Source organism: Microcebus murinus, chromosome 5 (genome assembly GCF_040939455.1).
Source record: "Microcebus murinus isolate Inina chromosome 5, M.murinus_Inina_mat1.0, whole genome shotgun sequence".
Classification (NCBI taxonomy): Eukaryota; Metazoa; Chordata; class Mammalia; order Primates; family Cheirogaleidae; genus Microcebus; species Microcebus murinus.
Genome location: NC_134108.1, coordinates 45,385,090 through 45,457,178, shown reverse-complemented (window position 1 = coordinate 45,457,178; position 72,089 = coordinate 45,385,090). Strand labels below are relative to the sequence as shown.

Here is a 72,089-nt window from a genome sequence, read left to right as displayed (position 1 = left end):
ATAACAAAAGTGTGTGTTTTTATGCACTTCACCTCTCCCTATAAAAGAAATCTATATATTTTCCTGTAGTAAATGTTCAACTTCCTTCTGTTCTGGGTCTGGGTCTGGCCTCTGGGTGAGGCCAGCTGTTGAAGAGTTTACCTTTCATTGGGCAGGTAAAAGGGTACACCTGGAGAGAGGAAGAAGAGGGAGAAATGGTGGGTTTCTTATCAGCACATGAGACCAGGTGGCTAAGAGGAAATTCTACTAAATCGTGTTTCTCAGCTCCTCCGTCTCCTGGCTTAAAACTCTGTGGATCACATCTCTCTTCTAAATATGAAACATCATAGATACTGCAAGGGTTCGGGTGAGGCTTACCAAAAGTTTTGCCCCAAGGAAGATTTTCATTTTCTTGCATTTTAGGTGTTTATTGTTACCCAAATTTGGCTGAGTTATGCAGCCATTGTTAGCTCTCTGCACAGGTGTTCTTTATTTTATTTTATTTTATTTTTATCACCACCACAGATTTAATCAAAAGAAAACAAGGAAGTTTATTATTTCAAATAATTTCAGTTTCTTTAAATTTGAAAAACCAGGAAATAAGCCTATAGTCATAAAAATACACAAAATTCAATCACAGCACCTCAGTCAGGAAAAACATCAGGCCTCATAAACCCAGGGAGCTCAGCTCATGCCCCACAGAAAGACGTGAGGGTTATCTACAGACCATTTAAAGCCGAACTGAGGCAAGTCCCCTACTTAGTTCTAGTGTAGTAGGAGTCACAAGGACTTCTTGGAGGACTGTGGAGAGTTTAAACTGTGAGAGAAAACCCTTTCACAGACATGCATCCCGGTGAGAATGCTGCAGAGGATCTTTGTTTTCAGAAAAAAATTTCTATTTGAAATAAAAGAGCAGAAAAACATTTTGGCTTCTAATAAAATTGAGTAGATTTTTCTACGATAATATGAGATTCTCAGGGTAACAGACTCCTGTTGTTTTGAGCTTTAAAATTTAGTTTATTAACAATTTAAAATTTGTCAAATTTTAAAATTTAGTTACATTTAAAAATTTTTAAATGTCACATTTTAAAATTGAGTTTATTAACAATATATCCTGGAGATCTTCCTGTACTAGCACATAGAGGTATCATTCTTCATTTCTTTTTACAGCTGTGTATACTCCATTGTGTGGGTGTGTCATGGTTGAGGGTTTCCTGTTGATGGGCATTTGCATTGTCTCTAATAAATAGCACTCCAACAAATAGCCTTGTGCATTTATCTTTCCATATTTGCCAGTGAATCTTCAGGATAAATTAGAAAGTGTAATACTTCAAAAGTAGCCAGTAGAATGTCCTTTTACCTGAATAATCACAATTCTCCTATGTTCTAAGAGCACCATGATGCTACTTCTTCCCCAAGCTCAGGGAATGGAGAGACAGGCTTTGGGTTTTCCTATACATTAGCCAGTATCTCTCCCAGAGGACTCGTGGGGCCCTCATACCCGTGAACTTTCTGGAAGCGTATCCAAAGATGTCCTAATAAAACTAAATTCCTGTTATCAGCACTCAGAATAAGCCTGGAATATTACCATGTGCACATGTAGAGTCACATCTTATGTAGGCATAGAAATCATGCAGACTCAAAATTGATCTTAAAATTCCCTTCAGAAGGTACTATATTGGAGACCACCAGACAATTTCAAAATAAGTCAAATGTAGCCACTTTTCTCTACAACATTAGAATATATCACTGTTGATTGAGCACCAAATGAAGAGTCAGTTTCCTATCAGAAAACTGATCAGTACAGATCATTTGGCATTGAGTAGACTAGAAGACATAATTATCCGCTCTTTTTCCTAATGGTTGAATTTAGGTAACTTAAAAAATGTGCATCTTCTGAGACTTCAATGAAAGTAAATATAGGCATTTGAAAGAGGGAAATACAGTCACATTTGACACATTAAAACTCTATTGTGCCAGGCTCGGTGGCTCACACCTGTAATCCCAGCACTTTGGGAGGCTGAGGCGGGAGCATTATTTGAGGCCAGGAGTTTGAAACCAGTTTGGGTGACAGAGTGAGACTCATTTCTACAAACAAAATTAAAAAACCCCAACTACATTGCTCTTGTGCTGCGTCTTAAACATCTGTATATATTTCCATTTTATAAGTGATAGATTTTTTAAAAATTATCTTCAATTTCAATTGTAACTTCTATCACTTTGGAAAAGCACTGCCTCGACCAACAGCTGTACAACAAAGGACCACAAATAGGCCACTGAATTCCCCATGAATCATTTCTGGATGCTACGTTTAAAAGACATGTTTCTACCAAGGTAAGAATCTAGCTGTGTCTAGTGACTCCCTGGTGATATCTAGGACTAATCCTTGCCAGGTGATTGTTTCCAGAAAAGAAATTCCAGTTAGAGCATCAAGTAGGAAAAAGAGTGTAAAGGAAACGTCAAGACAGGCCACCCCAAGTCCAGGCCCTCTTTGTGGAATGTGCAGGCAGCCTGCAGAGAAATCATTGTGTTGCATCTTATTCAGACCTGGAAGCAGCCCGTAAACTCCCTGCGATATAAAATTGCCTTGTTGAACTTGGCAAGCTGCCCTTTCCCTTTGCTCCTTGACCCCAGGCCCATTGTTGTATAAAGATCTTCCCACCATCTCTTGTAGGGTCAGAGAGGCCACCCTTGAGCTGAAATAAGCTGGTGTGACTTGTCAGGGCCCCTGGAGCCGAAAGTGCCAGAGAGGGTAGCAGTTATCTGGTGAGAGTAGCTGAATCTACTTAAAAAGTCCTGAGAAGAGGATTTTTTTTTTTTGTTATCAGTGCATTTGAACCCCCCCCCCCCCATTTTTTGGTTGATGAATTTTGCCTATACTGGGGCTCTGGAAAGTAGAAAAAGAATGTAAGTTAAGTCAAAAGAAAGGCACCACCTCTGGTGGAACCATGACAAGTATTACCTAAGAGAAAAAGAGTTCCTTTTTCTTGAAAGACTGTGAGCGGGATACTTTTGTGACTTCTTGCTCCGTGCTATTTTTTCTTCTTTCTTTCTAATTTCTAGACTTGGTGACCTTTTGGTACTGAATAACAAGTTATAAGGCCATGCAGATATTTGTTCACATCCTAAAGCCTAAGATCATCTCAAAACAGTCCATGAGAAACTTCTGGTTATTCATTGTTCAGCCAAAACAATACCATGCAGGTTTATTATTAAAGTTCATAAAGCAGAAAGGTACTGAAGAAGTTACTCTAAAAACATCAGAGTATAATTTTCTCAGGCAATAGCATTTTCTTAAAAATGGAAATCTACTAAACACATCTCAGAATGAGCAAAAATACTCTGCCCAGATCACAAAAGTTCTCTCAAGAAGCCAAGCTCCCCTTAGGCAGCTCCCCAGGAAGGTAACCCTTGACGTAGCTCTGGTGATGAAAAGGCTATTAATTTTTTAATTATGCTGACCTAAATTCAGTGAGAGCTGTCCTTCCCAAGGGCAAGTGAGCAGGGAGGGTTTTTCCGTGGAGTGTTCAGGCAGGACATCCCAGGGACCTGACATAACTGCACGTTCACGCTGTTCCCTCTCCCTCCTCCCTCTCTCTCCTCCAAAACAAACGACCTCACTCAGATCCTGTTTGTGCTTTACTCACTTCCTGCACCGAAGCAGTTTGCCCATGAGCTCAGCAGCTGATCCCCGCGGTTGTGGAGTTTCCTAGCTGGTGTTTCCTCCTCCTTGTCCTTCTCTCTTGTGCATTTGTTTTCTCAAAGTGAGCACTTGTGGGGGCCGTGGCTCCACTGACTGCATTACAGGAAACTGGCCAAGGCATTCTCTCTCTCCATTCCTAGAGAGTCAGAAAGCCTGGGAATGGGTCAGGCAAGAAGCTCTCTGCACCCTAGATCTCCATTGCTTCCTGCATCACTAAATTCCCCTAGTTCACGTGCAAAACCTGCCATCATTGCTACCTCGGGTGCTTCAGAGCAACCCAAGCTCTCCCACACGGCAGCCTTATTTCAGAAAGAGGGACCCAAAGGTTGTTGGAGAAGAGAAGCAGGATCCATCCCATGGTCCAGGGTTTCTCTCCAATGGCCCTGCTCTGGCTGTGGCCACCAGCCCTCTCCGCTGATTTCCAGCTCCCCTTCCTGCCAGCGCCTTCGTTTATCCAAGGCGCCAAGATCCCACTGTGAAGTTTGAAAGAGTGACCCCATAGTTCTCACTCTTTTTTCTCTAAATGTTGTGTCTCCCAATGTCTTCTTTTCTCTCAAAGACAACTGGATGTTGTTACTGGTTTTCTTGGAATGAGGTCAGTGGACGTTGTTTTCCCTGAGAATGTTCCACTGAGCTTCAGAGACATATTTGGAAGGGCAGAAGGACAAAAGGAATCAGTGCGGGTCCCTGGCACTGACATCCCCCAAGCTTGGCCGTACCCAAGCATGCCAGCACCCAGCACCGTTTCCTCCCAGGCTTTCCAGTTTCACCGCCCATCTCAAGTCTTTAACCCCTGATGAGCATCGAAGGCTGAACCAAACGAAAGAACGGGCCGCACACACTCAGCCTAAAGACAGGAGGGAGAAGGCAGAGCATCTGGCGTCATTTGTGTGGCTGTTCTCTGTCCCACCTGCTTACAACTTCATACTTGCCCTAAGTCTTAATCCAGCCTCAGTTTCACCTCAAAAGGCTCAGTAGGGACACAAAAAAGTGGGCCCTCTATTGCTGCTGACCAACTGTGCTGCACTTTGTTAACCGTCTGAGAAAATCTCAACATCTTTCCAGCCCCTGTCCCACATAAAATGCAAATGACGGCGATAAATGAACCACAGAGAACATTCGATATCCCCGTGCCCTGCCCCACAGGGGCTGATCACATTAACAGCTCCCCTTATCTGTGGGCTGCCCACGGGCCGGCCCGGTCCAGGACTCCTGCTCCCGTTGCACATGTCACTGTCCTGTCACTCGACCCTTCTTTTCCTCCTTCTGTCCTTCCCTCCCCTGGTCCTTCTGGTCACATTTCCCTCAGTTGCTCACCTACCTCTGCATTCGGAGACCCAATCTCTTTGGCCTGCTGCTTTGTATGTGGGTCCCAGTGGCTCACAGAAGGCCACACAGCAGGTCAGACGGTCCTGCTCAGTCAGGGGAAGCATGGAGGATCCTTCCTGATCCTTCACGTCAAGAGCTGTGGCAGTGACTTGGATGAAGAAACAATTAAATAAATAAATAAAGAGATTTGTTAGAGGATAAAAATTACAGCTAGATGGGAGGAACAAACTCTAGTGTTCTATAGCACTGTGGGATGACTATCTTAACTATAATATATTATACAGTTTTTTTTTTTTTTTTTTTTTTTTTTTTTTTTTTTTTTGAGACAGAGTCTCGGTTTGTTGTCCAGGCTAGAGTGAGTGCCGTGGCATCAGCCTAGCTCACAGCAACCTCAAACTCCTGGGCTCGAGTGATCCTACTGCCTCAGCCTCCCAGGTAGCTGGGACTACAGGCATGCGCCACCATGCCCGGCTAATTTTTTATATATATATCAGTTGGCCAATTAATTTCTTTCTATTTATAGTAGAGACGGCGTCTTGCTCTTGCTCAGGCTGGTTTTGAACACCTGACCTTGAGCAATCCGCCCGCCTCGGCCTCCCAAGAGCTAGGATTACAGGCGTGAGCCACCGCGCCCAGCCTATTATACAGTTTTGAATAGCTAGAAGGATATTGAATGTTCCCAACACAAAGAAATGATATATGTTTGAGATGATGGATATGCTAATTACCCTGATCTGATCACCATACCTTATATGTATTGAAATATCACTAAGTACTCCATGAACATGTACAATTATATTTCAATTAAAAAATAAAATATAAAGCAAATCTAAAGTAAAAAATAAATAAATAAATAAAAATAAAGCAAGCAAGCAACTCCCAAGATGAGGAAAAAGAGAAAGTAGTTCCAGATTGCTTCCCTGTGGGAAGGAAGGGATGGACAAAGACCTGCTGCAGGGAGGCTGAGAAACTCTGTGGGAGCTCCTGACTCCGAGTGGTCGGGCGGTCTGGGGTGACAGTGACCTTGCCCCTGGCCTGGCAGGGGGCAACACGAGCTGAGGACAATGACCACGAAGCTTTGGCAGATTCCATCCAGGCTGGGTTCCTAGGAGTGATAACAGTTTTCACTCCTCAGAAGAGACTTCTCAGATTGGGAAGAAGCCAGGAGTGGTGGCCGGAAAGAGTTTTCTTCTCTGGCCCAGGGGAACCCGTGGCAGTAGCTGCATCCACCAACAGCTGCACCAGCAGCACCAGAGCTAGCCGGCCACATCCGGCAGGCCTGGCGAGTATGTCTAGGAAGGAGTAGGTAGGTTGCAATCATGGTAGCTGATCACGAGAGGTTTCTGTGTTGTTAGAAACAAAGACAAAAAGATGGACAGGCAGGCAAATCACATAGTCATTACATATAAAGCTTTTTCAGGCCTCATCTGTTCCAGTTTTCTATTGCTGCATGAAAAGTCACCCCAAAACAGTTTCTTAAAACAACTACAATCATTTTAATCATCTCTCACAGTTTCTGTGGCTCAGGGTTTGGGAAGCAGATTGGTTGGGCATCTATCTCTCTTCCCGTAGTCTCAAAACCTCTTGGCGTGGTCTCCCCACGTGACTAGTTTGGGCTTCCTCACAGCATGGCAGCCTCAGGAGAGTCAGCGTGCATTCATAGAAACTGAGGGTTTTAAGAACAAATATTCCAAAAAGCAATGTGAAAATTGCACCGCCTATTTTGACCTTGTGTTAGAAGTTACAGAGCATCAATTCTGCTATCCTCTACTGGACAAAACAGTCAGATAAGCATGCCCAGTTTGAAGAGGAGAAGACCCATCTCTTAGTGAGAAGAATGTAAAAGAATCTGTGGACATATTAAACTATACTCTTACTGACCAACTCTTTTCCCTTAAAATTAAGTTTCTATCATGCTGATCTTTTTTCAATTCTTCTGATTGGTCTGTCTTTGGCTTCTCTCTTCTTTACTCCAGAGAAAAGTGTTTTGCACTTTGTAAATGCTGGCAGGTCGGGTAGCTAGGCTTCAAAGAAGGCCTCCTAAGAAACTATACACTTTCCAGTATCCATGCTCTTGGTCAGTTTCCCTCCCACACTGGATCTGGGCTGCACTTAGAGGAGGAGATGCTATGAGAGCTCTAAGGTTAGGACATAAGAAGCCTTGCCACTTCCACCTGGACCTTTTGAAATGCTTGTTCTGGGGAAAGTCAGCCACCGTGTAAAAAGTCTGAGACCACCATGCTGTGAGGAAGCCCAAGCCAGTCACATGGAAGGTCTATGTGCAGAGAGAAAAATGCTTGGCCAACCCTCAGAGATTTCCACCATCCCAGCCCAGGGGAAGAAGAAGCCATCTTGGACAACATTCAGCCTGGTTGAGCATTCAGATGACTCCTGCCCAGCCACTGTCTGACTGCAATCACATTTGAGACTCCAAGTGAGAACCACCTGACTGAGTCTAGTCAACCCTCCAAACCTTGAAGGATAATAAATTGATATTTTAAGCCCCTAAGTTTTGAGGTGGCTTGTTATGCAGCCAGAACACCCAGTCCTATCAATTCCACCCCAGAATGTCTCCCAGATCTGGTCCTCTTAGGCTGGCCTTCGACGTCATTTACTTGCTGAGGCAAAGCTTTCTTTCTGGTTTTTCAGCCAGGACTCATGCCTCTAAGGAAGTTGGTCTTGGAGGTGATATAAGACATGCTCACAGCAACTAGAAAATAGAGCAGTAAGGAACCATGCCACAAGGTTAGTACAGAAAGATGCTACTATGAGAAAACTCAGAAATGAGAGGGATAAAATTATTCCAGCCTGGAGCTGGAGGGCCCAAACAGGAGGTGGAATTGAATTGGATCTTGAATGCCAAGTGGAGGTTTGTGGATTTGTTTTGTAGAAATGGGGAAATACTAAAAGTTTTTGAGCAGAAAGGTAATGTGATAAAAAATATGTTTCATGCAAACATAGTCTGAAAGGGATGGACGTATAAAGTCAACTGCATTTGGTAGACACCAAACAGGGGTGGTCAGTGAGAGTGGGGAGGACTGTGAAGAAACTATCATGACAGTCCAGAGGAGAACAATGAACCCTTGAAACAGGCCTGGGACTGGGAATGGGGTTAAAGGAGTGGATTTAAGAGACATCCCAGAAGTTGATATAACTCTGAAATATATGTAATGATAAAATTATTATCCCAATTCTCCCATTCCTTCGATAAATGAAAACAAATAATTCTACTGATTTTACTTTTGAAGGAAATGTGGCTGTTCAAAGAAAGTATCTTTAAAAAATACTGTATATTCTGGGCGAAAAGAATTAAATCCATAACTTTAAGTATGATCAGAGATTACTCTTTTGAACATTTATAACCAGTTCTAATATATTCATGTTGATTTACCATTTCTGTCACTTACCCATCCCTCTAGCACATTAATAGTGTAAGAAGCCTCCTAAAACAATTCACGGCAACATCACTACAGACTTTTTTTTTTTTTTACTACAGATTTTAAAAACCAGCAGCAGTCGTCATTGAGACTGTGAGTGCTCCAAGCATTTTTTAAAGTATGAGCTCCCTCTAGTGGCCAAAATCATTTTTACTGTTTTACCAAATCCGCCTGTATTTGTATTTAAGTAATATTAATGAGTAAAGTTTAATTTCCCCTAGAATTAAATTTGCATTTTAAAATTTTTCCTTGCTTGTTACTGAATAGGCTCCATGATAATCACAATAAATCTCAATAGCCACTATTATTGTAATAATTTGTAATTATCAGTTTTCAATAATGTGTTTATTGAGTTTCGGACTACACCAGAATGCAATTATCACCTAATTAATGTATAAGCTAATTTGCTATAAATGTTCCAAGGAAGTGAGGTCATTGTTTATCACTATAAAAAGCCCTCATTGATTAATCTATATTCCCTTGAAACTAGTTCAAGTTGAAACTATTCCAAAGATGTACATTTCCCATTCACATCTCATCTTTTCTTACAGGAAGGGAAGGGGTCACCCTGTGCAGATTTCTCTGAAGTCACCTCTCCTATTAAGGGATAGGTGGGCAAAGGCCACTGAGAGGGGATCATTGTAGGGGCCTGGGGAGTGAAAAGAAAGACCAACACTGAGCACCTACTACGTGCCAGGTGTTCTGCTTTATACTTTGCATCTGCTACCTTGTTTGAAGACCTAGACAGATATCATTCCATTCCTTTCCTAGTCAACAAAAATGCTTAAACTCTTACAAGTCATAGAAATGAAGCAGACACCAACTCTGCCTTTAGGGTGCTTCAAGCCGTGTGGAGAGCTGATGAGTAAATAACGAGTGTAGCTCACCGGGCAGGGGAAGCCCAAGCACTGGCAGAACACCCTGGAGCCAAGCCACCCCAGCCGCAGAGAAAAAGGGGTCAGGCAGTGGTCACTTGCTTGCCTGCTCAAGGGGAGGATCCTGAGTGGGATCTTGAGGAAGTTGGTCAGAATGTGCAAAGTCCCAGAGTCACAAGATAGCAATGGTGCAGATTGGCTAGGACTCAGGGTCCTAGAGAGAGATGAGCAATTTTCGTCTCTTGAGAATAAGATCTTGTTTATTTTTGCTTGTTGACATCTTTACTCTTCAGTTATCTAGTTTTTAATTTTTTTAAATTTCAATAGATTTAGGGGCTGTAACTAGAGTTTTGTTACATGGATATATTGTGAAGTCTGGGCTTTCAGTGTACCTGTCCACCTGAATAGTGTACATTGTATCCCATAGGTAAGTTTTCGTCCCTTCTCTCCTCTGAGTCACCAATGTTGACTATGACAACGTGTACCACGTGTACCCATAGCTTAGCTCCCACATATAAGTGAGAAATGCGGTATATTGAGTTTCTGTTTCTGAGTTGATTCACTTAGGATAATAGCCTCTAGCTCTATCCAAGTTACTGCAGAAGACACTATTTCATTCTTTTTTATGGCTGAATAGTACTCCATGGTATATATACCACATTTTCTTTATCCACTCATCAGTTGATGAGCACTTAGATTGATTTTACATCATTGCAATTGTGTGTTCTGGTGTAATAAACATATAAGTACAGGTGTCTTTTTGATAGAATGACTTCTTTTCCTGTGGGTAGATACCCAGGAGTGGGATTGCTGAATAGAATAGTAGATCTTTGAGAAATCTCCATATTGTTTTCCATAGAGGTTGAACCAATTTGTATTCCCATCAACAGCGTATAAGCATCCCCTTTAGGGATGAATAATTAATATCCCCACTTTCCGGATGACCTAGCTGACACTCAGACACATTAATTAAGTATCCTGCCTCCAAGACAACAGTAGGCCCTCAGCGACCACATGCTCAGCTCTGCTTAACTATTGGGAGAAAATGGCAGCCCTGATCAAGGTCAATGTCAGTAGTTGAAGCCAATTTAAGCAATTATGATTTAACTCTGAAAATGTCTCCACCTGTGAAACTAAAAATGGTCAGTCGTTTGTTTTAACAAAAGTGTGAATAGCAGAAGTGGTTCAGTGGACAGTTATGAAAATAATACAGCTAGCTTTGGGAGTGGCAGAGTCGTAGCTTTCCCACTCAAATGAAGGCTGTCCAACCATAGATATTTATCGTAACTAAAAGCCAACCCAGCTGCCCATTCTGGCATTATTACTTAGTGGAATTGCATCTTTCATTTATTTATTTATTTATTAGGAGTCTCGCTCTGTTGCCCCCACTAGAGTGCAGACGCGTCATTGTAGCTCACTGCAGCCTCAGACTCCTGGGCTTAGGGATTCTCTTGCCTCAGCCTCCCGAGTAGCTGTGACTACAGGCGCCCATCACGGCCCAGCTAATTTTTCTGTTTTTGGTAGAGACGGGGTCTTGCTCCTGCTCAGGCTGGTCTCAAACTCCTGAGCTCAAGCAGTCCTCCCACCTCAGCCTCCCAGAGTGCCAGGATTACAGGCATCAGCCACTGCTCCTGACCTGGAATTGCATCTTTCAGTCAGCTAAGACCTAAAATGAACAGTGAAGGAGTCCAGGATATTTCACCCCAAAATATGGCGCAAGTTGTTGTGTGTATCAGTTGTTTCTTTTTAAAGGGTATATTACAGCCGGGCGCGGTGGCTCACGCCTGTAATCCTAGCACTCTGGGAGGCCAAGGCGAGGGGATTGCTCGAAGTCGGGAGTTCGAAATCAGCCTGAGCAAGACCCCGTCTCTACTAAAAATAGAAAGAAATTAATTGACCAACTAAAAATATATATACAAAAAAATTAGCCGGGCATGGTGGTGCATGCCTGTAGTCCCAGCTACTTGGGAGGCTAAGGCAGGAGGATCGCTTGAGCCCAGGAGTTTGAGGTTGCTGTGAGCTAGGCTGACGCCACGGCACTCACTCTAGCCAGGGCAACAACAACAAGAAAAAAAGGTATATTAGTGTATTGATTTACTAGTCAAAAAACATTTGGGTTGCTTTCATTTTGCTTCTTATGAACAATGCTGCTCTGAATATTTGCATATGAATCTTTGTATAAGTTCATGTTTTCACTTTTCTTTGGTAAATACCTGGCGGTGGGATTGCTGGGTCATATGAAAATGCCAGACTGTTTGTCACCAGCAACATATGAACGTTCCAGTTGCTCTACATCCTCACTAACATTTGGTATTGTCAGTCTTTGTAATTTTAGGTATTATGTAGTGGTATATCATTGTGGTCTTAATTTGCATTTCCCTATTGACTAATTGCATTAAGCTTCTCTTCATGGTGTTTATTGACCCTCTACATGTCTTCTTTGGTGAAATACCTGTTTAATTGTTTTGCCCTTTTTTTATTGGATTGTTTGTCTTAGTGAGTTATAAGAGTTTGTTATAAATTCTGTTTACAAATCCTTTGTCAGATATGTTTTGCAAATATTTTCTCCCACTCTGTGGCTTGCCTTTTCATTTTCTTTTCTAAGAACATTTTTAAAAATTTTGAGAAATTACATCAAAATTATTATTTCACAAGCTGCTTAAAGTCAGAGATTGTGACTTACACATCTGAAGTGTGTAGCACATAATAGGCACCTATAAATATTTAGTAAAAATACTAGATGCTAATTACGTGGTAATTGGTGCAATTAGTGCTTTACATACTTGTTTGCATTTTCTTCTCACACACCTCTAAGTAGGTATTCTTATCCCCATTTTGCTGTTAAGTAAATGAAGGCACTGGGAGGTTATGTCACTTGATTGGATTTACACAACTAGGCAGGGATGGGGCCAGAATTCAAACCTAGGTCTGTTTGACTTTAAAATCCATGCTCTCAGTCATAACATTATGATGCCACCTTCTGTTGAATGACAAAGTGAATGAATGAATGGATTCTGCCGTGTTTGTCCTTGAAGATCATGTGTGTATGCAAGTGTGGATTAGTATTGACTTTTCTATCCATTAAAACTCCCTGGCTAGTTGTGCAACTCCAGTTACATTATCGTCCCAGTGCCTTCATTTACTCATCAGCAAAATGGGGCTAAGAATATCTACTTACGGGAGTGTGAGAAACAACATAAGGAACTGAAAAACGTGGTTAGTCACAGTGGTAAGAAAGAGTCGGAACCTGGGGTAGGAAAGAAAGTTTATATGTTTCTATATTTTTTATTTTGAGCCATGTGAATGTATGATGTACTATATTCAAAATGTTAAGTAAAAATAAAAATAAAGTCATATTAAGATACTGACATATATTGGAAATCAATAGAAAATAATTTGCACATTTTATTGAGGAAGCAATTGTCAACAATTCTTAGAGAGCATGAGAGAGATCGAAAGAGAAAGAGAGAGAGAGTTTGATTTCTGTGTTTTAGAATAGAAAATTTCTCTTAGGGGATTTTCAAATTCCAAAGCCCCACATGTGGCTCTACATATGCACACAGACCCAAGCCACAGTGAGTGGCTGTGGCTTTAGAAGTCACATCTTCATTGGCTGCATGGTGTAATAGGGCTAGTGTCCAGCAGTCAACCCCATCTGCCCGGCTGCTTTCGGCCGTCAGCAGGTGAAGAGCAGTTGCTGTTGAAAGCATGAGGTTATTAACTTAAAGAGTTTCTACTTGTATCTGATTGCTGCCAGGTTTGCAGAAGGACAAGTTACAATGCATTTTGAAAGACGACTCTGCAGTCCAAAACACCAGGTAGGACAGAACTTGCTGGCCTCAATGAGGAGGCTGAGATTAATTTAATTACTGGGCCACGCAACACTTTCACCAAATGCTCTGTTAGATTCACAGCTTGGAAGAGGCGATGTGGATACTGATGAGTGTGGAGATGGCATTCCTAGGACATGAGAAGTTGTTCATCACTCTGAAGTTTCGTTAGAGCTGCAACTGAAACCGCAACTCTCCCCCACGACTGGTTGGCTATCTTGCTGTGCTCCCAAGAAGACACTTTCTGCTGACCTGAAAAACCAGGTAAGAGAGCAGCAATATGTCTTTTGTCCTCTCCATCCAGCTCCTTGGCTGCCCGCTTCACTGCATGTATCACCTGTGGATTGAAGGGGACACCGTTGTCCAGGAGGGTAGATGCAGAAGTTGATGATGCCACAGCCAGTACCAGTGACACCCCTCGAATGACCCAGGTGCAGATGAGACAAGGAGGAAAGGAGGCCTTAGGTGTGGGCCTAGGAAAAAGGGTGGGTATGTTATTATGTAGAAGGTATGAACAGTGAAGCTGGATCTCTTCATACCTGTGGCACGCACACCACACAGGACAACCAGGGCCCACACCGTAGAGGGTACACTCTGCACTGTGCAATGCATTTTCTCAATAGGGAGCTCTGTACAGAAGTCCCAAAGCAACTCCTTAGAAATCCTGTCTCACCATGAGTTTAGAAAGATCCAAATGTGGAAATATGGCAATAGCTGTAACGGGTATGATAAACTGCATTGGCAGGCCTGGGTCTTAGCACCCTACAATGGCAATCTTCTTCAAATAAGAAGCCTTAAGCAATTTCCCCCCCTTAAATAAGAGTTTATAGTTATCATTTTATTATAAAAGTAATAGTAGCTTGACAGTACAGAAAAGAACAGTGAAAGGTAAATGCCCATAAGTAATATAGGGCAGTAATTAAGAGCCCAGGCTTTGGTAAAAATTCCAGCTCTGTCACTTAATAACTTTGTGCTTCAATCTTCCCAAAACTGGAAATAATAATGATAATAATAACAATAATAGTATTTGCCTCTGTGATGTTGCAGAGAAGAATCAAGGTAATGTAGATAATGTACTTAGCATGATGCCAGGCAATAGGAAGATTTCAATAATCTCCAGTTGTTGCTGTGATCATTATTGTTGCTATTATTGCCATTATGACTCTAACCTTATCTTCCACTTCCTATATTGAGTCTGTTAACAAGTCTTTCAATATAGAATCTGATCATCCTCCTTGGCCCACACCTTTGTCATCTTGATTGACAATATGTGTACCTGCTGGTCCCCAGCCTCAATCATCTGCATCTGGGACTGTTGACTGTGTACACTTGTCATTTACATTATCTGTCAGCATGAGTATTAGTTTCCTAGAAACCTAATATTCAAAACACATAGCATTGCTAAAAGCATGAACTGAAATAAAGACTCGATATAGCTGCACTAATCTCTGCTTTCTAAATTTACTGATGGAAGTGGAGAAAGCAGGTTGGCAGGGAGTTCATACAGTTTCTGGATCACACTGATCTGAATTCAAACAGTGTGCTCAGATAAAAATATTGTTTCCTCCCATGTGCTTTCCAGTTTTGCAGAGAAAAATACCTCTGTTTAGTTCATTTCTTGCCACAATGAGTGGCCTTGCACTCCGGAGGAGAAATTACACAAGAACATCACCACCACATTCTCCAGACGTAAGGATCCTCTATCACAAGGTGACAACAAAGGCGGGGGCCCCAAACTATAGAACAAGTGGCAGCAGCTATAACGCCAGCCTTGGTGCGGTCAGACTTTAAAGGTAGAAGTTGTCCTCCTGTGATCAGCATTGACTTCCTGTTGTGGCTAAGCCAACGGAGATGGGATGGCAGAAGGCAGGAAAGAAACCAGACCCGCAATTAACAGATGGCTGGCCAAAGCCGAAGGGAGAGCATAACTACCTCAAATACTTCTCAGAAAATGCTTGCCTAGGAGGTTCTTCCTTGGAAAGATACGCAGGATTGTTAAGTACATCCTGTTGTTAGGAAAATAAGGATTTTATCTTCCTCTTGTTCAGAAAGAAAAACCAAGAAGGAAATCAGTGCTCTTCAGTAAAGGTACAGTTTATCCACAATAAAATTAGAAAAGCTTGAAAAGCAAACACTTGTCTTTCAAACACTTACATTCAACTTCTTCCATCATCTCATACGCTTGTGGATTCCAAGTGGAGAGTCCTTAGGAACATCTTAGAGTCCAAGAGCATCCCTGCCTGCTCCTCCTGCTAGGCACAGCGATGTTTGAAGCCATGTGTGTCTGCTTCATTTCTGTCATGGGTAGCACAGTGTCATACACTTTGTAGGTAATCCCAATAGATATTGATTGAATTAATGTTTAATAAATGAAAACATCAGCTCTGCTGTTATCATCATCCTTATTTCAATTCACTGAACTTTACATCAAGGCCAAATCTATCACCATCTTTACGCTTTGCTAAAGTCATCTATGTAAAGCTGGCTGAAGTTGAACTCTTATGGTAGACTAGTTAGTAATAGCCTCCACATGTGTTTTATTTTTTCAACTCCAAATCTCAAAGAATTTCAGGAGGAAATACCTTTATATCCTTATTTTAAAATAGAAAAAACAAGGTAATGCTGAAAAATGAATGCAATCTAAATCATAGTCAATAAAAATTTAGTGAATCATGGTAATTAATAAAATGGCACACTATGCAGTCATGAAAGTTATGAAGTAAATCTAAATTTATTTACATAGAAGGCTATCTTTGGGAAAACTTTTATTTTTACAAAAAGCAGTTTAAAATATGTATTATATAATGCTTTTTGTGAAAACATGTATGTGTCTAAAAATTTGTATGGGCAAGTGTGTGTTTGTAAATAGGAAAATAGGAAGTATTTAACACAACTTCCCATGGATGAGATGGGGGAAGATTATAAGTGATATTTGTTTTGATATTTTACATATTATAATACTATATTTTCCATTTTAAGTAATAAAAAAGTATTACTTTACATTCATAAAAATATATCTAGCTTAAAATGATATGTAGCAACAATCTTAAAAAGAAAATATTTTTATTTATTTATTTATTTAATTTTTTTTGAGACAGAGTCTCACTTTGTTGCCCAGGCTAGAGTGTGTGCTGTGGTGTCAGCCTAGCTCACAGCAACCTCAAACTCCTGGGCTCAGGCAATCCTGCTGCCTCAGCCTCCGGAATAGCTGGGACTACAGGCATGTGCCACCATGCCTAGCTAATTGTTTTTATATATATTAGTTGGCCAATTAATTTCTTTCTATTTATAGTAGAGATGGGTTTCGCTCTTGCTCAGGCTGGTTTCGAACTCCTGACCTTGAGCAATATGCCCGCCTCGGCCTCCCAGAGTACTAGGATTATAGGCGTGAGCCACTGTGCCTGGCCTAGAAAATATTTTAAATTACTAAAATACCATCATCTGATAATCATTTAAATATCATACTATCTGTATTGGTTAGCTAATGTTTTATAACAAAGCATTCCAAAACTCATGCATTAAAGTATGAATTATTATTATGACCCATGAATCTGTGGGTCACCTGAGAACTCACTGATCTAGGCCAAGCTCTGCTCATGTTATAGGCTGAACCTCCAAATTTACACGGCGAAATCCAAACCCTCAGTACCTCAGAACATGATTGTATTTGGAGATAGGGTCTTTAAAGAGGTAATTAAGATAAAATGAGGTCATCAGGGTAGACCCTAATCCACTAGGACTGATGTCCTTATAAGAAGAGAAGATCTGGACACAAATCTGCACAGAGGGAGAAAATCATGTGAGCATAGAGACAGCCCTCTACAAGCCAAGGAGAGGGGCCTCAGAAGAAACCAGACCTGCTGGAACCTTGATCTCAGAATTCCAGCCTCCAGAACTGAGAGGATATTAATGTCTGTGGTTTGACTCATCTAGTCTGTGTGCTTTGTTATGGCAGCCCTGGCAAACTCATACAGCTGCTATCAGCTGGGCTCAAAGCTATAGGTTGACTGGGAGCTCTGCTGTAAGGCTGGGTTTGTCTAGGTGTTATATTAACTGGGGCAACCCATTTCCACATGTTTAAATTCCTTATTCAAGCACCTGTGGACTAGCTCTGTTATATCCTTCTCATGGATGGCAGGAATATAAGAGAGAAAGTAGAAACACGCAAAACCTCATGAGGTCTAATCTTGGAGCTGGCACACTATCACTCCTGCCTCACTCTGTTGGTCAAAGCCATTCACATGACTGAGCTCAAAGAAGAGAATTATGTCCTGCCTATGTTGCAAAGTGGCTTGGTAAAAAATATGGATAAGGGGCTGGGCACGGTGGTTCACTTCTGTAATCCTAACACTCTGGAGGAGGCCGAGGTGGGAGGATCACTTGAGCTCAGGAGTTTGAGACCAGCCTAAGCAAGAGGGAGACCCGTCTCTACTAAAAATAGAACAAATTAGCCAGGTGTTGTGGCACGCACCTGTAGTCCCAGCTACTCCAGAGGCCAGGGCAGGAGGATCACTTGAGCCCAGGAGTTTGAGGTTGCTGTGAGCTATGTTGATGCCACGGCACTCTAGCCCCGGTGACAGAGCAAGACTCTATCTCAAAAAAGAAAAAAAAAATGTGGAAAATAAATTAATAAAAAGGAAAAAAGATAAAGTATGGATATGGGAGAAGGAGAGGAGATCAGGGGAGAATTGGGGCCAATGACGTAATCTATACTAACACCACAGATGTTTATTCACATGTTTACATTGCAGCAGTCTTAGACTATATACTGTATCTGTTTATTGCCAATTTTATTTAACATTTATAATCTTAGACCACATTTTTAGGATTCATAATTTTTAATTTTATTAGATACATAATATATATATTAAATCCACTCTATTAATTGGGACCACAGAGGTCAGTTGCACAGTAGGATAGTGAGGAAGCAGGACAGAGAAAATCACATTGAAAATTTGCTTCAAAAAAATCAATCAATAAAATTAACTGTTCAAATTAACAGTTAAAATTAACTGCTTCAAAAAAATCAGTCAATAAAATTATAAATTAACCAGTATAAAAGTTTAATTCAAATGGAAAGTTCATGACAGCACAGTCTAGCGTTTTTTTTTTTTACATAGCAAGCACTCAATAAGTATATGTATATATATTTGTTGAATTGATTGTATGTGAATGTATTTTAAATGTGAGAACTGTTGCTAAAACAACACATTCAAAATGTGAGAAATCGTATTTGCTGAAACAAAGCACAAAAGCAACAATAACATACAAATTATTGATGACAATAGTAACTGTAAAATGTCACAATTTGGTATCCACTATTAGCTTTCTGGTTAGAAACATGTGGAAGCATTTTTATGGACCTGTTAAAACTTTTCAATCCACTTGGATGGAAGATTGGCTAAAATTTAGCTATTCTGATACCAATTTATTTTAAAACTACTATCCTATTTTTGCACTCCAACCCCACTTTTACTTTAATGCAAAAGGAATGCAAGAGATTATCAGAAAATTTTGTTTTCTGAAGAGTGATAAGCCTCATTTTTCTAAGAGGATCAAAGGATGAGAAAATTTTGTTGAAGATTCCTTTCTAAGAGAAAGTAAATCTTGGCTCCAAATTCATTTTCCAAATCAGGAAGGAGAAAATTTTTTCAGGGAAGCATTGAACTGGGGAAGTAGAAAAAAAATATTTTTCACTGGTTAATTATTTTTTATAATTTGGTTCTAAAAACATTACCAGTACATTATGTGTGTGTGTATATATATATATATTCTAAATATATGTATATACACATATTTCTAAAAAAATAATTTTAGTGTCTTAGGGAGTCAGTAATTCAGTCATTTAAAAAGCATGTGGAAATTCCAGAGCTAACCAGCAGACATATATTGACTACATTTGGTTCATGCGCCTACTCTAGGGATAACTAAATGTGTGTATAGTACCCCTTTGTCTCCTCTAAGAAACCTCTCCAGAGCTCTGTTATGAATTATATTGTTTAATATATCCTCACTCGGTTTCCAGAGAGTTATTCCCAAGTCAGTTTCAAACTGAACACATGCTGCATCTGTTTTCTATTTGTGAATATTGAATGCTTGGCACTTTAATTGGGATATTTTTCTTTGGAATGAAATAATTTCAAATATTCGCTTAATCAAAACATTGGTTTCCTTTTCCAGTTTCCATCATGGACTGTTGGTAGTTTTCCCAGACCTGGTCTCCTGTGCAATGCAGAGGGACTCACCTCCCTTAGTGTTTAGGAAGGAACAGAGAAAGGAGGCAACATCCAGACCACTGGCTCATCCCTTCTCTACATCCTGTTTCTCTCCAGATTGCACCTGACTTGAGGGCTCATTCAAGTACTCTTGAAGATTTTAACTGTCTTGTCCTCTTCTGATAATTTATAACTTTCTTTTTTTTCTCTTTGAAAATCGTAAAGGAAGCAGAAGAATTTTTCCCACAGATGAAGGTCTGTGAAGCTATAGGAAACTCACAGCTCCCTCTCCTGCCAGATTCAATAAAAAACTTTTGGTGGGGGTGCTATGTGTTTGGGACAGATGTGTTTAGAGGAACTTAACCTGGCAGCACAGATATGTTGGAGAGGGTGGATTGAAGTAGGAAGAAATTGGAGTGAGGGAAAACAAACTAGAAGGCTGTTGCCATCATCCACAGGGGAAATGAGGAAGATCATTGCAATAGAATTCAAAGAAAATGGTGTATGCTACTGGGGGAAGAATGGACTACAAAGTCAGAAAGAGTTGGGCTTGAATCTCAAACCAGTCACTCATGAACTATGTGACCCCAAGCAAAGTACCCAAATTCTCTAAACCTCACTTTCTCTACTTATAAAATAGATATGAAAAGAGCTTATGTCATTGTTGTAAAGACCAAATTATAAAATTTAAAAATACCTACAGTCTTAATTAGTTTGGGCTACTATAACAAAACACCATAGACAAGGTGGCTTAAACAGCAAACATTCCTTTCTCACAGGTCTGGAGGCTGGGAAGTTCAAGATGAAGGCAACAGAAGATTTGGTGTCAGGTGAGGGCCCACTGCCTGGTTCATAGATGGCCATCTTCTCGCTGTGTCTGCATAGGGCAAAACAAGTGGAAGGGTCCTTTTCATAAGGGCACTAATCCTATTCATGAGGACTCTACCTTCATAGCCTAATTACCTCCCAATGACCCCACCTTCTAATACCATCATATTGGAGGTTAGAATTTCAACATATGAATCTGGAGGGGGGCACACAAACATTCAGTCTATAACATCTAGTATATAGTAGTATATAATAGAAGCTCAGTGTTAATACATGACTTAAAATGGACACATTTGAAAGATATGAAAGAAGAAACAAATAGATGCCAGTGGACTAAATACAGAAAATGAAGGAGAAAGATATTCAAAGATGAGAAGGGATCTAGGCCACTAACACACATAATATAGGTGGGAAAGAAAGCCAGTTTGGAGTAAAAACTGATGAATTTATTATTGAACATGGAGAGTTTGTAGTGACGGCAGGATATCCAAGTAAAGATGTGCAGAATTCAGTTGGAAGTACAGTACTGGAACACATGTGACAGGTTAGAGGAGGCTACATACCGGGGTTAGAGATATGAGCTAAAGGACCACATACTTATAAATAACACTTGAATCCATGAGAGTGGACAAACTCACTAGAAGTAAATAGCAGAAACTTGGGAGAACATCCATAGCTAGGAAAAAGCAAAAGAAAGTAGAGAAATCACTTTTAAAATTCAGGAGGAGATCTAGGTAAGCTTTCTTCCATGGAAAACAGCAGAAAAGGATCTTAATGAATAGATAATTGATAGTGTCCATTACGTTGTCAATACACTGGGAACAACATAGATGCCCAAGAAGGGGGAATTTGATTAGCAAATTATAGCACATTTATGTAAAGGAAAACTATGCAACCTTTAAAGAATGGTAGATTTATATTTATTGACATGGAAAATATTTTGAACAAACAGATTTAAAAACCACAGATTAAAGAACACCATGTGCAGATTGTGATTTAATAAAAATGAATGCATAAGTACATATATAGAGGTAGGTAAAGTGCTTCAAATTATGTTTTCTGAATATGGTTTCTAACGGTTACTTATGGTAGCACCAAAAGTGAGTTTAATTTTTTCTTTCTACATTTCTATGTTATTATTTTTTATTATAGTCATGTATCTATCACTCCTACAAAAAAAAAGTATTTTTAGAAAAGAATGAATACTACTAAAGTTAGTATTGTGACTTTGCATTCTTATATTATCTTCTGGTCCACATTGAATTCCTTCTGCCACTTCCGGGCCATTTACACAGCCTCAGGATGTCTTCCCACAGTTTACCTCATTGATTGGGCCTACCTAGCTCTTTAGTTAGCACTGGTCCAGGTTACCACCGTGTTTCCCTGAAAATAAGACCTACCCATTAAATAAGCCCTAGCAGAATTTCTAAGCATTTGCGCAATATAAGCCCTACCCCGAAAATAAGACCTAGTGATGGGTGTGGCTGCACAGCATATCTTCACAACCCATGCATTTCATAGCGGAGCGGTAAAAAAGACCAGCAGCCCTTCTCATCTGCCCCATGAGCGCTCTAATGCTCGACATGAGAGATTGGGGCCAATGGTTCTAAAGGAAATAGGGTTGCAAGAAATTCAGGATGGAATTCAGGGTTTGGAGAGTTATGATGATGTTCCAGAAGAAGACGACTTAACTATATTTGAATAAATATAGATTGTTGTACCATACTTAAAAAAATAACACATCTCCTGAAAATAAGACCTAGGGTGTCTTCTTGAGGGAAAATAAAAATAAATATAAGACCCTGTCTTATTTTGGGGGAAACACGGTAGCATTTTTCTCTGAGATGCTTTGCAAAGAAAAAGTGTCCTGTGGTCAGTAAACTAGAGAAATGTGAAAGTGAGACCTCTCTGCAAGATCACTGAGCACACCTGCACCTGTTTTAAGTTTCTGTGAGGTGCTCCTGAAAATAAACTTGTCAACATCGAATCTAATACTTCCCAAATTCTTAGAGCATGCACCCTTTTTCTTGTTTTATCAAATGCTGACATACCAGGAACTAGTATCTGTGGAGTGGACTATGGGAGACATGAGCTTAAATGTTGAGCCAGTGCCTTGTGATGGATTTTCAGCTTTTCTTGAGTGAAATTCAGATTGACTAGCTAACACGTGCAATCCCTAGACACTCCTTCGGACTCTCTCCAAGGGACAGGTCAGCAATCTAATGTTTCCCTTTGCTCTGTGCTAGGTCTCCAGCAGGCCTGTTTCACAACAGGGCCTGGATTGTCAGCAGATGCTCTACAGTTACAGTTTTGGATTTCTTTAAGATTCTAGTTGGAAAACACAGAGAATCCCAAAGTTTGCTGCTTTGTGGAAATTGTTCATCTCCAGCTTTCCTCTGTTATCTGGGAGATAGAAAATCTTTAAAATATTTCAGTGATAGGAAGTTAATCACATTTCGCAGTCACTGAGTTGTTTTAAGAAACTATTTTATCAAACTAATATATATTTTCATTGATGATAAATTTTAAAATAGAGATAAATAGAAGAAATTAAAAATCATATTACTTTTATCATATAAAAACCATTACTGTTAATATTTTTACTTTTATCCCTCCCTACAGATTCCATGCATGTGTATATTTATCATCTGAACACAATGTAATCTATATCATGTGTTTCTTATGCAATCTGCTTTTCCCTCACTAATATATAAAAATATATTTCCATGTCAAAAATATAGATTTAGGGCCGGGTGCGATGGCTCATGCCTGTAATCCTAGTGCTCTGGGAGGCCAAGGCGGCAGGATCATTTGAGCTCAGAAGTTTGAGACCAGCCTGAGCAAGAGCAAGACCCCGTCTCTACCAAAAATATAAAAAATATTAGTCAGGCATGCTGGCGCATACCTGTAGTCCCAGCTACTCAGAAGGCTGAGGCAGAAGATCACTTGAGCCCAGGAGTTTGAGGTTGCTGTGAGCTAGGCTGACATCATGGCACGCTAGCTGGGACAACAGAGTAAGACTCTGTTTCAAAAAAAAAAAAATAGACTTACATCATAACTTTTATGGAATAATTGGTATTTCATTGAATTAATAAACCATAATTTCTTAAAGATTTTTAAAATTGATACATAATAGATATAAATATTTTCAGGGTACATGTGATGATTTAATACATTCATTTAATTTCTAAAGATCAAATCAGTGTACTTGGGATATCCATTACCTTAAATATTTGTCTTTTCTTTAAGCTAGAAACATTCAAATTATTCTCTTCTATTAATAGCTATTTTGAAATATACAATAGATTATTGTAAACTATAGTCACCTTACTGATCTATCAAAAACTAGGTCTTCAATTTCTCAAAGAACTAAATATAGATCTACCATTCAATCCAGCAATCCCATTACTGGGTATAGACCCAAATGAAAAGAAGTCTTTATGCCAAAAGTCACCAGCACTCATATGTTTATTGCAGCACAATTTACAGTTGCAAAGATATGGAATCAATCTAAGTGCCTATGAGTGGCTAAAAAAAAATATGGTATGTGTATAAATACACACACACACACATACCCCATGGAATACTACTCAATCATAAAGAAGAATGAAATAATGTCTTTTGCAGAAATTTGGATGGAACTGGAAGATATTATCCTAAGTGAAATAACTCATGAATAGAAAATCAAAGATTGCATGTTCGCATTTATAAGTGGACACTAAGCTATGGGTACACATGGTTATACAGAGTGGTATAAAGGCATTGGAAACTCAGAAGAGGGGAGGATGTGAGAGGGGGATGGATGAAGAATGACCTATGGAGTAGAATCTACGTTACTCAGGTGATAGGTACACTAAAAGCTCAGACATCACCACCATGCAATATAGCCATGTAACAAAAACCTGTACCCTCTGAATCTATTGAAATTTTTAAAAAAGCCTAGGTTTTATTTCTTTTGTCAGACTGTTTTTGTACCCATTAATCAACCTCTCTTCCTTGCTCCCACCCCATACACTTCCTGGCCTCTTGTAACAATTAATGTATTTTCAATCTTCATGAAATCCACTTTTTAAGCTTCCACTTATGAGTGAGAACATGTAATATTTGTCTTTCTGTATTCGGCTAATTTCACTTAAAATAATGACTCCCAGTTCCATTTGTGTTACTGCAAATGACAGAATTCCATTCATTTTTATGGCAAAGTAATATTACATTGTGTGTACACACCAGATTTTCTTTATCCATTCATCCATTGATGGGCATTCAGGTTGATTCTATATTTTGACTATTGTGCATAGTGCTATAATAAACACAAGAATGCAGATATCTCTTTGGTATATTGATTTTCTTTCTTTTGGATATATACCCAGTAGTAGAATTGTTAGATCATATGGTAGTTCTATTTTGTTTTTTGAGAAACCTCCATATAGTTTTCTAAGGTGGATGTACTAATTTACATTCCTACCAACAATGCATGATGGTTCCCCTTTCTCCATATCCTCTCCAGCACCTATTTTGTCTTTTTGATAAAAGTCTTATTAATTGGGGTGAGGTGATATCTTATTGTGGTTTTGATTTGTATTTCTCCGATGATTAATGATGTTGAGCATTTTTTCATATACCTGTTGACCATTTTGTATGTCTTTTAAGAAATGTCTTCAGATCTTTTGCCCATTTTTAAATCAGGTTATTTGGTTTTTTGCTATTGAGTTGAGCTCCTTATATTTTCTGGTTATTAATCCCTTGTCAGGTAGATACTTTGCAAATATTTCCTCCCATTCTGTGGGTTGTCTCTTCACTTAGTTGATTGTTTCCTTTGCTGTGCAGATATAATCTTATTTGTTTATTTTAGCTTTGGTTGCCTGTTCTTTTGAGGTCTTGCAAGAGAAATCTTTGACCAGACCAATATCCTGGAGCATTTCTCCAATGTTTTCTTCTAGTAGTTTCATGTCTTAGATTCAAATCTTTAATCCATCTTGATTTGATTTTTGTGTATGGTGAGAGATAAGAGTTTGGTTTCATTCTTCTGCATATGGTTATCCAGTTTCCCCAGCACCATTTATTGAAAAGACTGTCCTTTCCCCATTGTAAGTTCTGGGTACCTTTGTCAAAGATGAGTTCATTATAAATGCTAGGTTTTGTAGTTTCTCTATTCTATCCCATTGGCCGATGTGTCTGTTTTTATGCCAGTATCATGCTGTTTTGGTTACTATAGCTCTGCAGTGAATTTTAAAGTCAAGTAGTGCGTTGCCTCCAGCTTTGTTCTTTTTGGTCAGGATTACTTTGGTTATTTGGGCTCTTTTGTGGTTCCATATAAGTTTTAGAATTATTTTTCCTATTTCTGCACAGAATATCATTGAAGTTCTGTTAGAGATTGCATTGAATCTTTAAATTGCTTTGAGTATTGTCATTTTAACAATATTAATTCTTCAAATCCATGAGTATGGGATATCTTTCCCTTCTTTTGTGTCCTCTTCTATTTCTTTCATGACAGTTTTATAGTTTTTCTTGTATAGATCTTTTACATCTTCAGTTAGATTGATTTCTGGGTTTTTAAAATTTTTTTGTGGCTTTATAAATGGGACTGCTTTTTCATTTCTTTTTTAGATTTTTCGCTATTTGCTTATATAAATGCTACTGATTTTTGTCTGTTGATTTTGTATCCTACGACTTTACTGAATTTGTTTAGCAGTTCTAACAGTTTTTGGTGGAGTCTTTTAAGTTTGTCTATGTATACGATCATGTCTGTTCTTTTGAGGTTTTGCATGAGAAATCTTTGACCCGGTCAATATCCTGGAGCATTTCCCAAATGTTTTCTTCTAGTAGTTTCACAGTTTCAGGTCTTGCATTCAAGTCTTTAATCCATCTTGATTTGATTTTTGTGTATGGTTAGACAACAAGGCTAATTTGACTTCTTCCCAACTTAAAAGTATGTTGTAGCTACATTGAACCCATTGGTCCAACATTCAAAAATCAGGCCAACCCAGAAATCACAGATTAACCTCAAATGCCAAATATTGTTCTGATCTATAGAATACAATTTAGGTAGTTATAATAACATAAAAAGCCTTTAAAATATGTCAGGTAGTTACTGAGCACTTTGTGTGCATTATCTTATGTAAATCTCTTAACAAACCTACGGGTTCACCATCATTATATTACCATTCTCATTTTACAAATTAGGCAACTAAAGAACAATGAGGTTAAATAACTTGCCTTAAGTCAGGCACTAATAGTGGCAGAGATAAGACTCCAATTCTACTCTCTGGCTTGCTCTCTTCTCTTCCATTACCTTCTGTTTCTGCAAGAATTTGATTAAAAAACAACTATTAGGTGAGGCAGACGAAGGTAGGTGCCTGCAACTAGAGGAGTCTCAGAATGGGTTAGCAGAGTCAGAGCAGGTCGAGGGGGGGCATACATCCACTTGGGGGGCAACACAACATATGAAGCCAGAGTTTGAGCAGGGCAAGAGGCATCTACAGAAAGGTGTGTGTGAGTAGATTATTTAGAGCCCAGGTAGAGGGAGGAAGGAATCCTCTGGAGGGGATATAGTACCAGTGCCCTATCAGGACACTACGAAAATGACTGAATTTTATCAAAGGCAACACAGGTTTGACTTCCCTGCTAGGCTGCAGAATAAGGAAATTTGTAGAGTGCTTTTCTCACTTAAGGGCATAGCATAAATGTAATTTTAAAAAAAGTCAAAGGAGAAATTCTTATCTCTTTAAATCAAACATCATTTATTGGTTGCCAGAAATATGACTTTTTGTTGTTAAGTAGAAGCAATTTTTGTAATTTGTTCTCTTTTACTTTAGGAACTGTCTCTCTGTACTTCCCTGTCTATTGAAAAGTTTTATCTGTACATCATCCTATTAAGTACATGCTGCGTGACTGGAAGTGATTTTTGAAATGTTGATTTCTGAAGAAACAAAAAAATATGACCATTTAAGTGATACATGAGAGAATCTGGAAGCTATTGTTTATCAAGAGAAACCAAAAATACACAACCCAAAAAGAGATTGGAGTCTTAGATTGTAATCATAACTTTGTTCAACTCATTTCCAAACACAAACCACTGGTTGCCATATGGGCTTGGACAAAAATTTTACCTATTCAGAATTCTGCTATCAATTTTACTTTAGATGTAATTACATATTTCTTCAACATTTAGAGTAAAATATTCTTAAATAATTAAAAAGAGCAAATCACAGAATCTAATCAAGGAGTCTGCTCTCCCTTATCATTTATTCTACCAAAAAGAATATTTTATTAATAATCCTCATCACAACTCTGCAAAGTGTTCAAAGACCAAAGGGGTTAGGTACTCAGCTCAGTAATGGAAGTTGTGGCATAAGAATTCAATGCCCCTGAATATTAACTTCACTATATTAAGCTATAATTCCTAGAAATAAATTTTAATCCTTTCCCAGTGTGTATATTATTGATTTCACTACCAGCCAAAATAGAAAATTATCTTGGCTCTAATATTCCGTTCCTTTCTACTTTTAACTAGAAACATTACCAGTAACTAGTTACTACCACATACATTCTACCACATTTTATGGATGTAAAGCTTAGGAATTAGTGTTACAATTATTATACTTAAGAAAAACTTAAATCAGTATATTGAAATGTAGTTTAATCCAAATAGTTTTTAATCCAATATTGCATTCAAAAGAACCTGTTAATACTTTACTCTGCTTGTTGAATGGACCAAGTGACTACAAGAGAAAATGCACAAATACAAAAAAATTTAAAGTGGAGTATCTGCCATCTTGTGGTGTAGTGGGGAAGTGCAATTGGGCAGATTTTTTTTTTAAATTCATTTATTTTTTATTTTATTTTATTATTTTATTTTTTATTTTAGCGTATTATGGGTATACATGTGTTAAGGTTACATATATTGCCCATGCCTCCCGCCCCCGGTCAGCTTCTAAATGTAACCCTCCTGAACATCATTTCTCCACATGAACATTGCTACTCATGTGAATAGCCAGCAATAACAATGTAATAGTCTTATCTTTCCCATAATCTCTTCACAAACATTTTGCTTGAGATTATCATCTAGTAAATTACAGGGCACTATGATCCCTCTAAATTTGCCAAATCTTATTTGCTTCCTTAGTAAAATCAGGTCTCAAAAGATTGTTTCGCTAGCCACTATGACCTAGTAGTCTGATACTTGTAGGCATCAAACTGCAACAAAAGGCTCAAATACAAGAACACGTAAATATTTAAAAATTTTAATATCCCCTGCATCATTTTGGCCCCATCAACCCTCCTTTATCTTATAAGAACTGTAATAGCAGCTAACACTTAGCATTCACTATGTATTAACTCGATCCCCACAAGAAATAAGAGGTAGGGACTATTATCATTTTCATCATTTTAAATATGAAGCAACTGAGGCACAGAGGTCAGTAACTTTGCTTGAGATTATGGTGAATAAAAGGAGATCTTAAGCTATTGAAACAGTTACTACTGTGATAGTACACAAATCTAAGTTTTCATTTAAAACCTCAAACCTCTACCATTGATACCACAATATAAATAAGAAATATTATAATATGAATCCCAGAGAGTGAAATTTCAGCAGTATTTCTGTACGAAAGCCACAGAAACCAGGTGATGTAGGTGAATGACTTTGGTGTAAGAATTTCAAAGAATCGCCCACTGACAGAATGCTAGTGGCTTTGGTAGATGGGCAAAGATTATGACATACTTGAGGGTACCAATGCAGATTTGGCATTCATCCATGCCATGCAGAAATGAGAAACATTAAGGACAACACTGCAACATGTTCATTAAATGAATTCAAAACTTTTTTTGAGCTGAAGTCTTTCTTAGTTTTAAAATGTTACTTAAAACAAAATGCAATGATAGTGGTAGTTGCTACTTTTCCCAAGACAATTCACATAATTCTTCCAGATGACCTGTATATAATCTTTCTTATCTTTGGCGGTGGGGCTTTCAGCCACATGCCAAGTCTTCCTACTCCTGTTAAGAAATGACATTAACCCTTTGCACTTGGATGTTGAGTGTGACACGACACGGTTAGCATCAGTAGCAGCTTGTATGTCGAGCCACACTCAACACGTAGTTTCACCGCAGGGGGAAGGGGGATTTTTGTCTATTTTTCCAGTATCTTTTCTTGTTTCCATTAGCATGAAAAAACAAGTAAAATGTAATGCAGAGATGGTACACCAACTCCAGGGGTAGATTATTATCCACTAACTTAGAGCAACGTTTAGATGGAAAGCTCCATATAATCACACCTCACCCTAACAAAAAACACAAAGATTGTGTTGTTTGTTCTAACAGAAAAATCAGAGGAAGAAGAGAGACGATTTATATTTGTGAAACGTGTGAATGTAAACCAGGTCTTCATGTGGGTGAATGTTTCAAAAAATATCACACCATGAAAAATTAGAGATTAAAATGATTCTTTGAATGTATCAATAATTTGAAATATAAAAAAATCCAAATAAATTTGTATGAAAAGAAACTCCAGTTTTTTATTCTACTGCCGCGCTTTGTAAAATCTGGGGTATTTAAAAAATTAAATCCCGAGTAGAATAAAGGAATCGAGAAAAAAGCAAGTGCAAAGGGTTAAGATAGTCACTATTGTTCCAGCAGTCCTGAACTGAATGAGTCTCCAAGACATTTCAAGAGATAATTTGAGTCAAGGAAAAGGAAGGTGTAAGGTTGAATAAAATTGCTAAACTTTTGACTTATTAACCACTTCTGTAATGGTATTAATATCCATATGGTCTAGTGCTCAAATTCCTATGAAAGCAGTCAATGCCCCACAACTAACCAGTTTCATGATTCTTTCCCATTATTTGTATATTATTTGTACAACTAATTTCATGCATTTTTTCTTTTTATACAAAAGGTAGTCATCATACCATGAGTCCCACATCTTTCCTCCTTTCTCACTTAATGTATCTTGATGCTGTATCCTCATTATCTCATACTTATGTCTGCACAATATTATCATTTAACGCTCCCCTACTGCACATTTAAGTTTTAATCTTATAATAAATGATGTTGCATAATGAAGTCTTCTGAAAGTTATTTGCACATACCATCTTAAATTTCTCAAAATGGAATTCTCAATTATTTGTAATTTTGACATAGAGTATTAAGTTAATTTCAAGAGGTTGTACTGACTTACACATAAGTTTCCTAACTCCCGTCAAGTTGTTTTTAATCTTTAAAATGATAGGTTTCAAAAAGTCAGGTTAAAAAAAAGAAAGTATCTCTACAGCTTTTAATTTACATTCCCTAAGTGAGGTTAAAGATCTTTTTGTATCAAAAAAACTTTCTCAGTTCACTTCCTTCATGCATTTTTTTTCTGTCTGTAGATATTAGCCTTTTGGGACCAGTTGCAATTCTGCCTCCCTCCTTTTGACACCTTTTGTCATTTTTCTTGACTTGGCTTTTTCCTTTTTTTTTGGCGTACAGAGTTGCTGTTGTTGTCAAATATATAGTTTCTTTTGTAGTTTAGGTTTGGTGTGACATTTAGGCCCTCGCCATTCCATTTACTTTTTTTTAGCATTCACAAAGGTCTGCCAATCCATTTATTTTTCAGAAAGTCATGGTTTCATCTTTCTTTTTCCCCCAATTTAAATTTTATTCTTCTGGCAGAGGACTTAAAACTCATGGTCCCCCTACCCTGCCCCAATTTGGCTACCTATTATCCCAACACCATTTATGGAATAATCTGTCTTTCCTCACCAATTTCAAATATAAATTTTTATTCTATATTGATTTCTAAGTGTATTATGGTATTTAGACAGCCTGCTACACTGATCTTAACTATACAACAGAACCATAGCTTATTTACACATTATTTCTTGAAATTTTTGTTACTGCTATTATAAATGGGGGTCTTTGTTCTTCCAACAGATCTGGTTATTGTTTGAATTTATTCGTTTCTCTTTTATTAGTGCTGTACCAAATCACTGAAATTGCTTGTTTCAGATAATCCCCATGAGGCTTTAGTTTTATATAATAAATACTTCTACTTACAAATAGGAAAACAAAACCTCCTAAATATACCCAAGGAGATTCACTATAGTATTGAAGTACATAATTTCAGTATGTTCATATACTGGAATGTAAGACAGACAAAATAAATTATACTTACATATATCAACAGGGGTAGATCACAATATTGAATGAGCAAAAGTTACAAAAGTGTACGTATGTGATACCATCTCTGTGTTTCACAAACACTAAGTATATCTCATTATTCCCCTAATGAAGGGACTGAGTTCTTTAGTTTCTAATGTAATAAAGGTTTATGGATTGCTAACAAATATGTAGCATAAGGACTAAAACCTTGATAAGATATCCACAATCTTCAGAATAGTAGTTACTTCTGAAGACAGGGAGGGAGGAAAATTCTAAATTACAAAGAATATAACCAGGGCTTCAATTTCAGTATATTTTAAGAAAAAAAAAAAAACACTTGAAACAAATATGGCAAAAGTGAAACATTTGCTAAATATGGGTGGGTATACAACTCTTCATTACAAAAATCTAGGTACATGTCTGAAATATTTAAGAGGGTTTGAATGTTAGCCGTGGATGAAAACATTTTCCCATTATATTCAGTTACATTCCCCAAATCTTAAAAGGGGCACTTAAATAGTTGTTGAATGATAAATCTCTTTCTTAAGTGTTTAATGTCTTTGATTTGGAAACTTGAGTGTAATAATGGAACCTGGATACAATGTAAATGCAGTAAAATAACTAAGTTTTGTTAAATAGGAGGTTTCATTTTAAACTGACAATATAATACCATCAAGTCTGGTCAACACCAGTTCTAATCAGTTTTTTCTTTCAATTTAGAATTTCCATTTCTAATTTTTGAGAATCTTTGGTTTAGCTCAAAGACAATTCTTATATCTCCACTGTACAGCCTATATTATTAATTTCATGGATAAATTATAATGAGATGTCATCACTCTTTACCAATAGACCCGCCAAGCTACATAGGGTAAGGTGGTAGAATTTCTATTGTAAAAAGAAATAATAATCACTGTAAATACTCTTCCCAAAGAAATAGTATATAGATACCTTTCAAGCTGTAACCATTATCTTTTACCTCTAGTGTATTCTAATTCTACAGGAATGGTCATGTCATTAACCTCTGAAATAAGACTTGATATTGTAATAAACAGACAAAAGACAATCCAAGTACAATTTTTTAATAAAGATAATTACAAAAGATGGAAAAATCAGCTCAGAAAGGCCAATTACTTCTTTAATAGATCAGTTTTTTGACATAATAACTCACATCAATTTTAAATACTATCACATAAAGCATGGTGGAGAAAAAGAAATTTTGCTTCATAATTAGAAAAACTCACAATAAAACTTGCCAAGTAAAACAAAAACGAAAAAAGCCATTTGAAAATAAATACAGTCCATGCCAAAGTAGTATAAAATGAAGCCGGAAGTCTTTTGAAACCATTCTTTTCAATATTTTCTCTTTTTAACGATTTTCTGAAGTTGGTGAGACTTTCGAATTCAAGGGTTGCTGAGCTGTTCTGATTTGGCTCTATTAAAAGAAGACAATGTGAAAAATTAAAAATGGCACAATTTTGGTTTAAATGTACCAATCCATTCTTTTGATCAGATTGCATAGGCTCAGGCCAAGAAACATGTTAGCTGACAATGTCTTAAGTGTTTTTGAAGTAATGAATGCCTTTATCTTTCTAGTGGTTTCATACCTATACCAAGTTACCCTGCAAAGGCTAGCAGAAAATTACATGTGACCAAACATTTACATGCTTTCTGACGATAAACTCTTCAATCATGTTTTTACTTAAAAATTAGGTTAGCACAATGTTTCTTAAATTTACTTATCTCACAACACTAAAAATATCATGTACACAGAAATAAGAGCACCATTGTAAACCATGAATGTATATATAAAAATTAATAGCAACAGTCTTAAATAAATTATGTACAAGAATACAAATTGATTTATTTAGTTATAATAATGGATAATATGATTAACACTAGTCTTTGTAGTTTTTAAAAACAAGCTACTTAAATAACAGGAGTCAAACGGATGACACATAAACCATCAGTTAAGACGGCTTATGTTGTGTTATGTACTAATACAGACTAAATTCAGGGCATTTCATGCAACTTACTGATCTTCTTAGGCTCAGTCCAGTATTCCTAAAGTATGTAATGCACATATATACCCCCCAAATAGATACGTTTATTATTTTTATAGCATATAAAAATTACTAGATAAGGAACATCATTTACCCTTTGGTATCTGTTTTTTCACCACTATTGTCCTTGGATTTTTCTTCTTCCTTAACATCTAAAAATAAAGATTAGGAACAGATTAAAACCTACCTTGAAATGTATACATTTTATTTCAAAATGCAATTTACTTTTAAAATATAAAAAGTTGTCATATGCAATCTTACTGTTGATGATTTCAGTAACTAAATACAGTTTGTGTTAGCTATTATACTAAATGATAGTGGTTCAAACTGTCACTGCCATGTGGTCCCTCACCTTTTTAAACTTTTAGTTCTGTGACTTTTATTGCAACAGGTATTGTGCAGAAGTTCAGAGTGCAGACACAGGCACAGCACTGTGGAGGTCAAGAAAGGCTACCATGAAAAGCGACACATTTAAGAGGTGTCCTGAAGAATGAATACATTTCGAGTGGGGAAAAAAAGGAAGTATCTTAAAAAGAGAAAAACTTAAAAAAAGGGACTTTGAGGCAAGAAGGCATTGGCAGGATGCAAGGCAGAACTAAAAGATCATTGTGGCCAGAATATTGTCAGAAAGGGGAAGAGTTAGATATTGTGAGCCCAGAGACACAAGTAGAGGCTAAGTCTTGCTGCTTTTACCTTTAGTTTTTAATCCTCACTAAATAAATACTGAAAGGTCACAATTTTAATGAAATAATAGCAGTAACACTTTAAACTCAAGATTGCCAAAAACTAAAAAGTTATACCTAATGTGCTGAAATTTTTCCCTAAATAAACAAAGTTATAACGTGATAATCTAATAATAACAATAGACTGAAATATCGGTATAGTTAGGTATTCTACACAGACATTTCAGGGGAACTGGTCTGCTCTATAATACAAACACACTTATTGACAATATGATGCTTGTGGCATTTGTTTAAACTTTTGGCTTAATTTTAGCTGTGTACACTTAAAAGTGCCAAAACAAGATGGAGGAGGGGAGGAAGACAAAAGGAATGGCACCAACTCTAGGTTTTCACCTACAGATTTTAAAAAAGGTTTTCTATATAGTATTATTTCTTTTTTCTGTAGGCTGAGGGATTTTAACAAGTGCCAGGCTCTATCAAAAGAGCCCACCACCAAATAAAGCATAGTTTTAAAAAAAAAAAACACAGAAAAATAAAGATTTTAAAATGAGAAGAATGACAAGAAAACATACCAACAGTGAAATAAAAGAAAAAAACTAGAATAATCCTACAGCTAATGTTAAGTATTTCTTACATTAGTCATGGCTAGAATTTTTGGATGTCAATCAGTATACTGGAGCCATCACTGGGAAATTAAAAGTATAAAATGGTAAACAGAGAAATGTAGCCTATTGAAGAAAAAATCCATGCATTAAAGAACAAAACTAGATGTGTCAGACATGCTATGGGTAGGTAACAAAAATGGCCAACTCACTCACGATTAACTTCAATTTGGTAGATATAGTAAAAGAATGTTGGACCAGTATCTCTGAATCAGTTTTTTACATGCTCCAAGGTCAAAATTAACAGGGCAACTAAAACTTGTGCTATCACCATTACTTGCATTAGGAAATGCACCAAGTACTAAAACGACAAATATTTAAGATACTGTGTTCCCTAGCCATGAGCAGCTCAATCTAGCAGGGAGACAAAATCCTATAAGGTGCTATAATATAATGTGTTTAATAACATAACAGAGGCATGTGTAAGTGTTCTGGGAACTCAGATTAAAAAGATAACAGATTGTGGTAGCAAATTCAATTGCCTAAAGCTAACATAGCATTTTTAAGCTAAGGCTCAGAAAGCAGTATCTCTTCCCAACCCAACTCCCAAATCCCTATCTTTCCTCAGAGTTTTAATGTTTCTTTAATTTCTGAACAAAACCTATTATCTGATCTTTGTCAAAATGGTGAAACTGGTCTATGGATAATATAACTCTTTTGTGTTTTATTCTCATTAAACCAAACTTTAGGTAGTTAAAAATTAACTTAGAATTTCAGCTCTGTTCACAAACTATAAATAGATTTATAATCTGCCCTCTTTCTTATCCAATCTGCAGCACAGAGCAATGTTCATTATTTTAAGCATATTATCATCAAGAGAATAGTTATAGTTTTCCTATAGTTATAGTTTTCCTGTATTACTAAAGCAAATGGGAGTAATAACATTTAGAAAGCTTTACATAAAAAATATTTAACAGTTAAACACTACTTATGTAAAAAAAAAAAAAAAGTCATCTATCTACACACCTACCCCATGATTCTTGTGCAACTGACTTCAGGATCTAATCAAAATTGCAATGTAGTTCAATTTAAAAACTTACAATTAAAATGTAATCACCAAAAAATAAACCTGACCTGCTTTTTTGTCTTCTGTTTCCTTCTTATCTTCTTCAATTCTAGCTTTCTTCGCTCCTTTCTTATGATCAGCCACATTTCTACGACCTCCTTCTCCTTCATCCTCAGAATCTGAAAATTCTTCATCACAAGCTATCCGCTTGTCTGATGCTCGAACTGACATAAAATATTTTATTAAATTTTGACAAAAAAAGTCAGGTTTTACAATCATAGCACACTCATACAAATGCACTAACCAGTTACCACATTTAGAAGTACAGGCTCACAGAGGCTCAATGATTGAATTAAATCAAAACTGAATGAATGGTTTTATTTCATACTGAAAACTTGGCTTTGATTTAGGAATCGTTCAAAAACATAAAAACATTTGGGGAATCTCATTTTGTTTTTTAAAAAAGCTAAAACTTTGGAGGAAAAAATTGTGTAGTAGGGCAGGGGAATAACATCTTTACCTAAAAAGTAGCTTTTTATTTCAGAGCTGAGAGGGAAAGTGGACAAAATTAAAAATACCATTAATACCAAATATGTTAGACTGCCTATACCATTAAGCATACCCTTATGCTATAATCCAATAATCATATTAAGTGTAATGAGAGGCTATAAAATCAAACATAAGATGCTTAATGTCATTTAACCCATCGTACTTCAGATAAATGGAATGTTTTCTAATTTATCCCCAAATGTATATAAGTGGCTAATTTGTAGAAACTTTCAATCATCTGTAGTCACATAAACTGAATGTGCCAACACCCAAATCAGGCTTGAGGACATTAGGAAGCTAAATCTATGTAAGATTAAAAATGGAAAATGACAACAATAATAGTGTGCTCACAAACATGACCCATTGTGAAGTTCTTGTGCTACTAAAACCTTGAATTTGAACTGTCATTTTAATAAACTGGAAAAATCTAACAGAATACACATCAAGGCAATATCTTACTAGAAATTCTTTTGTCTGGATCTTCTCCATCTTCATCTCCACTGTCTTCATGAACAGCATCTTCTGGAATAGCTTGCATTTGGACACCAGGTGCATGAGGTAACATGCGCAAGTTTTCAAATAAACGCTGTCTAAATTACACATGCAAAGTTTATTAGACAAAATTCAGTCTCTTTACAATTCCTCTTACAGGCAAAAAAAATCCCATCTTTGATCTAGCTTAATCTATACATTAAAATAACAATAACATTTATTGAGTATTGACACTTGACGTATATTGACTCATTTAATTTTCAAACTCGCAAAGTAGAAACTACTTTATCCCCCATTTTAATGATGAAGAAACATAAACACAAAGGCAAATAAACTCATCAAAATGTCATACAGCTAGTTTGTGATAGAAGACACAAACCCATGCCTATGTACTCCCATGTCTCTATAAAAACTGTGAAGATAAAGCTTTAACAAAACATTTCAGACAATGAGAATAAACTTCACTTTAATGCAAAGCCCTTACACTTATAGTGCCCCTTGCAATTTAAAAAATATATTTCAAATATTTTTGAGCTATAAAGCTCATACATTTCTATTAACTTCAGAAATTAAAGAAACATTCTGTTGTATATTGGTTTTGAGGGGAAATAAAGAAACCAATAACCTAAAGTTTTAAATCCTTTAGATAAATACAAAGGAAATATCTGTATATATCTGCCTATGTATAAAATTAAAAGAATCTACCTTCTAAAGCTTTGTCATGATGAAATGTTTATCAAAGCAACTGAATAATTTCTTACTTTATCTTTTCCATATATTCTGGAGTATTCTGGTTTGTCATGTTTGAAGGACTAATATGCAGTTTGAAGTCCGGTCCGAAATACTCAAAGTAATCATTATATGGCAACTCTAATAAAAATAAAGTTACACATTAAAGGCTCAATTTTTACATAAATTCACGCACAGAATTCAGATTCAGATAGCGAAATTATTTCCAAAGAAAATGTTTAAAGGTGAACATGAAGTGAATGCTCTTCTATTTATATAGCTTTGAAGACTACTCTAATCATTCAGCCATCTATTTCTATATACAGATGGTGCATGACTTTCAATGGTCTGACTTAAAATTCTTCAACCTTATGATGGTGTGAAACTATCATAATTTCAACGTAATATATTACATGAGATATTTAATATTTTACTATTATAAAATAGGCTTGGTATTAGCTTATCTTCTCTAACTGTAGGCTAATGTAAGTGTTCTGGGCATGTTTATGGTTGGCTAGGCTAAGCGATGATGTATAACAGGGTAACTGTTTAAATTCATTTTCGACTTAATGTATTTTCAATTTACGAGGGGTTTTTCAGGAGGGAGTCCCATCATAAGTTGAAGAGCATCTGTATTGACAGCTTATACCATAAAGAAATCACAGTAAGAACACTCACCATTAGGAATCTCACAATCTAGGGCAACTGCAGTCTCATATGTCCAACATCGAGCAACATTACGGATTGTGTAGCCACCGCCTCCAAGCATCAGTAATGGTAGGTTAAAAGTTTTTACAACTTCTACACATTTAGCATGACCTAAGATAAAGAAGAGTTGGATAACAACAAAAATGTGCATATTGTAACAGTTAGAAAAATGAATTTTAAAAAGATAAATACAAACAAAATTTTACTCAACCCAAACAGATTTTCTAAATATTTTAAAAACAAAGAAAATCCAAAAACTTTCTAGTCTTAAACTCCTTATCACTTTTCATACAATGATATACATAACTCAGTAAGACATAAATGGCTATGTTGGCAAGTGCTCCTGATAGAAAAGTCATAAATGCAACTAGATGAACATTTATACATATAAATACACACATATCTTTACTAACACAGGAAGATGTCTATGTGATGTTACATGATAAAAATAAAAATATCAGGGTACAATGAAACATTATGCACAATCTAAATTGACTTTTGCTACCATGTTTTCCCTGTGGACATGTATAAAATAATTATGGAAGGCTACATAACAAAGTTTACTGTGGGTTACCTTTAGGTAGTGGTACTATTGATAATTTTCTTAACTTATTTAAGATTTAAAAATTAATATTTATTACTATTTTAAAAACTTTAAAAACTTGTATGTGTAGAAATTTGAATACAAAAGTAAACCTAACATAAAGCCAAATATCTCCTCTGGATAAATGTCATAGCTCAATAATCATTTGTAAGTTAGCGTTAATTTCTTTGAATATTATCATTCAGGCATAAAATTCAATCTTTAAAGAAAGAAAAATCCTTCAATTATAAAAGACATTCATACATATTGAAAAATATTTGGAAAAAAGCAAAAAGGTACAAAGAAAAAACTAGCCCCCCAAAAGTCCCATTATCCAAAAATACTTTTTCTATATTCCCTTTCAATTCCAAGTTAATTTTACAAAGTTTAATGATCTGTTCTCCTCATGTAATTGTATATTGTGGGCATTTTCATTAAATATTCTTCAATAGTTGCATTATATGATTCACAATCTGATTTTCATTATTGCTACTGGGAAAACATGGGCCACTTGCAATTAGAAAAAGAAATTCTTAAAAGACAAAACAAACATACAAAAAGTTAACTTACAAACTTCTAAGTCAAGATAGCTGGCTAAACAAAGACATTTACTTTTCCTTCATCTTGAAACTTGACAAAAATGACTGTAAAGAGATTTCTTTAAAAGCTAAACTCCATAAGAATGAAGAATGGGAGCGAATACAACAGCAAGAACATAACTGAAGGCAGAAAGGACATAGACAAAAAGAAAAACAAGTTATGCAGGAAAGTAAAACTGGATAAGTTGAAGTGTTTAAAGATGCTACTGCTGTAACAGCAGTAGCACATCACAAGTAAAATTCTGATGTAAAAATGGAGATATGAGAAGGGTACAAGTATGTTGAAGACAAAGTGGTGAGGAGAGCTAAACCCTCTTCTTTCGCAATGAAAAATTAGTATTAAGGCTAAAATTAAAAATCCAATTAGGTAACACAGTATGCATGCATTTGGAGAAAGGTAAACACCAAAAAAAATCAACAAAAACACTGAAACTAGTTGCCTTGGTTGGGACTGCAAGCAGTCTCATAAAACTATTCATGTACAGAAAGGTACACATAAATTTGACAAAATGAAACAAGATTAACTCTAGTCACACATACACACATATGACAGACAAAAACCTATGAAAAATACAAAGCAGAGTTTAGTTTGTTAAAACAGCAGGCAAGAAACTGCAATGAGAACTTTTACAGGAAGAAGTTGTGAAGAAGAAAATCTATTTTTTTCTGGGAATATTATCCTTTAAATTGCTTACCTTTCACTGTTAGATTGAAACAACCAAGTCTATCACCAGATAATGAGTCTGCACCACACTGTAATACCACGGCACTAGGCTGATACATCTCCATCACTTTTGAGATAATCTAAACACAAAATAACAAATGTTAATATCTCTAACAACTTTTAAAATTCCATTTCAATTTTGAGAATAATAATACTTACAGGCTTAAATATCTGTCCATATGACTCATCATCTATACCATCTCTCATTGGAAAATTGACAGCATAGTATTTGCCTTTTCCAGCACCAATATCCTAAAAATACATAGTTAAACAGATCTTAGAATATATTTTATAAGAGAAAGGTTTGAAATTTGCTTATTACATTTTTAAAAGACTAAAAGACCAAGTATTACAGATCCAATCTTGAATTCACCTTAGTTGAAACAGGAATATAAACTGAGAAAGGAAATGATAAAGAATAAGTACACGTTCCAATTATTTATACACTGCTTGTAAAGCCTAAACAAACCATTTCATATTAATCTGTAATGATTTATTTTGGGAGAAAGAAATTTAACACAAACAGGTAAAGGCAACATGAAATTATACCATTACATTGAACCAGAAAATTCATCTTGAACAGATACATAAGATGAGAAGGAAACTTTGTGAATAAATCTGTGGCAAATACAGACTAAGCCAAAGAACCCGGCAGGACAACTGTATCTGTAATGCAGAATCATTCTTCTAGTTCACAATCTCTGGTATGAGTTTACTTATGACAGAAGAAAGGCCCAGATTTTCTTGAAGTTTTAACAGATACAGACCAAAGCATCAGATTTCTTTTTAATTGGACTGGAAATAAATTTTGTTTCTACTTGTTGAATGAGTACCACGCCAGGCATTAATACCTCAAAAGAGGCAAAGGTTCCAGCTATATACACACTCTGAAACCATATATACATATATTATATACACTTATTTAATCCTGTATGTGTGTATATCTGAGTATATACATATATATTCATATATATATTCCCAGAAAAGATTGATAAAAGACATTTCTAATTATACATTTCCTCTTGCAATTTTTCTTAAAGACTAAATTTTTATTAAGATTTATTAACTAAATATGAACTACACAAATGTGGATAAACTACTGAGAATTCCTACACTCCTGCACAGTTGAACCACAGTTGGCATATAATTTGACCCTAAAAGTTCAGAACATGGAAAGTTGATCAGGACTTCTCACCCTAGCTGCCTCGAGCTGGCAACTCAGAGCTGCTGCCCTTGTGGGAACAAGCTTTTTCTCTTCCATTTCTTATTCCACAACTGCAACTTTATCATCTTCTGTTTCTTTTTTCCACCTAGACTACTCTAAAGCAAGCAGCATTTTAACAATGATCTAAGCTCACAGTAACCTTCTTTTCTGCTTTAGAATCAATTAGGAAGAAAAGGGAGTGTTTATTAAATTAATATTCAAAGATACACATGAGTTTCACAGAAAGTCCAAATACAGCTGCACATATTATATAATGTACAGATTGATTTTAGTTTTCTCACAAAATTATGGGGGCACATTTAAAATATCAAATATTATTCATAGAATAACATTTCATATTTTATCAACATAACTCTGTTACTGAAAGAGTAATACACTGCGACCAAATAAAGAAAAACCATAGATTTAAAGAATATTTTAAGGCCACTCTTTAACAACATACCATAGATGTGAAAAATAAATAAAATAAGTTATAGCTAATGTTGAATGCCATGCTATGAGAAATCCCCCATATAATCCAGGCTGAACTAAAAAGGTGTTTAAATTTCTGAATAAATTTCAATATGCATGTAGTTAGGTTCAAAAACACTCTAGTGAAGCAAAAACCTTCAATGGGTTTATAGAAAAAGAAAGTGACCTGTGGTTTTCACGTTCATAAAAGACGAGTGCACCAAATGGAAAAAGATAATAGAAATGTAATAGAAATAAATGCACTTAAATGTTAGGCATGCAAGGCTAAGTTATGGTATCGTGTCTCTCCCTAAAGAGTATACACTACAAATTTCAGAAGCCCAAGGAAAGAAAAAAGATTAAAATCAGACCTACTAAAAATCAAGACCAATCACAAAGGAGGGCAGCAGAGGAATCTAAAAATACCTAGTCTATCTTATTCCACCAATTTTTACAATCAACAGCAATGAAGGCTACCATCAGGTAGTTTTGAAGGTTCAAACTTAACATCAATAAAAGGGCTTCATGCTTCACAGATATTCAAAAATATTTATTCAACCAAAGAATACAGCAGAGAAAAAAAAAAAAGTTCTTTAAGTTCTCATTCAATTTTTGCTTAAAGCCTGCAAAAGTGAATTGTAGCAGATGTTACCACATATAAAGTGATTCAATTCTGCATAGAAGCTTCAAATTAATGACTCAGGAAAAATATTAGTTCTAGTATAGGATTACTAACCACCTAGGTTAATCTCATAGTATTTATTCAGACAGAATTTAGTCTTACCCTCAAGTCTCCCGTGCCAGGAAAGTATTCCCCATATTTATGGAATGATACAGTCATTACACGATCTGTTGTATAAAAAGCTTCTTCAACACCATCACCATGATGGATATCTATATCAATATATAAGACTCTCTGATGATACCTGAAAACAAAGTCATAAGGTTTTTTTTTTTTAAGGTTCTAAGATGGGAAGAACCACCATGAATTCAGGAAACCTATTTTTGACCTCTTGCATTCCAGAATGTTTAACCTTCTTTTTACTTTACTTCCAGCCTAAGAGACCACTAAAACATCTGAAGTCATAGTTTGAAACTTACACCTTTAAATCTCCCCTTTTGTCCGATGTAAGTGAAAAAATATATTTACTCTTTATGAAATGTCATATTCTATATGCTTTAAAAACATAGCATATGGCTGGGTGTGATAGGAGGCTGAAGGAGAAAGATGGCTTAAGGCCAGGAGTTCAAGACCAGCCTGGGCAACATACAACGAGACCTCATCTCTAAAAAAAAAAAAAAAAAAAAAAACCCAGATATGGTGGGGCATGACTACAGTCCCAGCTACTTGGGAGGTTGAGGTGGGATGATCGCTTGAGCCTAGGAGGTCAAGGTCACAGTAAGTAATGATTGGGCCAACTGCATTCCAGCTTGGGCGACAGGGTGAGACTGTCTCAAAAACAAACAAACACACAAAAAGCCCAAAAAACCATAACATGGCACATGTTTCTGTGTATTAACAACTCAAGATTACACCATACTTAAGATAGTTACTTTAACTAAACATCTCTCTAGTAAATCTTTAATATTATAAAATAAGAATTGGCAAGCTACACTTCATAAGCCAAATACCTCTTTTTTACAGGTAATAATAGTTGTTACTTTTTTAAATGGTTGAATATAAAATTAAATCAAGAGTATTTTCTGACAAGTGACAATTACATAAAATTTAAATTTCAGTGTCCATAAAAAATTGTATGGAAACATAGGCATTTGTTTACTTATGTCTATGACTTCTTTTGAACTGCAGAGATGAATAGTTGTGATAGAGACCACATGTGGTATTTCCATCACTTCAAACTAGTGTTTGCAGCACTACAAGTCACAGTTAAAACCAGCGCATACCCACATCAAAACTAGAAAAGAGAAAAGTGGACTTCAAAGAACATCCTTTTGAAGTACAGTGAAGTATTATTGTTATTGAATTAGATGGCAAAGCATTGTGTTTATTATGCAATGGTACCATAGCTGTGCTAAAAGAATACATTGTAAGTTGACATTGACAGACTAAGCATTCATAAGAATATTCTCAACACACGAAAAAGTAATATTTAGAAAATTTAAGAGTGTATCTCATCATCGTAGAATTTCTTCACAAAATTTAAAAAATAAAAGTGAAGTTGTAATGGAAGTGAAGTTTCTGAGTGGCTGTTATGCTAGAGAAGCAAGGAAAACTGTTTACTAAGTCAATTAATTAAACATGCTTGATTGTACCACATAAAAAATGTATCCAGATAAATTAAATTTGTTTAAGACTATCAGCTTAGTGGGCAAGAACTTGCTCAAAGAGTTGAAGACACTTTGAGCATCAACATTTTGATGTTGGAACCAACATCAATAGTCAATTAAAAAACAAGGCAAAGATTCAAAATGTTTTTCTTTGGATCTGGATGCATCAATAAGATGTTACACCAACACTGCTCAGTTATTGTTTATTTAAGGAATCAATACCAAGTTTTAAGTGACTGAAAAACTAGTCTCTATGGATGATAGTAAGCATGGAATACCTATAAGCAAAAATATTTGCAAAGCTGAAAAAACACTAATCAGTACAACATGAAGTAGAATCTAAGATGTGTTGTGTTACAACTGATGAGTACAAAATACCTGTAAATCTCCAAATTCGTAAGTACCTTACCGCTATAGATCTCTCTCAAATTGCAGCCAAGGGTAACTAAAAATAACTCCTTCAGCAACTTAAGAGATCATTTTATATCCACTGGTGAAGAACAAAGCCCCATTCAGAAAATGGAAGCTAGGCAGTCAGCTAGATTCACTCAATAAACAAATTTCCTTTAACGTAGGCTTCAAATTTTTGCTTTCAACTTACAAAATGTCAGATGTAAACTTCTAAGGTCATGTCTTTTTTCATTAGTTGAAATTAACTCAAATCTAAATTGCCAAGCTACTCCTAATATTTTTAAAAAGGGTATTTAATGGGCATTTTAGACCTTTATATATATTTCTCACTTATAATAATCAAAAGACTGGGTAAATTTGCTGCATTTCTTCATTGGTTTATAACAAATTCATAGAAAATTTATCATTAACTGTTTCAACCTACCATTTACTTGGTTTTGAAAAAAGCCAGACTTTTATTTTGTTTTAATTAAAACATTTTATCATAGGAAAAGTATCAACATAAATTAACTTACTTTAGTAATTCAAGAATGGCAAGCACAATATCATTAACATAACAGAACCCTGATGCTTCTGATTTCTTAGCATGATGTAATCCTCCAGCCCAATTAACAGCCATATCAGTTTGTTGTCGGTTTAACTTCACGGCCCCAGCTAAGAAGTAGAAACAAGATATAGTAGACTTTTAAAATATTTAAAATAAAAAATTAGGATAAATAGACAAAAGCCCTATAAGTAAGAGTATGCCATGCAGAAGCAAAAGCTTAAAATCATAAGAGGTAAAGATCATCACCTAGGACACTAATAGCAGTTTTTCCTTAGATAAATATTTACCAATAGCTCTGACCTGAGATTAAACAATGGAAAGTGGTAGTAACAATGGTAGCTAGCAGAGATAGGGGAAAAAAAGAAGTCTCTAAGTGAAAATAAAAGTTTACAAAAAAGTGAGTCATTAAGATCATGAAACATGGGGATTTAAAGTAAACTGTCCTTTACTGTAAATATATTGACTGCCTTTTCTTATCAGAATCCACCATTAAAACTTCTGCTTTAAACAAATAACCCAAATGATATATATCAAGCTTAGATCAACATCTAAATCTGATTAATTTAGAACTTACCAACTGAGCCGCCAGTTGAGAGCTGACAAAACTCAAAGAGTCCATCAAACACTGGACAATCCTCTCCAACATTAACTGTGGAAGATGGATTTCATTAATTTCAACCCATTCTGCAAATTAACGAAAGCCTTTTCTTACAAAAACTATTTCCTACAAATACTTTGATACAATCATAAAACATATACTTCATGGTAGTAACCTAAAGTCTGCAATTTTAAAATAAATTATTATTTTATCCAAGATTATTAAAGTTTTATTTGTGAAACACCTCTACCAAATCCTGTCTGGATTATTTGTGGAATATCTCTGTTCTATTAACAAGAAATCAATATGTGTCAAGGTATAAAAGTATTTTTTTTATTTAATTAAAACATGGGCTTAAATTTTCTGGGCATTTCTCCTTAAATATTTAACAATTATTTAATCAAGATTCTAAAAAATAAGTAACTTCAATTTCTTTAACATTCCTTAAATACACATAACATCCTCAACTTTGAAATGTATTTAAGTGGGTACCAAAAAGATATAGCAGCTAGTGCCTAAGTCCAGTCCATGGTTAACCTTGACCTTGAAAGATGGTAAGAACTAACTAGGTTCATGGGAGCCGAGATATAGGAGTACTTAAGACAACAAGGAAACAATATATAGAGACATGAGACATCATGACATATTTAGTTCCTTAGTACTGACAGAATAGAGGGTATACAGTAGATATGTATAACCCATTCTCAGTCTCTCCCTACGTCCCAAATTGTAACCTCTTTAAGAATAAGGCTCATTGTTTTATAAATCTTTGTACATCCGTAAATGAAAAGCAATAAATTTTACTTTCTTACTACTCAGATATGATCATAATCTTAATTAGGTTTTAAATCAGTCCTGTTAATTCATTTGCCTAAGGGGCTACCTATGCCTCTTTTTAATTTAAGTCTGAATCCCCACTGAAAAAAAATGAATAAATAATATCTGTTCTAGTTATATTATAGCATTTTAACTAATCAAATGAGATAATCTACAGTGGAAATGTATATGAGGTTATGAATATTTGAGATGCCTAGCAACTACACTTAATTTGTTATAATTACAGAAGCCCATCAATAAAAACACTAGTGAGAATGAACTCCAGTACCAAGCGTTAAAAAACTGTTCCGATAATTTTATGATGACTTTTGCGTTCTACCTTTAAGCCAAATTGTTACTAACCTCTAAAAGACACTTTAAACCTATAAAAGAGAACATTATGTAGCAGAGAATCAAAAGCTGCACTAATATACCAAAAAGCAGAAAAAAAGATTATTACAGTCCAGGTTAACTAAAGTACACAAATATAAGAGAATATAAGAGGTATATACCAAGGCTAATCAAAATATAATCTTTCTTTCGAAACAAGGGAGTGAGATCTCTCTATCAACATCCATTGTCTCAAAGTTATCATGGAAGCAAAATAAAGAGTAGAGGAACATCTAAACAGCAGTTTCACAGACCAATAAGCTTCAGACAAGTTTGTTTTTTTTCTTTAGTAGCTTTAGTATTATTATACTGACTTTTCAAATCAATAAAAATTTATAACAACATTCAGACCAATAGGAAAAATACCCAAATTTGGACAACTCTAATTATAAACTCCGAAAAAATACTCATTTATACTTATCAATATTACAATACTTTTTACATAGAAACGTACATCTCTGCATCTGCTTACTATACTCAGACATGTTATCTGGTCTTATTGACCGCAAAAATTTGATATACTCATCACTGTGGTATTTTGTCATTTCTTCGGCAGTGGCTTTATGGGGCCTCTGTGAAGAAAAATAAATGTCAGAATTGTAGAATTACAACTGGTTATATCAGGATTATTAAAAAAAAAGATATGTAATTTCACCTATGAATACCCTGAAAAGAACTAGGCACACCAGAACAAAATATATAAATTCCAAAGCTAATCCAAATTTATGCATGTGTGTTTTAAGAAACAGTTATCAATTCCAAAGCTAATTCAAACTTCTTTAAAAGCACTAGACAAGCATAACTTTCAACTATAAATTTATTACTCCTTATTTTTAATGGAAATAGGTCAATCCATGTTCATAAACTCTACCCTCTTTCATTTTCCATGATAAACCTTCTGCTCTACATACACTGATTTCATCAATGACCTCCCAGAAAGACTCAGACTTAGTTCATGACCTCTCTTCCTTTTACTATCGTAATCCTCTTTATTCCAAAGAGCTCAATTTCATTTATGACACACTTCTTCCAGAGGCTTCCACAGATTAAGAGTGTCATGCAACACGCTCTCTTCTCTAAATGTCTATATCTTAAAGAAAATAGTTAAATGCTTCAAGTATTTCTATTCTTCCCAAACAGATACTGTTTTGTTTATATACACTCTCATCTTTACCTACAAAAACATGTTGAGGCAGCTGTCGCACTTACGTCATTAGTACTCTGCGTGGTCACCAACATAGAGTCCCATATACATGTCCAATAAATATTTGTAGGATTCATTTTGTGCATAATTATTTTGTAACAGTCTCAGTTCAACTCTTTTCAACAGCATAGGTAGATTAACAATTATTTCAATAAAAATATTTAATATGCTAGAACGAGCTGTTTCTCCAGTGACAGTGTAGGGTAGGAGGAACTGTTTTTAAAATGGTTAAAGAGGAAAAAAGAGGCTACAACTCCTACCTTTTTAGTTTTCTCTAAGGAATAAAACAAAAAAAGGAATTTGTTTTCTTCAAGATTTTTTCACCTGCTAAATGCCCTCCAAAGGGAAATAATAAACAAAGTTCTAAAGTACTGGCTAAGAAAAACATCAGTTTTGAATATTTATGAAAAGGTATACTCACATATATTTCCATTTTTCTGTATAAGCCATAATTTAACAGCAAGTTATGGGTCATGCGGATTCTATGAGGTTTCATGGGATGACCTTGTCCATAATAATAGTTTCCAATATCACCTAAAATAGAAAAGACACAAACTAAACAATACAGATAAGAGGATCCTCTTCATAAACTATCTGAATTTATGTATGTCTATCATTATAAGTTATTTACCAATTAATAAGATTTGTTAAAACCTTAAATTATAATTTTAGAGTTTGCAACTTTCAAATTATAGTAGACAACCAAGGTACTATGAACACTTTTACACATTGATGACTCAATTATTACACTGTGTTCACTTGTAGATTAGGAAAGCAAGCTTTTCTGATTTTTGGCTTCCCCAAATATTTTTAGTTTCTGTTCTTTAAAGCAATATGTGCTTTTAGTATTCTCTGATAAATTTAGATACTTAAGTTCAGTTCTCTGGGTTTTACTGGATAATTTAAAATTTTTTCAGCATCTCAGAAATCCCTTATAGTAGTTATCATAAGAGTTAAAAATGTACTATGTCCATCTTACAGTCTGTCAGGGAAATTTTGATAACTGAAATTTATTTCCTAAATAAAGTTTTGTTCTGCTATGACAAATCCATGATATTTTTCAAGGTAAGAAGAGTACTGTCTCATTCTTCATGATTAAAAAGTTATAATTCCTAGCCTGCCTTTTAAAATGGGACCTATATCCTCATGTCTTAAAACTTACTCATAAAATTTGTTTAAAAATAAGCAAATAACACCCAAATCATAGGTTTTCATCTATCAAATTTCAATAAAATTAATATTTGTAGGTAAAGCTCCAGTACTTCTTATAATAAAACATGACTATAAGAAAGCCTCTTAAATATATAAAAGTTAGCCCTCTATCTGTAGACTACCATCATTGATTGAAACTAATTTTTAAAAAATGGATGGTAGTGTCTGTACTGAACATGTGCGGATCTTTTTCTTGTCATTATTCCCTAAACAAAACAGTGTAACTACTTACACAGCATTTACATTGTATTAATATTAGGTATTATATGTAATCTAGAGATGATTTAAAGTACAAGGGAGGATGTACATAGGTTATATACAAATACTATACCATGTTACTTAAGAAAATTGAATATCCTGAATTCTGATATCTGTGTGGAGTCCTGGAACAAATCCCCCACAGACACCAAGAGAAGACTTAATTGGTTTTCTAATGTAACAGGTACTTTTACAACAGCCTTTATCAAATTAGAAATTAATTTTAATAACTATTCTAATGATTAAACAAACAGTCCCCAAATGGACCACCATACCCCGCTAATTATTTCTTTTTTTTTGTAGAGATGGGTCTCACTATGTTGATTATGTTGCCCCCTTGGTGTTGAACTCCTGGGCTCAAAAGATCCTCCCACTAAGACCTCCCAAGTGCTGGGCTTACAGGCCACTGTGCTATGCCCCTAGGCCACTTTTTTAATGCAGGTACCAACAACGAAGCTATGAAAGAATATAGACAAGAATTAAATCAGGCCTGGTGAGACAGTCCTCTGGAAGTAACACAATTGAAAGGTTATGAATGCAGAAAATAAACTATCACAAAAGGATCTGCCATAAACCTCTACCCTACATGGTGGCAGTACACAAAGTTCCTTGAAAGCTATCTGGTTTCACTCAATTCTTAGGTATGGAAAACTCACTAGTGTTACAAAGCATCACGTACCTAAGTTAGTACAAGGAACAGTATTTCTAGGTTATCATCACTACCAAAGATCAGTAGAATAAAAATAAAGTCTAGTCTTCACATAACTCCCATTTGCCTCTGTGTAAGAATCACCAAGATGAAATGTCTCTTAGCATTTAACACATTACAAGACCAAATACTCTTGATGGGGCATACTGAGAATCCAATGCAAAGTGCCAGCCCCCAATAATCTATAGAAAGGAAACTACACTGGCAACTTCTTGGCAAGTGTAATAATTGAAAAAAATGATAGCAGTAAATAGCATGTCCCAAGTGCTTACTAGAAGGCACTATTCTAAGCACTTGACATGTATTATCTTTGAATCTTTTCAACAACCCTATGACACAGGTATTATTACTACTATTCCTATTTTATAATAGGGTGGAAGGGTAAAACACAAACAAGTCAGGTAATGTTGCCAAAGTCACACAGCTAGCAAGTTAAGGAGTTAGATTCAAACTCAGGCAGGACAGCTCACAGCCAATGCTCTTAAGTAGTACTTATAATCTATAGGGTGAAGGCTGACAGGAAAAGGACATAATATGGAATGAAAATACTTTTAATAAAGGCTTTATTAATTTAAAGAAAATGAACACAAGAAACTACCTATCTAGTTTATCAAAGTAACTTACTTTTTACTAATAAGGTCTTCAAATTTTATATGAATATTCACAGCTTTCAACAAGTTTGTCTGCCACAAGTTAGGGGTCCCAGTCCCACCAAAAATATACATACAACCTAAATGATACGTGTCTACAAGGACATCTAAGCTACAGATAATCAGTTTATCAAGAACTGTTTCAAAATATATGACGGTTATAAAAAAACCATTTCCAACCCCCCCCCACTTAACTCTGTATTTCACAATCCCCTAGATGGCTACTTTGTAGGCAACTACTTTTTAATAAAGACAAAATATCTTTTCTTAGTTTTACGAACCTATGGCTTGTATTCACCTCATTTAAATAGTCAGTAATATAATCTGGGCATTTTAAACATTACCTCAATTCCATCAAAATACAGGTTGATTATCCCTAATCTGAAAATTTGGAATCTGCCATGCTCCAGAATCCAAAATCTTTCGAACACCCTCTTTATAATCAAAATAAATGCTCATCAGAGCATGCCAGATTTCAGATTTTCAAATAAGATATGCACAACTGTTAAGTATTATTGCAAATATCCCTAAATCCAAAAAAAAAAAAAAACACCTAAAATCTGCATACTTATAGTCCCACACATTTCGGGAAAGGAATAACCTGTATTTAAAAATACTTTACCAATAAAGCAAACATCTTAAAAAATCAGCTCAAAGGTGTGTTGAACACAACAAACTTTAATTATCAATGTGAAGAATTTACCATAAAGATTTATCTGCAAAATTTTAAAAGTTGCTCCCTCTTCAAGAAGCTATCAGAATGGAAGTGGTTATTAAGATCTCGAATCTTTTATCCACAGTCCTTAGAACTAGAAATGTTTCAAATTTTGGATCATTTCAGATTTTGTAAAGGTACTATGGTACATCTGCTACATATTATATTATGTAATATCAGAGAGTCTGGGAAGCATGCTATAATCAAACATTTCTGCAGCAAAAAAAATATGTGAATATTCACAATAAGTGGAATAAAGATCATAAACAGGCTGGGCCTGGTGGCTCACGCCTGTAATCCTAGCACTCTGAGAGGCCAAGAGGGAGGATCATTTGAGGTCAGGAGTTTGAGACCAGTCTGAACAAGAGTGAGACCCCATCTCTACTAAAAATAGAAAAATTAACCAGGTGTCCTGGGGCTAAAGCAGGAGGATTACTTGAGCCATGATGATGCCACTGCACTCTTATTTGGGATGACAGAGAGAGACTCTGTTTCACAAAAAGATCATCAACAGTTTCCTGTTAATGCAGGTTAAGCTTCTGATGCCAAATGAATTACAAAAAAAATTTTGATTTTCAGATCATTTTGAATTTCAGGACTGTGAAATGTGTCCTTACCTCTAAAGACAAGCAGACTGAAAACAAAAAAAATTCAGGAAAAAACAAGAAAAAAAAGCACAAAAAAGCTACATTATTTCTATCTTCCAGACTACTTAATCCATTAGTAGCTTTTTATGCAACTATTCACCACTCTTCCTTGAAATATTCTGAATCCTGGCTTCCATAATACCATTTTCTTGGATTTTTCTCCTATCCCAAGGATAAAATCCTCTGCCAACTTTTAAATATTGGGATTTTTTAATGAAATTCATCCATTAATTTAACAAATCAAGAGCCTACCTACCATGTGCCAGGCAGGCACTGGTGCTCTAGGTGCTTGGCTATTATCAGTGAATAATAGTTCTTCTAAATGTTCTTCTCTCAGGAGTAAGTCTTGGGTCCTGTTATCTATCTATGCTGTCTCCCTTTTTCAGTCTCTGTACTTTACCACCTATATGCTAACAAATCCCAAATTTCTATGTCTAGTCTCTCCACCCTGGGTTCCAAACTCAGAGAATCTTCTCGGTCTTTTCATTTGAATTTAAAGAAGACCTCAAACATAATAAGTTCAAAATAGAGCTCTTGGTTAATCTTCCTAAGCTCAGTGAGTGGTACTATACCTCATCTAACTGCTAAATCCAGAAACTTAGCAGTTATCCTTTCTTCTCTATCACCACTCTTCTAACCCCAACTTTCCAATACATCAATAAGTTCCACTGGTTTTACTCCCCAAACCTCCCTTAAATGTGTCCATTTCTATCTAAAATGCAATCACTATGTTTATATAAAATATAAAACACAGTTACAGGACAAATATGCATTCAGTTCTTGCTTCCAGCCCACATTCTACCATTCCTTACCAATTATTTTAAGAGAATGCTCTCTCTATTTAAAAAACCTCTAATGGCTTTCCACTCTCTGAGTAAATTCAAAATTTCTTGCCACAGAGTCTAGTGTGGTCTGGCCCTTTACTGCCTTACCCAGTATACCATGGTTCTTCCCCCATGTCTTCCTCTTGGCTTCCTTTCTGTTAAGCACAACAAGTTCTAACTACCTGTCCTTTCCAATTTGCAATGTCTTGTAAAAAAAACTCTTTGAAGGCTGGTCTATTTTCTTCCTTAGGTGTTCTCTTGTCTGATTACCCTACCAAAGGTCCCTTCTCTTTTACTCCCTAACATACAGTCATACTTCCTTCTTAGGACTTAAGCGATCTTTTGTCTACTTGGCACATAGTAGGGTTTTTAAGTTCATTTGACATTTCTAAACCCAAAGTTAACTTCATGAACAAGATAATCAGACTTCTATTGAAATCGAGAGGAATAAGGCATATTACCCAGTAAAAATAACATCCTTAGACTTAATCTTTTAAATGTAAACTCATACAAGTTTCAATGTCATTAAGAGATTAATTCATCTCTATGAAATTCCCCTTCTTCTTCAACTCCAACTGTTTTCCTTTAAGGATTTGTCAACTGAAGCATCTGAAGTTTTTGTTAAGGGAAAAAATAATTACTAATACTTTTTTTTGGTAGTGGAGAGAACTCTATGGAAAGTAAAAAAGAAACATCTTTCGATTCTCCTTGGACATTAAAACTTAGTCAATGTGAAAAAGGCAAAGTGATGGATTACATCAAATCAAATAAGAATACTAATCTGCTTTAATCTATACAATAGACAAAATGCCACCCACCCTGTCTAAAACTCAGAGTGGTTGTAAGAATTAGAGAGAACACTATATGAAAATGCTGTCTATAAAAATAAGGAATATTTATTCATCGATAATTCAAAAACCATTTAAGTTTCTTAATTTAGTTGGTAGTGATACAGATATATGCAAAACAGACAGACTCTCTGTCTTCACAAAGCTTACTTTTATTCTAATGAGGAGGGAGACAAAAGTTAGGAAAAATAAAGCAGTAATATTTAGGTAATAGGAGAAAGCCTCTAAGGTGAAATTTGAAGAAAGTGAAGGGTAAAGGATTTCTGGGGAAGAGGCGTCAAATAGGAAAATCGTAGTCTTATTTGGAGTCATGTTCCATTATATTTAAATAACTAGTGAAATTAACAGCACTGGTATTTATGAACTGCTGCAGTAATTCATTCAGTACTCTAATTTGCCCCCAAAGAAATGATTACCTATTTTATAGATAATAAAGATTTATACCACAGCTAAGAACCATGTAGATGTATTAAAGGCTATCCGGCAAAACACTCTGGCACGATCATTATAAGTAAAAGTCTAAGAAAATCTGATAATAATTGGGCTGCCAAGTAGAATACCTATGATCTGCTAGAGTAGATTAGGAGTACAATGGGAGGCATGATCTTGCTAACTTTTATATTTTCTTTGTATAATGTTGAATGCTTTTCTCTGGCCCACCTGTCTCCAAATATTGTGCACCCCTAACAGAGGAGGAAAAAAATAAAGCACAGAGCAATTTGTGTATAATTATATAAATTAGATGTGTGTGTATATATATCCCTATTATACTGTATACATCATAAAACAGGCACTAAATGTGATTGGCCTCAAGTTTAATTTGAAACAAAGTATAGTTAACATCTCTAAATAAAGTATTAAAAATGTGAATATTGCCATCAGAGCCTAACACAGCTTCACTTGCCAATTATACTTAAGTAGAAAAAAAAATGTATCATTTTAAGGCCAGAAGGGACAGTGACTAATTAGCTGTATCATTTTACAGATTGCTGGTAATCTTCTAGTATATAAAAGAGTAAACACAATTTAGAAATATGAGATCTGTCTGGAAAGTATCCAGTTATGTAGTATGAAAAACAGAGACATTTATTGAAGATATAAGAAACATATTGAAGATATAAGAAACATTGTACATAGGACAATGACCATGCCTTAGTCCCCTTCAAAGTAAGCACCTTGGGACCTCACACAGTTATCCCAGTGTCTCTTAACCTAACCCGTAAACGTTCAACCTTCTCAGGTATTCTGCTTGTTGCAGCCTTCCAGAACATGGATCACTTTCAACAGATTCTCGACCATCTTTGAAGCATTTGTGCCATCCATACTTTTATTTGTGCTGCACTCATCACATTGCCCCAGAAAGCCTTCTGAATCATCCGAATAGTTTCTGTGGAGGAATGCTCCAGCTTAATGCAAATTCTGATGAAGATTCGTTGCTCTACTAGCTCAGCCATTTAGAATGCAAGGGCCACACAGTACACATGCTCACTCAAAGGTGTCTAGCACCCCACTGACTAGAACAGTGAAGCTGTCACTGTTCACACATGCATGCGCCTTCCAGTTCACTCACATCCATGCCATGTACACCATTCTATTATATTAACAGTGGCTGGATACTTTCCAGATACAGACCTTGTATGTTTTTGGAAACTTTGGAGGCGTGAGTCAATAGCTATAGTTAGAGAAGTAGTAACTTCTCTTTTTTTCAAAGGTTTAATGATACCTCACTCATCAAATGTTTGAGGGTTCCTCTGGAACTAGCATTTCAGTCTAATGAAATGATCTAATGAAAACCACAAAGTATACAGAGAAGAATATGTATTGTCTTTAGAAGTCCTTCCATTGAGATGCATACCACCCCAATAGTAGACATTTTCTGTGTCACCAAAAGGCTCACAATGTGCCTAATGGCCCCAGCGAGCTTAAAGGTAGGATTCCTATGGTTATAGAATTTGTTATTTCACTTCATTCCTCTCTTTCTTCCCTTTACTTTCTTTACCAACAAATTAAAACCAGCTAACTTAGACTAGCAGATGATTCAGGCCCTATTACTACTAATATGACCCACTTCCAATCTAATCCCTGTTGTATACCTTAAAGACACAATTCTCTGGTGCTGAAGCTACTTTACCTCCATTCTTGCTTTTCACAATAAAAAAAAAATTACACAGTGCCACTTTTATAAGCTGACAGAACAGGGTTTTTGTAACATGCTATCACATTAATAATTAACACAATACCTATCAAATTTAATAACCTCTGTAAAATATCTTATTAGCTCCCCCCCCCAAACCCAAAGAATATCTGAAATGTAAGCAACTAAAAACTCCATTCTAAAAAAACAAGTCAAATAAGAGACACAGACAAAAACCAGATAACCCACCAGAGGTTTCCAAACTATCAAAGTTATGCACCTGGTTTCTGGCTATCAGGTAAAAGCAGTTGAATCGGCTACAATAAAGTATTAGATTAAGTCACAATCACAAGACTCTTAAATATTCCCACTCTACCTATCAAGCCATTCTGCCCGTGGAACCAGGGTCTGCTCCCACTGCCTCAAAAATGGCTCATCACAAATGGCCCCAGGAATAGACGCTGTTCAGAAAACCGCTACTCAAGTGTACCCCCTAGTTCTCGAGGAGACGGAAAAATCATAAGCGGCTTACTCCACCAAAGCTCATCACTGCCAACAGCAACTGACAGCTACAAAAGGAACCTAACACCAGTTTCCCCTGTTAAACTTTTCCCCTTCATCCCGAGACCTGACAAGAATAAATCTCTAAACCTTAGAAACAATATAATTTTTAAAAAATAATTTATATACAGGGTTACTGCCTTTCCAATTTGATCAGAGAATGCAGGGCTAGAATAACACAAAATATGCAATGTAATTCTGGTTCAAATTAAAATGTACTCCATCTCCACCCCTCCACCATGGCACAATGTCAAATCAATTTATATATCGCACCTATGTGGCCTTCTAAAAAAATATTTTTTAAAACAACAGAGCTGTTACTATTTTGTCCTAGCTATCATAGGTCAGACAAATTAGATTTCTGTAAGATTTCAGATTTTCTCACAAACGACACAGGTGGCTATTTTACATAAAATAGGCATCAAAAGATCAATCCTTGCTAACTGAAGAGATGGTATGGCCATTTTCAATTAAAGTCAGATTTATTCTGAACTGGTGCTCTAAGGTCTCATCTACCTCTCTAAGATATTGTGATTTACAACACACCAAATGTAGGAAACAGCTTCCAAAATTTGCATTGCTTTGTACAAATCAGATAGGACTTTCAGGTCATTGTGCCTACTAGCTTCTTTGTTAAATTTTGGAATTCCTTCTCTCAAGAGCAACCAACTAGAAACTACATACACCAAGTTAAAGTATTTGCAAAAGTTGTAAAACAGGCTACTACTCCACTGAATATAATGTAGAATGGCATAGTAAACAGATTTAGAGATTTAATGTTACTGCTCATACTCCAAATTAGAGAACCCTTAAAATTAAATAATCTGACTTTTATAATTCACTGTACTGCGAACTCAAGCTTACCTGATTAGAATATTTAGTACTTCTGCACTACTCCTCAAAGTTTTCCTACACCAGGATTCCCACAACCAAGGAACAGCCTTCACAAATAAGATGCCAATGCTCTCCTAAACCTCCAAAGCAGGATCTATTTCCTGATCGAACAAAGAGCAACAAAGAGTGGGTGGTAACCAGGCAAGCTAGGACCCATCGGTGAGTCTAGTCTAAAACACAAGCAGTAAAGCTTCACGTTTCACGACTACCTCCTCTAATTTCCTGCGAAGGCTGCCTGCCTCAAACTCGAAAACCCTAATTGTTGCTATTGAGGAAGTGAAGCCTTCTTCCACTTGAATCCCGAGAAACCGGCGCTCCGAGAACCCCGCGAACAAAGGGGAGGGTGGGAGCCCACGCAAAGCACGGGTGTGACAGCGCCACACGCCGCGCCTGGGCCCCCACCCCCGGTAACCACTCTCCAGCATCGACCAGGTGGAGGGGTGCTGGGTGAGGCTGGAGGGAGAAAGGAGTGGACCCTCGGGTCAGACAGAACCGAGGGGAGGGGAGCAAGCGGGAATGGGGGAGGGGGGCTGGCGGGGCGGAGCTCTCGCGGCCGCGGGGCTTTGTGTAGAGCCAGGGCAGAAATTTTGACTCGCGGGGAGGGATCGGTGTCGAAGGCCGGCGCAGGGAACCCCTATACCTGCGCTGCCACGAGTGGAGGGCAGGACAGGCGCGAAGAAGGGCCGTCCCCTTCGCCACTACCACGAAGCCGGGTAGGCCGGGCCGTCCCCAGCGGCCGGGACACCTTCGGTCGGGGCAGCGGACCGCACGGCCGGAGGGGACCAGGCGGGCGGCAAGTGGGGCGTCTCCCCGGTTCCCGCCCGCAGAGTCCGCGGGAGTCGCTCGCGGAGGAGGGTCTCCGCTGACCGCGTCGGGTCGGGAACGGGTTAAGACGCGGCCAAACGTCGGTCCCTCCTCCTTCCCACCCCTCAGCACCGGCGCCCACTCGCGACGGCGGCTGGGGAGCTCGGCGCGGCCCCGGGCCCGGCGCCCCAGCCCGCCCGCCCGCCCACCGCGGCGCCGGCCGGCGGCCTCTCACCATCGTAGTAGTAACAGACTTTCTTCTTGCCGCCTCCTTGACTGTACGCCATGGGTTCCCCGGCCACCGCCGCCTCCGGCTCCGGCTCCTCCTCCTGCTGCTGCCGCCGCGGCTCGGCGGGGAGAGAACAGGGCTGGGGGGCAGGTGCGGGTGGCAGATCCCGCGGGGAAGGGCGGGTGGGAGGGAGGATCCGAGGGGCGCCGAGAGGGCTCGGTACCGCCCGGCCGAGGGGCCAAGAGCGCGGAGCGGGGGGTGGCAGCGGCGCCAACTCGCGACACTGGGGAGGGGGAGGGGGCCGCCAAACCACCTCCGGAGGCCGCAGGGAGGTGGGGCGCGTCCACTGTGTCCTCCACGGGGGAAGAAGGGGACACGACCAGAGAAAGAAGCCGCTTCAGGCTCGGGATGAGAGGCCTTCTATTGATGAACAGCTTGCGCAGGGCGGCACCACACGCCGTCTTAAAATGCGAAAACCCGCAAGCTTTCGCTCTGCAAACGGATAAAGGGAGCGTGGAGCCGGGTTGACATCCTCCCCCTCGGACCGTCGCACAGTGGTTGCGCCTATGCCGAGCCTGCGCAGTCGGCGCCTCCTCAACCGTAGCCTTGGCGGTCTGGACCCCTCCGCGACGTCCCACGCTGCTCCCCTCCCCCACCGTCGCGAAGCTCCCGCCCGAGCCGACCACGTGCCGTGCGGGGAGAGCCCACTGTCGCGCCCCTTCCGGGTCCCCGCAGCCTCCCGGGCTGCACCCCACGGCTGCAGTAGCTTGTTGCCTGGTTTTCTCGTTTATTCATTTATTCTTTCTTTTTTTTTTTTGCTGGTGATTGCTCTGAGATACTGACTTTAAGGAGACTTATTACATACGGTAAGGAGAGAGTGTGCCGCCCAGGCTTGAATGAGCATTTGTGGAACTCATTTATCAGGCACGGTTCTAAGCATTGCATTTATAATGTATTCCATTGATACCTATTTATAATAAATACTTAATCTCCTTTAAGGCTCCCAACAACAACGGGATTTGACTGCTATTTGTATTCCTTATTTGTGGTTGGGGCAGATTAAGAAACTTGGCCCTGTCAACTGCTGACTCTTGGTCTGGGGGTTTGAACTCAGTATTCTCCAAACTCCCGCACATCCTTGCTGTTCCTCTGACTATACTGCTTCTGTTCCTGGCCAGACGCCAGAAAATTGGAGCAGAAAGCTAACAGAAAGGACTTTGAAAAGTCTTGGAAGTTATGAATACATGTGTTCCTGTGTCCAACAAGTCATTTATCAAGCGCCTACTCCAAGTCAACCACCTAAGCCAGCCAGAGGTGGGGACTGACAGCCTGCACTGTAGCACTCATCCCAATTATATCATTTGCAGTTCCTCACAAATGGACGCTCTCCTATACCCCCATCAAAACAAAAAAAAAGAGGGAGGCCATATTGAATCAGGAACTATTTGGAACCACTACCCAAAATATCCTTTTTAATGTGCTATTTGACTTCAAAATTCCCAAGGGTATTCATGCTTAACGTGGCAGGTTTTCTGTACCTCACCCCCAAGAGAGTTAGAAAAAGTAAGTCCAGGGTAGTGGTCCCTATTGCCTACCTCCTTCAACTCCCCCCACCAACCTGTATTTTTAACAAGCCCCTGGGTGACTGATGCAGTTGGTACAGGAACCACAGTGGGAGGAACATTGGCAAAGTTAATTACATGGTGTTGAATTTCTAAGTTTTGCTCTATCCAATCCAAAATCAACTTGGAAGAATCTGAGAACAAAGTAAGTTAATTTAGTAGAAACTAATGTTCTTTCTTCCCTAGAGCCTTACACAGTGAATTCTGAAATGAGACTTGATTTCCTTTGGGAAGACTTCCCTGATCCCATCCTCCTAAGTCTGTTCTCCATGCCATATGCCTTGTACCCCTCTAGCTCAACACTTACCCTGTTACAGTTGCCTACAACTTGTCTGAATGTCCCACTAGAATAGAGTTTCATAAGAGGAGGGGCCAAGTCTGTCTTGCACATATTGTTTCTCTAGTGTCTGCGACTTCTAGCAAGCTACTTAAACATTTTTTGTCTTAATTGCCTTATCTGTAAAATAGAGCAGTATTACTTTAAGAGCAATTTCTCATATGAATATTGAGAAGCTCAAATAAGAAAACTAACATGACCGGGCAGGGTGGCTCACTCCAGTAATCGTAGCACTCTGGGAGGCCGAGGCAGGAGGATTGCTTGAGGTCAGGAGTTTAAGACCAGCCTGAGCAAGAGCGAGACCCCGTTTCTACTAAAAATAGAAACAAATTAATTGGCCAACTAAAAATACATAGAAAAAATTAGCTGGGCATGGTGGCACATGTCTGTAGTCTCAGCTACTTGGGAGGTTGAGGCAGGAGGATTGCTTGAGCCCAGGAGTTTGAGGTTGCTGTGAGCTAGGCTGATGCCACAGCACTCTAGCCTGGGCAACAGAGTAAGACTCTGTCTCCAAAAAACAAGAAAACGAATATGGAATAGTTTTTAAACAATGAAGAACTATTAATAAATGACTATAAGGGATTATTAAGATTATTGTAATAATAATTGTTATTGTTTTGCATCCACACAGCACCTAGCTTTGAACTTCTGAGAAGAGCCTGGATACATCTTTTGATCGGTTGAGAAACTTGTTATATTATTTATTATTTCATGATTTTAAATCAATAGAAGCCAATTATTTTACCCATAGAAACTGGTATTGGAGAAGGAGTTTTATCTAGTGATAAGAGCTGGCCATGAGAATTACGTCCCTAAACATCTGTAATGTTAACAGAGCTAAAAGTAGCATCAATTATTGAAGCCCATTAACCCGTAAACATGCTCCAGATTTCATTTACCATATTCCAGCTCTTCTCTATCACACTTTTTTAAGTAAAAGAGTTTTAGACAATATGCAGTAAAAGGAAAACAAGTTGAGAGCATGGATAATTCATAGAATACATAGTTAAGAATTACTTTTTTCCTTAACCTGTTTTTCCTTAGTTTCTGCTCTTTATAGGAACTTAGTTTTTTCAGTCTTGAAGATATTTGGCGCTTTGAGATTGTTCGATAAAATGATCTGTTAAACATAAATGGGTTGTTTAGAAACAGCGTTGTTTAGAAACCAGTGGCCTCAACTTATGCTAAAAATTAAACCCTGTTGACAACTGTAGCAGATAGTTTAATTTTTAATTACTATAAAGAATTATTCATATAAGCTTGTTTCTACTCCAAGGAAATTTAGATTTCGTAGTGTTAAATTCTGTGTAGCAATTACATAAGGTAACATAGAAAGTAGAGAAGTATGGTGGCATACTAGGGTGTTGTCACAAGCTAAAACAGCCTCAAGCTGAATTCTGATCTCCTCCTAAGCTTGGTGCCTATTTTTACGTAGTATTACAAGCTATAATGCATAAATCTGAATAGCAGCACCAAACAATGAAAGATTATAGTACTATTTGAAGTGTGTATTTGTATAACAAAATTTCAGATTACCCATTTACATTACCATAACTTACCTACTAAGTTACTCAGTGCCGTTAAACCTTTCAAGTCATTCCTGTTACCTTGTTAATTTATTAATGCTTTGTCCATTACCTTCAAAACACAATATCACTTTGATCCAGTCTTAATTCTTCCTCTTTACTATCTTAAGATTTTTAACCTTCCTTCAAATCTGATCATCATTCCTCTCCACCTAGCACCAAATCTGTACAGATGGAGGTAGGTGGACTATGCATTTTGTGATCAAGAGGTGGGAAGCCAAATGATGAGGATAGTGGAGCAGGAGGATAGGGGACCTGGGTCCTTCATGACCACATTTACAAATGTGGACTGGACTGTCTGCCTCTGGTTACATGCAAGGAGGAAAAACTTCTGGTTACATGCAAGGAGAAACAAACTAAAAGACACATTTAGTTAAACACTGTAGTTGGGATTTTGTTATATGTAGCTGAATACAATCGTAACTCATGCAAAGTATGAATTATAAGTTGATGGTTTCTGGTCATTTTTACTAAGACACTACAGGTTTCTGTTGGGAGACAATTCTCTGTGGGTTGCCTAATATCCTACGAGTGAAGATACTGACTACCCTTTGTTCCAAACTATTTTCAGTGATGTTTGTATAGTGAATGGTATTGGCAGATAGAGAAAATGACTCCTGGAGCAAAGGGCAGGCATGATCACTACCCATTATAAAAGAGTCAGGTCCCCTAAGTTCTCTAATTTGAACTGTGCATTGTGTAAAAATTTTCAAATTACCCATTTACATTCAAAGTATATTTTTGAACCATCGCTTATCAACTATATTACTCAGTTGCATTAAACTTTTCAAGTCATTACTGTTACCTTGTTAAGTTCTGGGTTCCTCTCCTATAATGCAGTCTAACGCAAGTACAAGTATTTTCTGGACCTCTTTGTATTGGCATATGGGAATTGGGGCTCAGGGGAGCAGCACAAAAAATAGTGCTGGTCCACTGGTCACGTCTGTAGCTGTGAGTAATAAATTATCTTTTGTCTTAAACACAGAAGTCTTATTTCCAGTACTAGCATGATGAAACTGTGGTTGGCTAGCTTGTTAGCTTACAAATAGGGTTAAATTTCAGATCCTTCACATTTCTTGGCAGTTTTTGGTGATGAGGATAGGCTGCTGACAGAGACATGGCTATCTGACACAGGAAACTGGACTTTGTTGACCAAGTAACAGAATTTGAGGGAAGTCCATGGGAACTGGTAGTGACCAGATTGCATCCTCAACTAGAAAATAAATGGTTCTCCACTTTATTGCCTGATAATGACGAGGACTTGGGGAGGAATTTGCAGGCTGAATACCAGGAAGTAGGCTTCAAGACAGTGTCTTCAACCTGTCCTCTCAGACTCCTGCTCATCCTAGTAGGGGACCTCAACAATTACGATCAACATTTCCTTTCTAGTGACACCCTGTTCACCTCCGCCCCCCTGAGACTATACTTATATAGAAATGAGGCATTAATTTCTCTTCTTCCAAGATTACAGTAACTTGTATGCTAGGTATGCTTGTAAGAGACTTTCACATTTTTCAGGAACCTAAAATAGATCACATAGCCCTCAGATTATTGCGGAGTTCTCTCTGACATAGGATTACCCTTAGTTACTTGAGGGAACTCCCCAGAGAGAAAACTGACTCATTTATGTGCACTTTGTGGTTGGTTGTCTCGATGATGGGAGTCAGTTCATTAGAAAAGGTGGTAAGAAATTTGTGCCTAAGCTGAGCTAAAGTGATCAGTGACATTTCCTGGGCCTTGGAAGGAAGTCAGCTCCACCTCAAGTCACTGGCCAGAGTTGTTATAGACGATAGAATTGCCCTGGGTGCAAGATTCTGGACCATCCCTAATATATCCAGCTGTACCTAGATTAATGCCTCAGGCCAAGTAGAAAGATAACATGAGAGCCTTAAAGAGAAAGCCATTGGCTTTCTAAGGTAGACTGGTGGTTTGGGGATTTCAGAACTGTGGGGTCATAATTGAGGTCAGTACTATAGATTGTCGTCGTCCTGCTGCTTGGATGTTGTTGATAGTGTCTTAATTAACTGTTGTATGGGACAACTGGGATGAAGCCTTTACCAGTCAGATTAATCAGAGTGGACGGTGAAGTTTGAGTTCTGCCAAGAATCTGCCAGGGTGGGTTGTTAGAAGAGGCAGATCTGTCTTGGCTCTCTGAGTGTCCCTGCACACTCTTGCTGAGTATGCCAGATTACAAGTCGTATATGTCCCCTAAGACTGAGCAGTTTCTGTAGCTAGACACGTAACTGAGTAGGCCAACATGACTATATCGTAACTATCAGGTGATGGCCCGCTGTCAGGGTAAGGGAGACTGGATTGTTTACTCAAGAAGTTTGGGCCCACATGCCTGCGTTTCTCTTTTGCACTGCAACCCACTAAGTGTGCAGGTGTCATCTGAATCCATTACGTATTCCCCATGGAACTTGGGGGGAAGAGCAACTGACACAAATATACTGATGCTCTTGCTGCTTTCTATGTTGTGAGCAATAAAGTACTTTGTCTCTGACTCAAGATTCTTAAGACTTAACGCCAGCATCTATGAAACTGTAGCAGATTAATTTATTAGCTTGCAAGAAAGGTAAAATCTCAAATGCTTCACAGTTCATGACAATATAGTCATCCCTCTGTATACAATGGGGCTTGGTTCCTGGAAGCTCCCCTCTCCTCGCACCCCATGCATATACCAAAATCCACACATACACAAGTCCTGCAGTCAGCCCTATGGAACCTGCCTGTGTGAAACGTACGCTCTTCATATACATGGATCTTGCATCCAGGGAATACTGTCTTTCTGATCTGTGTTTCATTAAAAAAAAGTCCCTCACAGTTCGAACCTGTATTGTTCAAGGGTCAACCATAGTGCCAAAACATTGTTAACAAAGGGAAATTTTTCCTTATATCATAAATCCACAGATATTTTATTTCCAAATTAGGATGAATCCTAGATTATTCTTTTTGCTGATAGGTGGAAAACTGAGAAAATTCCTAGGAAATTGCATATAAACTTTGGGTAGATTTAATTGGAAAACTACATTAGATTGGTGGTTAACAGAAAAATCATATGTTCTTATCCCATTTGTACTAATGTTAATACAAAAAAGTTGAGGCATTAATTGAAAGCACTTGAATAGAATCATAAACTATTGAAGGTTCATATTTTTCATATGAACGTGGAATGCTGATAACTCAGACCAACATTACTCAGCTGTAGTGGAGGTTAGATTATGCCAACTGCCCTTTTCCTACCTTTTCTTTTTCTTTTCTAATTGACCTTCTTTTCCTTTTCATCCAAATTTTCCATTACTGTGCCCCAAGAGATTACCGTACCTCCCTTAATGTAACAATAGCTTCCACCTGGGTATGCAGAGTTATGGAGACTGTGTTCTTTGGTGCTGCTCTTTTCTAAAATAAAATTTCACATTTTCTAAGGCCTTAAACTTTTCACTGTGGACTCTGGCCTTGGTTGTACTAGTAGCAATCTTCATAGTATGTTCAGCATGCTGGCCTGGTATCATTATAATTTGGCCATCTTGTTTTGTAGGGATAGTTTGACATTAGTTTTATTTTCTATCTGTTGGCATAATAAATGTTTACATTTATTGGTATATTAGTATGTTAGAAAGCCTCTTCAGACAAAAGTTTAAAAACACGATGTTGAGGTTTGTTTTTTCCCCCATTAGTGGCTTAGTAGTTTGCTTTTATTCTGTATAAAGAACTCCTTTTCATTAGTGATGGTTCGTTAATTAGCCAAAAACATTTTCATTTTTTCTTAAGCTGAACCAACCTGCATTTATATGAGGTTGGAGAAAAGATCTTGCTTAAAAATGAGACATGAATAATATCTAAATTATATAGCATTTTCCTAACCCCTCTTACCTGCATTTATCCTCCATCATCCTCTATGCAATTTATATCTTAGCACCTATATTTTTTCTTATATTTATTTACATATATTAATAAATAGCTCTTGTAAGATTTTGAAAGTCAGGTGTTTTAGTTTGCTAAGGTTGCCATAATAAAATACCATAGACTGAGTGATTTAAACAACAGAAGTTTATATTCTCACAGTTCTGGAAGGAAGAAGTCCAAGATTAAGGTGTCACCAGGTTTTTTGTTGTTGTTGTTTTTTTTTTTTTTTTTTTTTTGAGACAGAGTCTCGCTTTCTTGCCTAGGCTAGAGTGAGTGCCGTGGCGTCAGCCTAGCTCACAGCAACCTCAAACTCCTGGGCTCAAGCGATCCTCCTGCCTCAGCCTCCCGAGTAGCTGGGACTACAGGCACAAGCCACCATGCCCGGCTGATTTTTATATATATATATATATATTAGTTGGCCAATTAATTTCTTTCTATTTTTATGGTAGAGACGGGGTCTCGCTCAGGCTGGTTTTGAACTCCTGACCTTGCACAATCCGCCTGCCTCGGCCTCCCAGAGTACTAGGATTACAGGCGTGAGCCACGGCGCCCGGCCTTGTTGTTGTTTTATTTTTCCCTGAGGCCTCTCTCCTTGGCTTGCAGATGGCCACCTTCTCACTGTGTGCTCACATGATTTTCTGTCTGTGTTGTCTATATTCTAGTATCTTCTTCTTATAAGGACACTAGTCATATTGGATTAAGTCCCACCCCACTCCAACAACTGCATTTCAACTTAATCACCCTTTAAGGGCTGTATTGCCAAATAAAGTCATATTCTGAAGTACTGAGGGTTAGGGCTTCAACATAAATTTTGGAGGGGCACAATTCAGCTGATAACAGAAGGGAAACTTACTTGTCTTTTAGATTTGGGATGAGTAATGTAAATGTACACAAACCATTATGTTCTGAGATTAATCCAGGCTTTGTGACATACCAAAATAGCCCCACTTATGTTTATACATAAAGTATACTTTATGTTCATACATAAGTTTATACATAAGTACATACTTATGTTTTTACGTTATAAAATATATCATAGTAATTTCCTTGCAACTTTTTGGACATGAGTATTGCCCTAGTCAGGGTTCTTGCTTGTCAGTTATCGTTGCCATAAGCACATAAGTGTATAAGAAATGAAATTAGAAGGGTATAGGAAGCTCACAAAATTGATGGGAAAGCCAGAGGAACAGGCTTGGAAAATTGACAGGAATTAACTGATGTAAGAACCACAGTTAAACATCTTCATGTGAGAAGTCTGGTTACGAGGTTGCTTCCACAGTGGGTGCTGGAAACTGCCATTGTTAGCGACGTCAGCACCAGTTCCAGGTCCTGGAGTCAGCTGCCATTGTCATCACCAGGACAGAGTCCAAACTTCATCTCTTCTCTGTGTCCTTCTGTTCAGGGTAAAAGTCCTGTCAGGAATCAGCTGGAGCAGGTGCCTGACCTTTTTGGTGGGAAATGGGACCATGGTTTCCATTAGAATGCACCAGTGGCAGACTGCCCAAACATAAGAAGAGAGTCAAGATGCAGGACCACCAAAATATGTCCAGCCTCTTGGTTCAAATGGCTGATATGATTAACTCATGTTAACTCATGTTTTCTCTGTTATATCATGCTGAAAGGTTTGTCTTTCTCTTCATAAAATAACTCGAAAGCCTTAATTTTTATTATGACATTTTCAGCTAGTAAAGGAGCCATTTCTGGATAAAGTAAAAAAAAAAAAATTACTGATAGACATCAGATGCAATTTAAGTCATTGTGATGGATAATTTTAAGTGTCAACTGGGCCATAGGGTGCCTAGATATTTGGTTAAATATTATTCTGTGTGTGTCTGGAGGGTGTTTCTGGATGAGATTGACATTTGAATCTGTAGACTAAGCAAAGCAATTGCCTTACATAATGTGGGTGGGCCTCATCCAATCAGTTGAAGGCCTTACTAGAACAAAAGACTTAACTCCTCTGAGCAAGACAAAATTCTGCCAGCAGACAGCTTTTGGACTTGAACTGCAGTATTGGCCCTTTCCTGAATCTCCAGCATGCTGGCTCACCCTGTAGCTTTTGGACATGCTAGCCTCCATGATAACATGAGTTAGTTATATTAATAGGATGAGCACTACTATGTCACTTAAAAATCAGCTGTGTGCTGCATAACTTCAATCTGGTACACTGCATACAGCTCTCATGTATTAGTTTGTTTTCAACTATTAGGATATCATAGAAACTAAAGAAGGAAATAATTGCATAGGTCATTTAGTTTTTATATTTTGCTGAGTTTTCGTTTGTATTTCCAAGTACTTTGAAAGTACTTATAGCAGGCAAAAAAAGAGTTTTGCTCTTCCCAGTGAAAAATCATTCAGTATCTCTATAATAAAGATTTACCAGAATTTAGCTTAACTCATTTTAGTCTATTAAATAAAACTTTTCCATTAAAGTGCTTCCTTTATTACCCACTGCTTTTCATTACAATATTTGCACATACTCACTGGCTACAGAGTTGAAGCAGAGTTAATTGAATAATTTTGCTTTACTTTTATTTCTTCATTTTATTACTATTCTACTAAAATTTTAAGATAATAAGAAACACCTAAAATTTTAGATTCTCCATAAGTTAATTTGTAAATTGAAATTTGGTCTATTAAAATTATATTTTAAACCATTTAGAGCATAATCTTGATGGAATTTTATGATTATAAGAGTGCTTGCCCTAAGTAGTTGCTGCCTAGCAAAATTCTAATGAATTTTTCTTCCTTCCTCCTTTTCCTTTCCTTTTTCTTTCAGAACTATGTATACTTTCAAGAATTGTTTTGTTGATAACAAAGATGTTATCCTAGAATGGTTTCTATGATATGAATTTTGTGAATTTTGATCCCTAAAAATTTGGAGTCTATTTTACTGGGAAAAATGTTGAGCCCTACATGTAACAAAATTATTCTATATTTCAAATATTTAATGGCAACTTTATAATTTTATGATTAAGGTTCATAGTCAAAATGTTAGACAAAAGAACCGTACTATTAATAATGATTGTAACATAAAGGCCGTGGGATGTAGGGCAGTCTCTCTTGGCAGCCTGATCATTTCCTTTTTATACTGTTGCTACCTATGATCTCTGAAACAGGAGTTCTCATACTTCAGTGTACAGAAAAATCCCCTGGGAACTTTTGAAAATGCCAGTCCCTTGGCCCACCTTTGAAATTTCTGAATCAGGAGGTCTGGAATGAGACCAGTGACTCTGCATTTAAACAAGCTTCTCAACGTGATTCTGATATATATGGCCCAAGATCTACACATTGACTAACGCTTGATATCCAAACATTGTCTGCAAATCAATGCAGTCACTGAGACTTTTGGCCAAAATTTTCTTGTAAACTGTATCATGTAGCTCATGTTAACTAGGTATGCTAGCCTGGCACCTGCCTGTTGCCACTATGCATCATGCTAGTTTGGAATGGATTAGTACTTGTAACTAGGGTTGAATGAAACTTTGAGTTGTATAGAATTTGAGTTTTGTTTTATACATCATTTAATAGGAAAATAAGAAAATATAAATAGACAAAAAGGAAAATGATCTGTCATCTATCTTTTCTCAGATCTTAGACCTTAAGAACATTTTGTTGCATGTACTTACCTACTTTTAAATACATATAAATCACTGTAAGCAGGGGAGAAAATACACTTTAAAACAAAAATTGAGACTTACTATTTATATACTGTCTTATATGATGTTTTAAATTTGCCTATCCTCTCAATAATAAATTTCTATATAAATAAATGCAAAAAGATTACATGAATAAACCCTATTAGATTAAAAAATTCTTTGGCTCTTATAAACAGTACTTTGTTTAAATCTATTATAATATGTCTGTATATATGTTTCTAATATTCACTTTAAAATATCCAATATTCACTTTAAAAAGCTTTTGCTATATTGTTATATATTCTTATGCTCATTAGAATTATAAAACTGTAGCATAGGAGACAACTGTAGGTGTAGTTTTTGTCTGTTTACCACTTTTTTCCTTCTCTCTCTCTTCTTCTAATTCTTTAGGTGAACTGTAACTCCTGACATGCTGCTCTGCCCCCTGTCCTGGGCCAAAATCCTGAGAGGTCTGTACATCACATGACCTCTGTCCTCCCATTCCAAGCATGAGCTGTGATCCAAATTGGACCAGAGTATTTTCCCCAAACACTGATGATAGAGCAAGCTGGAGAGACTTCCTCTGTCTGCTCTTGGCTGTCTTCCTGGCCTTAAGGAGAAGCAATTGAGAAAAATAAAGAGGGAAGTAGAGAGATGATAGGTGATAGATAGATAGATAGATAGATAGATAGATAGATAGATAGATAGATAGACAGATAGAAAGAAAGCATATGAGACTTTATATCTAACCATGCCTGAAAGCTAGCACTACTTCTAAACTCGCCAGTTATGTGGGCCAATAAATTCTCATTTTTTGCTTAAACTAGTTCATAAAGATCTCTCACTTATAATCAAAAGAGCCTTGATTAATACAGGAATCAGATTTTTAAAACTAATAAAATTCACCAGTCTTATCAATAAATTATTGTAATAGCTCTCTCTCTCTCTCTCTCTCTCTCTATATATATATATATATATATATACACATTTATTTCCTATTATGTGGTGACTATTTTAAAATATAATTTTTGCTTTCAAGCTTACATGATTTATCACTAGCCTCTAACCATTTAAATATCTAACTTTGCAGGAATATTGCACTTTAAGCAAAACATGACTTTTTCAGAAACTGAAAATTTGGATAAATAAAACACTAACAAGTTTGTATGCCCTCATATTCCAAAGTGTTATTTTATAATCTTTTAAATTTTTCTCAAGGCATAGTTAAAATATGGTTGCAATTATAAAAGTTCAATTTACTCATAGCTTTTCAAGAACACATTAATATGCAAAGAGATTACTACATAACTTTTATTTTTAGTTGCACTTTTCCCATTTGTGAGAACTTCTGCAATGGTATTTTTGTCATCATCCTTAGTACTTTGATAGTTTTAGACACAACAATACAGGAGCATGTAAAGCTAAGAAAGTATAATTGTCATTACTTCATAAACTAAGGACACAAATACTGTTACATCTCTTATGTTTTCAATTTCTAGTTTGAAAATTTACAAGCCATGTTAATAGGAACCATTCCGTCCTTTCCTAAACATCTTTCCTCCGAGGTTGTCCAAGAATTCTGGGAGATGACTGGGTTAAAAGGAGGTCAGTCCTGGCAAATAGAAATAATGCTGAAGTCTGCAATAGCTCTTTATTACCACAAGATGTCACAGAAGGAAGAGCTTACACAGATCGACCACCCTCTGCTACAGGGAGACCCTTGCTGGTCCAAAGCCCTGTCTAGAAATCCAGGACGTCCCTCTATAGTTTATTCCCATTCCCTGATGATCATCCATTGTTTTCTAAAACACAACCAGCCTATAACCACTGCTGGACCCAGAGAAGCTTCTAGGTACAAGTCTTGCCCATGTCCAAACCAGTCCTAAACCATGAACGCTTAGGCCCTTACCTTCTTTTAGGTTGTTGGGGAGGGCTTTTTATTTTGATATAATTTTAAGCTTTCAGAATAGTTGAAAGGATATCATGAAAAACTTGTATATACCATTTTCCCAGATTTGTCAGTTATTCACACAATTTTATCCTAAACCATTTAAAAGTACGTTGAAAACATTTCAGTGTATATTTCCTAAAAATTGAGGCATTCCATTACATAACCAGATATAATTGTCAAAATTAGGAGATAAAGCTATATAATACTGTTATCTAATGCAGAATCTATACTAAAATTTCTACAACTATTCCAATATTTTTTATAGCTAATTTTTCTGGTATTTTCAGATCTGATCCAGGATCATGTGTTACATTTAGCAGTGATGTCTGTTTAGTCTCCTTTAATCTGGAACAGTTCCTCAGTCCTTGTCTTTTTTGACCTTTCTGTTTGAAGAGTATAGGCCAATTTGTTTGATGCTGTTTTGCTCTTTGTGTTTTTCTGATGTTTCTCATTATTGGACTGCATTTTTGGCAGAAATACCACGGAAGTGATATTGTGTTCTTA

The 72,089-nt window shown here is 37.0% G+C and overlaps 1 protein-coding gene across 3 annotated transcripts; it reads right to left on the bottom strand.

Annotated features, from left to right (window-relative positions):
* Nucleotides 1-32,590: 32,590 nt before the first annotated feature.
* HDAC2 (histone deacetylase 2) lies at nt 32,591-58,871 on the bottom strand. Of its 3 annotated transcripts, none has more exons than XM_076003045.1 (14): nt 58,552-58,871; nt 48,482-48,594; nt 47,311-47,428; nt 45,627-45,701; nt 45,021-45,159; nt 42,590-42,731; nt 40,290-40,382; nt 40,102-40,210; nt 38,195-38,335; nt 37,549-37,657; nt 36,755-36,885; nt 35,815-35,970; nt 33,490-33,547; nt 32,591-32,767 (listed from the first exon to the last, which is right to left on the bottom strand). In XM_076003045.1, the coding sequence occupies exons 1-14, from the start codon at nt 58,601-58,603 to the stop codon at nt 32,737-32,739; spliced, it is 1,467 nt and encodes a 488-aa protein (XP_075859160.1). In that variant the 5' UTR covers nt 58,604-58,871; the 3' UTR covers nt 32,591-32,736. The 3 variants fall into 3 exon arrangements, with proteins under 3 accessions (XP_075859160.1, XP_075859159.1, XP_075859158.1); XM_076003044.1 differs by lacking the exon at nt 58,552-58,871 and adding an exon at nt 58,153-58,171; XM_076003043.1 differs by lacking the exon at nt 58,552-58,871 and adding an exon at nt 57,483-57,672.
* Between the last annotated feature and the right edge of the window lie 13,218 nt (nt 58,872-72,089).

Bases quoted from the DNA above. Each gene is read 5' to 3' on its own strand.
- HDAC2 (XM_076003045.1), bottom strand. From the start codon at position 58,603: ATGGCGTACAGTCAAGGAGGCGGCAAGAAGAAAGTCTGTTACTACTAC. The intron at 45,160-45,626 runs GTAAGTTCTAAA...TCTACTTCTTAG, and splicing joins CTCAACTGGCGGCTCAGTTG to CTGGGGCCGTGAAGTTAAAC. The intron at 40,211-40,289 runs GTAAGTATTATT...TTTTGTGTTTAG, and splicing joins ATGGACAGATATTTAAGCCT to ATTATCTCAAAAGTGATGGA.